Source organism: Gopherus evgoodei, chromosome 23 (assembly GCF_007399415.2).
Source record: "Gopherus evgoodei ecotype Sinaloan lineage chromosome 23, rGopEvg1_v1.p, whole genome shotgun sequence".
NCBI classification, from domain to species: Eukaryota; Metazoa; Chordata; order Testudines; family Testudinidae; genus Gopherus; species Gopherus evgoodei.
This window is the reverse complement of record NC_044344.1, coordinates 12,136,188-12,207,630: the sequence shown is the minus strand read 5'-3', so window position 1 is coordinate 12,207,630 and position 71,443 is coordinate 12,136,188. Positions and strand designations below refer to the sequence as shown.

General features: G+C 45.5%; 2 protein-coding genes across 5 annotated transcripts in view; both read left to right on the top strand.

Annotated features, from left to right (window-relative positions):
- Nucleotides 1-29,611: 29,611 nt before the first annotated feature.
- On the top strand, nt 29,612-59,322 carry GOSR2 (golgi SNAP receptor complex member 2). 4 transcript variants are annotated; one of them, XM_030541337.1, is made up of 6 exons: nt 29,612-29,630; nt 37,136-37,200; nt 40,682-40,790; nt 49,915-50,047; nt 55,227-55,367; nt 58,664-59,322. In XM_030541337.1, the coding sequence occupies exons 1-6, from the start codon at nt 29,620-29,622 to the stop codon at nt 58,823-58,825; spliced, it is 621 nt and encodes a 206-aa protein (XP_030397197.1). In that variant the 5' UTR covers nt 29,612-29,619; the 3' UTR covers nt 58,826-59,322. The 4 variants fall into 4 exon arrangements, with proteins under 4 accessions (XP_030397197.1, XP_030397195.1, XP_030397198.1 ...); XM_030541335.1 differs by lacking the exon at nt 29,612-29,630 and adding an exon at nt 30,311-30,418; XM_030541336.1 differs by lacking the exon at nt 29,612-29,630 and adding an exon at nt 30,868-30,886.
- Nucleotides 59,323-67,018: 7,696 nt separating this feature from the next.
- LOC115639231 (translation initiation factor IF-2-like) overlaps nt 67,019-71,443 on the top strand; it is a 5,969-nt gene continuing 1,544 nt past the window's right edge. The window contains exons 1-5 of the mRNA XM_030541717.1: nt 67,019-67,174; nt 67,307-67,438; nt 69,464-69,532; nt 70,603-70,815; nt 71,443. The exon at nt 71,443 is cut by the window's right edge and continues 22 nt beyond it. Of these exons, the coding sequence (XP_030397577.1) occupies nt 67,019-67,174; nt 67,307-67,438; nt 69,464-69,532; nt 70,603-70,815; nt 71,443 (571 nt within the window). The remainder of the gene's footprint in view (nt 67,175-67,306; nt 67,439-69,463; nt 69,533-70,602; nt 70,816-71,442) is intronic.

The following is a 71,443-nucleotide window of genomic DNA, read 5'->3' as shown; positions in this document are numbered from 1 at the left end:
AACCAGAGGCCCAGCCAGAAGCTGAACCCAGGAGTCCTGGCTTTCAGTTTTCTTGGCAACCATGATACATAGTGCATTCCAGAGCAAGGAACAGAACCTCTGAGTCTGAACTCCCAGTCTCGCCTGGTCTGACCACTAGACCGCATGGTTTGCTTGTTGGCATTTTCAATAGCACCTAAGTGACTCGTGAGCCTAAATCCCAGTTGCAGATGTAATTTAGTCACTTTTGAAAATGGGACTTACATTCCTGAGTCACTGGGGGCTACTGAAAATTTCACCCTAGAACAACTCTATTCCAAGTCTACTCTTCCGATAGACGAGATTTGTTACAGAGGCTGCCACTGCTGCTTTATGAACTATGCATTATGTAGTTTGCATTGGTGCGTGGAAAATGTTATTCATTGACCAGGATTATCCCTTTATCAGGTCAGTTTCCTGCTGCATTTCACCCTTCGCTGCACGGGCACTTTATTCTTTTAACTAGGCTGGATCCATTCTTGAGTGTTAATTGAAGAGGGTCTCATAATTTTACGCTGAAATACATACACCGTTTCCTCTCTTTTTGAGAATACACACTGGCTTCAGGATTCTGAACCAGAACTCCAGATCCAAAGAGCCTGGAAGCTGCAGATATTGGATCAACATCTGCTTCTGAATGTTGCTTTTGGACCCCTCTCTAGTGTTCAGTTTGTCCTACTCTCACTAGCAGGGCCAGGCACAATGCAGGCTGGTGTAAGTTTTCTTTTATGCAGATCCTCCAAGGCATTTCGTTCTTGATCCCCACGACGCCTTCTTTCCCAGGTCTATTTCTTTTGAGCAGAGGCTGCCACCTTGATGGCTTTTGTGATGTGGTCAACTGTCTGCTCTAGACAAAGCTGATTTGAGCGTAATGCAGGGCAGTGGGGTGCACAGCAACTGTATGCAAAGATTTCCTGGGTTCTCATCGCAGTAAGAGAGTCAGGGGGTTGGTAATGGGATTCAGAACCATCTAATCCAGCTCTGGTCTCCACCCAATTCCAAAAGCTGCCACCATCGCTGGTCCCAAGGGACACTTTCCTTGGTTATCCCTAGAGAGGCAAAACACTGATGGAGCCATGGCATCTGGAGATAGTGCCTCCTGATCTGGGATGAGGCATGTTGGCAGGGGGTAGCCGTGTTGCAGGAAGCTTGCACTGCTGCTGTCTGTGGTATTGACAGAGGACTTCAATCACAAGGGAACTTCCATCAAAGCTAAAGTCATGAAAAATAAAAGCAATTGTGGGTTCTCTTCTTCTTGTTGTTGTTATTTAACATTTATATTGCACTAGTATCAGAGTCTCAGCCAGTAACAGACTATCCAATAAGATAAACCCAAATAAAGTTACCGTGGGATTTATGACTGTGAACAGGAGCTGGTCAAAATCTTTTATTAAAAACAACTTTTTTGGACAAAATGTTGCCACTTTTCAGCAATGTTTTATTTCCTAAAAAGGTTCCACAAACCCAGTTTTTGGTTTTTTGGGTTGGTTTATTGTCCTGTATTTGTTTTCAATCTTCTTTCCTGCGTCCAGTTTCACTCTTCTCCTTAGTCCTAATTTCGAATGGTCATTTTAGTCACACAGTGGGATTCTTTTATGACAGATTCATTTAAAAAATAAAATAGATTTTGAAATGTAAAATGTTCATTTTTGAGAACGTACTGGTTTAGCGAATGAAAACAGAATGAGGGACATGTTGACAAATGAAAAGTCAGCTATTCTGAAACACAGCAGAATGAAAGTGTTTGACATTTTGAAGTTTGAACAAAATTATTTGCTGTTTGAAGTTGCTTTAATATGAGCTTTTAACATCTGCTATATCCCTTATTAGAGAACTAAATACTGCCTTTGCATTTTTCACAGGCCTTATCAATCGCAAATTACTCACCTCATGTGAACAAGATGGACCTGTGTTTAAAGAAGTGGCTGGAGACTCAGGAGTCTCTGGGTACAGCTACACCACCCCTGGGAGGTTTAATATCCAGATTAGGTATAGGTGCATGCACTAACTCTGCTCAAGGTAGCTGCGTGGCTGCAGCAGCATGGGCAGTAGCTTGGATTAACCATCTGAGGACGTACCTAAGATCTCAGATGAGGTTGCACTTGGGAAACGAGTCCAAGCTGCTGCCTGTGCCACTGTGGCTACCCTGCTATTTTTAGCATCCTGGCTGGATCAGAGGTCTCACATGCTGTGAATCACAACTCCTAGCTGCAGCATAGACATAGCCATGGTCTGATTCCTTGCTCAGCCAAAGACTCCCTGGTTACCTTTGGCAAATCGCTTTTCAAAATTGCTTAACACATTGGTTGTTGAAAATCTGGCTTTTCTGTAGATATTTAAATGGGTGCAACTTCTCTTGAAATATCTCACCCTAATTGTGGGTGCCAATCACATGAATAATCTGGTCCAAAGCACTATTGTAAATATGGTCCCACAACCTCCACTGCCCCAGCTCCACAGGTGCATCCTTTGGCTGCGGAGTCTCTTTCTTACTATATCTATCTCATACTGTTTACACAGAGAGCCCCTAGCCCAATGGGGACATGATTTCAATGGGCCTAGGGGGAGCTCCTGTGATACAAAGAATGATAGAGAAGTTTTGACCAATGGTTTTGAAGAAGCTATGAAGGTGGTAGGTGCCTGTGAAGGTTAACAAGACAAGAGCGGAGGTGCATCTTACCAGAAACAACCGAGCACTTCTCTCCCTTGTCTCTGGACTTCATTGCATCCTTGTCTCCTATGAAGAAGAAATCAGACCTTAGGAGAACAGCACATCACCTGCTTCATGTACAAGTAGGGGCGGCTCCAGGCACCATCATGCCAAGTGCGTGCTTGGGGCGGCAAGCCATGGGGGGTGCTCTGCCAGCGGCTTGCCTGCAGATGGTCCTCTGGTCCTGTGGCTTCAGCGGACCTCCTGCAGGCGTGCCGCTGAATCCGTGGGACCGGGGAGCTCCCGCAGGCAAGCCGCCGAAGGCAGCCTGCCTGCCGTGCTTGGGGCGGCAAAATACTTAGCGCCGCCCCTGTGTACAAGGGCCAGATAGTGTCTCAGGTTGTGAACTTACAAACATCTCTTGGACATGATTCCTGGCCAAGCCTGAAATGCCAGGGACCTGTGAAGCAGCGTGATAAGTGCCGTGTAAATAGATAGATAGATAGATGATAGAAAGTCGTGCTGGTGGGGGGAGTGTTACTCTATGTGAAACAAAGCATAGAGTCAAATGAAGTAAAAAATTAAAATGAACCCAATTGTACCACAGAATCTATCTGGATAGAAATTCAATTAATAATAAGCCCATAACAGTAGGGATATACTACTGACCTCCTGGCCAGGATGGTGATAGTGACTGTGAAAGGCTCAGGGAGATTAGATAGGCTATAAAAATAATAAACTCAATAATAATGAGGGATTTCAACTATCCCAATATTGACCGGATACATGTCACCTCAGGATGAGATGCAGAGATAAAGTTTTTGGACACATTCAATGACAGCTTCTTGGAGCAGCTAGTCCTGGAACACACAAGGAAGAGGCAATTCTTGATTTAGTCCTAAAAGGGACATAGGATCTAGTCCAAGGGTGAATATAGCTGGACTGCTTGGTAATAGGTATCAGAGGGGTAGCCGTGTTAGTCTGGATCTGTAAAAGCAGCAAAGAATCCTGTGGCACCTTATAGACTAACAGACGTTTTGGAGCATGAGCTTTCGTGGGTGAATACCCACTTCCTCAGATGCATGTCATCTGAGGAAGTGGGTATTCACCCACGAAAGCTCATGCTCCAAAACGTCTGTTAGTCTATAAGGTGCCACAGGATTCTTTGCTGCTTGGTAATAGTGATCATAACAGTAAATTTCCACATCCCTGTGGCGGGGGAAATGCCGCAGCAGAAAGGGGAACTACACAAAAATAAGGAGGTTCGTTAAACAGAAATTAAAAGGTACAGCGCCAAAATCCCTGCAAACTGCATGGAAACTTTTTAAAGACATCATTATGGAGGCTCAACTTAAATCTATACCTCAAATTAAAAAACATAGTAAGAGAACCAAAAATGCCACCGTGGCTAAACAACAAAGTAAAAGAAGCAGTTGGAGGCAAAAAGGCATCCTTTAAAAAGTGGAAATTAAATCCTATTGAGGAAAATAGAAAGGAGCATAAACACTGGCAAATGAAGTGTAAAAATATAATTAGAAAGAACAAAAAGAATTTGAAGAACCACTCAAAAAGTAACAGCATTTTTTTTTAATTATATCAGAGGCAGGAAGCCTGCTAAACAACCAGTGGGGCCACTGGACAATCGAGAGGCTGAAGGAGCACGCAGGGAAGATAAGGCCATTGCAGAGAAACTAAAAGAATTCTTTGCATCAGTCTTCACAGCTGAGGTAGGATGTGAGGAAGATTCCCACACCTGAGCCATTCCTTTTAGGGGACAAATCTGAGGAATTATCTCAGATTGAGGTGTCAGTAGAAGGAGGTTTTGGAATAAATTGATAAACTAAACAGTAATAAGTCACCAGGACCAGATGGTGTCACCCAAGAGCTCTGAAGGAACTTAAATATGAAAATACAGAACTACTAACTGATATGTAACCCATCATTTAAATCAACTTTTGAACCAAATGACTGGAGATAGCTAATGTGACACCTGTTTTTTAAAAAGACCCCCGAGGCAATCCCGGCAGTTACAGGCAAATTGGTTGAAGCTATAGAAAAGAACAGACTTATCAGACATATAGGTGAACATGATTTGTTGCGGAAGAGTCAACATGTTTTTTGTTAAGGGAAATCATGCCTCATCAATCTACTAGAATTCTTTGAGGGAGTCAACAAGGGGGATCCAGTGGATACAGTGTACTTGGATTTTCAGAAAGCCTTCGACAAGCTCCCTCACCAAAGTCTCTTAAGCAAAGTAAGCTGTCATGGGCTAAGAGGGAAGGCCCTTTCAGAGATCAGTAACTGGTTAAAAAGATAGAAAACAAAGGGTAGGAATAAAAGTCAGTTTTCAGAATCGTGAGAGGTAAATAGTGGTGTCCCTCAGGGGGCTCTCCTGGGACCAGAGTTATTCAACATAGTCATAAATGCTCTGGGAAAAGGGGTAAATAGTGAGGTGGAAAAATTTGCAGATGATACAAAACTACTCAAGATAGTTAAGTCCCAGGCAGACTGTGATGAGCTACAAAAGGATCTCTCAAAACTGGGTGACAGGGCAACAAAATGGCAGATGAAATTCAGTGTTGATAAATGCAAAGTAATGCATAGTGGAAAATATAGTCCCAACTATACATATGTAAGCAGAGTCAGGATGAGCTCTACCCTGACATCTGGTGGTGAATTATGGTGAGTATGGAAAAGAATTTCAGAGGCCGATCGTGTTCGTGTTTGCATAGGCACACCCACCCCTCCTAGCATAGCCTATGGCAGCCTAAAATGGTTACTTTCACAGCTATGTGATCCCCAATTTCTTTGCTATTGGGGCAGGAGGAATAAAGTGTTGTCACCCTGATTATGTACATGAGGAACTATGAAATGGTTTTATGACAGAAAGTCTCACCATCAACTAAGTAGCACTTGCTAGACAAGGGACATGGTTCCAAAACCCAGTGAATTGAGACAGGTTGGGGGTAGGCATCCTTATCTGGTGTTGTGGGCTGCTTGTGTGAGCCAGAAGCACCAATTGTTCCTCATCTCCTCTGTTGAATATCAAAGCTGATTATTCATTCTTGTAAAAATCTAGTCACAGGTTACTGAACTGAACTGACTTTGGGCTGATGGTGCACTAGCACTGGGGCTCAGCTACTAAGAGCTGAAATCACTAAAGAGCTAAAATTACTGAGCTGAGAGTGCTGTGCTAACTAGAGGGAGAGCCTGAAGCTATATTGCAGAGGAGAGCAATTTTTGGGGACAGTTGGAGTGCCCATGGAGTGAGTGGAGCCAAGCAGTTTGTGGGGACAGCTGGAGGAAATCATAGGATGGCTGGTGGAGCAGAGCAGCTGGAGGAGCGGAGCGGAGTGGAGCTGAGCAGTTTGTGGGGACAGCTGAAGCAGAACCCCACAGAGAGGCAGGGCAGTTGGCCCCGGACTACGTAAGGTGCCTCTTTCTACCCAGGCTGGGGGTGGGGGGAAACCCTGCAGATAGATTCTTGAACTCTGGGGCTGCACTGACCTGGGACAGAGACTTTTGGGTTGCGGGACTTTTGGAACTGTGGGTGATCTTTGGGTTGCTGGACTCAAGGGACATTTGGGGTATTGGACTTTGGCGTCTTGGGGTGATTTGGGGGTTGCTGGACTCAAGAGCCCAGGGAAAAGGACACATCCCAATTTCCTGGAGTGGGTCTTTGCTCATGGTTTGGTCTATGAACTCTAGTCAAGGTGTTTTCCCAATTTAATGCTTGTTGTTTATCTCATGTTATTAAACATTTTTTGCTACACCAAAACTCTGTGCTTGAGAGAGAGGAAGTATTGCTTCTTCGAGGCGCCCAGGGGTGTGTGTAAGATTTTCCCAGGTCACTGGGTGGGGGCTCGAGCTGGTTTTGCATTACGTTGTAGGGAAGGGACCCCTAAGTATTGAACCCGACCCTTGCTATCAATTCAGCCTGGCAGAAGGGTTACACATATAAAATGATGGGGTCTATATTAGTTGCTACCACTCAAGAAAGATCTTGGAGTAATTGTGGATAGTTCTCTGAAAACATCCACTCAATGCACAGCGGCAGTCAAAAAAGCAAACAGAACATTGGGAATCATTAAGAAAGGGATAGATAAGAAGACAGAAAATATTACATTGCCTGTATATAAATTCAAGGTACACCTACATCTTGAATACTGCATGCAGATCTGGTTGCCCCATCTCAAGAAAGATAGATTGGAATTGGAAAAGGTACAGAAAATGGCAACAAAAATGATTAGGGGTATGGAACGGCTGCTATATGAGGAGAGATTAATAAGACTTGGACTTTTCAGCTTGGAAGAGAGATGACAAAGCAGGGATATGATAGAGGTCTATAAAATCATGACTGATGTGGATAAATTAAATAAGGAAGTGTTATTTACTACTTCTCATAACACAAGAACTAGGGGTCACCAAATGAAATTAATAGGCAGCAGGTTTTAAACAAAGAAAAGGAAGTATTTCTTCACAACGCACAGTCAACCTGTGGAATTCTTTGCCAGAGGATGTTGTGAAGGCCAAGACTATAATAAGGTTAAAAAAAGAATAGATAAATTCATGGATGATGGATCCATCAACGGCTATTAGTCAGGATGCAGGGATGCAAAACCATGCTCTGAAGTGTCCCTGACCTTTGTTTGCCAGAAGCTGGGAATGGGCAACAGGGGATGGATCACTTGATGATTCCCTGTTCTGTTCATTCCCTCTGGGTCACCTGGCATTGGCCACTGTCAGAAGACAAAGTGGGTATTCACCCATGAAAGCTCATGCTCCAAAACGTCTGTTAGTCTATAAGGTGCCACAGGACTCTTTGCTGCTTTGTCAGAAGACAGGACACTGGGTTAGATGGACCATTGGTCTGACCCAGTCTGGCTGTTCTTATGTTCTTATGTTTTGATCCTGCCATCATATGCATCACCGAGGGGCCCACAGATACTGCAATGAGCTGAGAGATCATTACACTGTTGAGTGTTGTGGTAACACTACTGAAGACAATTTCAGTCTCCCACCCTCCTTTGAAAAGCTGGACATGGCAGCATTGCCTCTAGTGTGGCCCATAGGAACCTAAAACATACCCTTGACTATAACTGCAGGGTTGCAACAAAGCTCACCAATGGCAGCTGATCATCAATGTTGAATTGTCAACAATTGGCCATTTCTATTAATTGCTCAAGGAAGCTGCTAGGGTAGGAACACATTGCATGGCTTTGTCCAGCCTTGGAGTTCTGGCGAGGTGCCAGTGTAGCACTCAGGTCTCAGAGTCTGCTCTGACACACTGTGGCGTGAGTAGGATTCGCAGGGACTAGGTTAGGATAAGCATGAGGACAGCCTAGCTCTGCTTCCCCATGTAATGTGCACGCATAGAGGGGCACATGTGCAATCTCCTCTGTGGACTCCACAGATGTCTGGACTCTGGCTGGAGGTTCCCCCTGTGACAGACTGTCCATCAAGCCCCTGTGCAGCTTCCAGAACAGCAGCTGTTATGACGCCTACAATGTAAATCCTTCTAATGTACCATTGCCCAGCGTCACATGGAGAGCCATGGACCACATTCTGCTTCTAAGGTACCCATTCATTTCAGTGAGGATACCCGGATGGTATGAAGGTCAGAATTTACCCCATCCCTGCTTTTGTCTCAAATCTAAGGGAGGTGGGTTGTTCCCATTACTACCCGTTTTCCATACATCATCACTTCCTTTTTAAAAACCAGCTTTTACATTAATTTTGTGCTGGTTGCCAGGTTGCCAGCCCTGGAGACTGAGGTCTCATCAGTCCTCACAGAAGGTCTCATCAGTCCTCACAGAAGAACCAGAATAAGCACCACCACTCTGCCATCTAGGAGGGTAAAGAAGCACTGGAATGGGTTCCCTAGGGAGGTGGTGGAATCTCCTTCCTTAGAGGTTTTTAAGGCCTATCTTGACAAAGCCCTGGCTGGGATGATTTAGTTGGAGTTGGATCTGCTTTGAGCAGAGGGTTGGACTAGTTACCTCCTGCGATCTCTTCCAACCTTCATCTTCTATGATTCTATGACCTTGGGATGGGAATGGATCTATCTTTGCGCAATCTGGTGTGTATAGCAGCTTACTAAAATGACCGTGGATTATCAGTCTGAAAAAAACTGCAATAATAAGACCCTACAGTTAGTTGTACAGTTCCTTCTCTTCATGTATCTGGAGAAGGTTCAGGTATTGACCAAGACCAGGGCTGGAACTCAATGCCTTTGAGATTTCAGAAGAAGCCATTTCTCCCTGCCTCACCTTGCAATTCAAGGACATTTTAAATGTACCTCTTTCCTTACCAGCATGGTTTTCCAGCTCATTTTGTCTCTGGGTAGAACAAATCAGCCCCAAATGCCAGGTGCCATTGCTTTAACCCCATTCAGATCTGCTGAGTAACGGATTGGACAGGTTGGAGAGGTCGCTGATGCACTACACAGAAGGCTTTTTTTTCTTTTTTTTTCTTTTAGCAGCACAACCCTTGTAAAATCCCCTTAAAACCATTGACTGGGCCCCTGCCCAAGGAGCTGAGTCTTAGCACTGCCCTGAGCACTGAAGTGAGCAGCTGAGCCTAATGTGTGGTCACTGATTACTGAGCCCTTGGCTGGTCAGCAGCAACATTAACACAGGTCAAAGGTCTCTACAAACATTTAACATCCATTAAAAGCTAACTCTTTGTGTGTGTATGTTTGGGCTTTGAGTTCTTGAATAGCTTCAGGCTGCACATAAGACTCAAAGAATGTCTGAGTCTATTACATAAGGGCCTAAGGTCTGGCCTTTATAGACTCATGAGCAGCATCCCTGAGCAGCGCTTTCCCTCCCTGCCTCCCCTTCATCCCTCCTCTGGCCCTCTCACTGCAATGACTGACTGACAGATGGACAAGCTCCGCCACCCCCATTTATATGGATCACACCAAGGAGGGAAATAGTTTTCCCCAACCTGAGAGAATGGCCAAGATTAAAAAAAAAAAAAGAAAAATCCTGTCATGGACTGAGACAAAAAGTTGAAATCTCAAAAATGTTCAAAAGCTGACAAAAAAGATTTAGACTGGGTTCATCCAAACGTGTCATTTTGATCATTTTGAAATGCTCTGTTTCACCTTTGCCCTTTAATTTATTTATTTATTTATTGTTAATTTTTTTTTAGTAAAATTAACTGAAATTTTTAAACAAGAAGTTGTTTTGAAATGAAAAATGAAATTTTTTTGTTTTTAAAATGTTAAATTTCAACAATTTCCAAACTCTTTTTTCAAAAAATTTCAAACCTGGGAAAGTCGTAGAAATTGACCCTTCCCCACAAACAGGTTTGGTTTCGATGAATCAGCATTTCCCAACATAAAAACATTTTGTTGGAAAATTCCACACCAGCTCCATGAGACCTGCTAGGCCCTGTTTTCCCTGCAGTGCCACTCATGTGGTGTGTGTTGTTCTGCAGGGGGGGCGCAGCAGCACCTGAGTGCATTGCCTGCCTCATTGGAAGATTGCACGGTCCCAGCTTCTATCATTTTAGTTTCCTGTTTTGTTCAGCTTGGATCAGGTCTTTAAAACCCGGAGTCCAAAAGCTCATGGTCAGGTCCTGTGGCACCCCCAGTCTCCAGCAGTGTTCCCCAAGTCCCCTTCCCACTCCTATTCTGACATTCTCATTAAATTATGTCTCACCCACCATAGATTTCTGAAGTGGCCCCTGAAATCAGTGGCAGTTAGACACCTAAATGCCTTTGAGGATCTAGGCCTAAGTGTTTGGGCTCATTTCTTAGGCCCTAACTCATTCTTTACTCAGGCCAAAATGTTCAAACCTGTGGGGCTAAACTTAAGCACCAAAATCTATACTGAGGCACCTAAGTAACCTGATTTTCAAAGATGCTGAGCAACTGCTGTTCCCACTAGCTTCCTTGGGAGTTTTGCCTTTTTAAGGACCGAGTAAAATCTAATCCAGGACCTTAGGATTTGGCCATTAGAGAGATCTGGTGTATACACAAAGTCAGACCAGCAGAAATCAGCAGTCAGATTCCAGGGACAACCAAGGCAGCCACAGCGTTAAACCAACCTCACAGACGAAGCAGAACCTCACTCAGTCTTTAATATGTACTATCTCATAATGTCCAGGGCAAAGCCTGATTATCTGCTTCCCAGACACTTGAGAATTTCCTTTGTCTATTTAATTTCATGCTTGTCATCAAACTAGTCATTAAATGGCTGAGTATTAAGGGAAAAATTCAAAGCTTTCTGCTCTGTCTTGTTTAATCTCTCAATTCTCCACCCCTCCTTCTCCATTCTAATAACAGGCTGCAGAGAAAGAAACTGGGGCACCGCTGAGGACAACACAGTGAAACCTCTGCTCAACGTGCTGCGGCAGTCAAAGCAGCTAACAAGATATAGGATGGGTAAGCAATGGGATGGAGACTAAAACGGAGACTATTCTAATGCCTTTATATAACGCAAAGGTGCAGCCTCATCTGGATGCTGTGTGCAGCATGGGTCACCCCCATCTAAAAAAGGATATTGCAGAGTGTGAGGGGTTCAGAGTAGGCTGATGAGAAATATCAATGGCCTGGAAAAGTTCTCATATGAAGAGAGAGAGACTAGATTGGGAGTGTTACCTTAGAGAGGAGACAAGTAAGAGCGGATATGATAAAAATACATAAAGCAGTGAATGATCGTGAGCTTCTGATCTCTCTGTTTCATAACTAAGGCTAAGATTTTGTCATGGATATTTTTACTAAAAGTCACAGACAGGTCACAGGCAATAAAGAAAAATTCATGGAAAAAGTCCATGACTTTTACTAAAAATATCCATGAAAAAATGGGGAGCTCAGCTGCGGGATCCCCACACCGCCTGCAGTGGCTGGGCAGCTGCAGGGCCTGCTTGGAGCTCCAGGGTCTCCCACCACCCCACTGCCTGCAGCTTGAAGCTTTGGGGTCCTCCCACCACCCACAGCAGCTCGGAGCTCCTGGGGCACCACAGCTCTCAGCCACCGGCCATGGCGGTGGGACCCTGCATCTCCCCGCCATCGTGGGCTGAAGCCACGGAGGTCTCTGGAAATCACGGATTCCATGACTTCCACGATCTCTGTGATAAAATCATCACCTTACTCATGATAAAGGGGGTACTCAATTTGAGAGGTGATAAATTCAAAACCAATCAAAGCAAACATTTTTACACACTGTGTGAAATGAGACAGTGGAACTCACTACCACAGGATATTGTTGAGGCCAAGAATTTAGCAAGATTCAAAGAGAAATTGGACATGGCTATTGAGAATAACGAGCATTAGAATAGTTCATTCAAACATTTTGGAAGGGATATAAATCTTTGTGCTACAACCCCTAACCATTAAGGATTTGAATGAGTCCTTCAGAGCAACAGATTATCCCACATCTCCTTAGTGTGGGGTTTCTTGCATCTTCCGCTGAGGCATCTTGTGCTGGCCAGAGTTGCAGACAAGATTCCTAGATTCCAAGGCCAGAAGGGACCATTGTGATCACCTAGTCTGACCTCCTGTATAACACAGGCTGGAGAACTGCCCCCAAAATAATTCTTAGAGCAGAGCTTTTAGAAAAACATCTTGTCTTGATATAAAATTGCCAGTGATGGAGACTCCACTACGACCCTTGGTAAATTGTACCAGTGATTAACTACCCTCTCTGTTAAAAATTGATGGCTTATTTCCAGCGTGAATTTGTCTAGTTTCAACTTCCAGCCATTGGATCGTGTTGTGGCTTTCTCTGCTCGACTGAAGAGCCGATTACTTACATGCTGTTCCCCATGTAAATATTTATACGCTATACTCAGGTCACCTTTCAACCTTTTCTTTGTTAAGATACATAGATTGAGCTCCCTGAGTCTACCACTGTAAGGCAGGTTTTCTATTTCTTTAATCCTTCTCGCGGCTCTTCTCTGAACCCTCTCCAATTTATCAACCTCCTTCTTGAATTGTGGACACCAGAATTGGACACAGTATTCCAGTAGTGATCACACTAGGGCCAAATACAGAGTTAAAATAATCTCACTGCTCCTACTCAGGATTCCCGTTTATCCACCCCAGGATCGCATTAGCTCTTTTGGCCACAGAGTCACACTGGGAGCTCATGGTCAGCTGATTATCCACCATGACCCCCAAAACTTTTTCAAAGTCACTGCTTCCCAGGATATAGTGCCCCAACCTGTGTTTGTTCCTAGACATCTACGTTTACATTTAGCCATATTAAACACCTACTGTTTGCTTATAGCTAGTTTACCAAGCGATCCAGATTACTTGGAATCAGTGACATGTTCTCTTCATTATTTACCACTGCCCAGATTTTTTGTCTCATCTTCAAATTTTATCAGTAATGATTTTATGTTTTCTTTCAAGTCATTAATAAAATGTTAAACAGCACCAGGGCAAGAACCAATCTCTTCAGGCACCCACTAGTAACATACCAGTTCAATGACAATTCCCTAGTTATAATTACATTTTGAGACCACCAGATCATTAATAAAAATGAAACATCCTTTGGAACCCCACTAGAAACATACTGTTTGATGATGAGTCCCAGTTTACAATTACCTGTTGAGACCTATCAGTTTGCAATCTATTTAATGTGTCCCATGTTTATTTTATATCTTTCAAGTTTTGTAATCAAAATGTCATGTGGTACCAAGCCAAATCTAAGTGTATTACATAAATATTATTAGATTTATCAAAATGTCAAACTGGAAATCTCATCAAAAAAGATATAATATTAGACTAACAGGCTCTATTTTCCATAAACCCGTGTTGATTGCCATTAATTATAGTTCCCTTCTTTAGTTCTTTATTAATCAAGTTGCGGGAGCTCCTCAGCCAGCTATTTTAAAACTATTGGATGCAAATTATCCATACCTGCTAATTTAAAAATGGCTAGTAGTTGCTGTTTAACATCCTCCTGAGATACCAGTGGGATGGCAAGAGTGTTATCTCCTGCTCCAACTACTTAATCTGTTTTCCCCAAACACATAACAGAAATATGTATTGAATACTTCTGCATTATTATTATTAATTCCACCATTGCCATTGTTGGGATGCTTTTTGTTCCTAACATACTTTTAAAAACATTACTTCATAATGTCCTTAACTTTACTGGCCATAGATTGCTTCTTTGCTTCCTTTATCAATTTTCTACAATTTATAACCTCTGATTATATTCATTACTGTCAACTTCTCCTTTCTTCCATTTGTTATATATTATATTTTTATTATTTTAATAGCTGCCTTCAGTCTCTAAGCCAAGTTTGTTTTTAACCAATATGTCCTGCTTCCTTGATTGTTAGGTTGTGGCTTTTGGGGGGATCTAGTGAAGTGTACTTAAACAATTCCCATTTATTATTCACATTTTTATGATTAAAGTCTTCTTCCTAGCTGATTTGGCTCATAATTGGTTTCAGCTTTGTGAAATTGGCCCATTTAAAGCATCAAGTATGTTTATCACTGGTCTGGACTTCATTCTGCTGGCACATTATAAATATGATCAAGTCATGATCACTTGTACTAAACTGCCATTCATTTTCAGTTCTGTCATCATTTCCTCTTTATCTGTCAGGACGAGGCCTAATATAGAATTCCTTTGAGTTGAATGCAATGTTTTTTCAGTTAGGAAATTTTCATCTGCAATATTTAGAAATTGCAAGGATGTTTTAGTACTTGCAGTATGACACCTCCAGCACATGCCACTCAAAGTGAAGTCCCCCATGATCATGCCTTTGTTCCTACACATTATAGATAGGTGTGTAAGGAGATTGTCATCCTATTCCCTAGTATCATTTGGTGGTCTGAAGCAGACATTGACTAATACCCCATCTTGTTCTTTGCCTGTTAGGAACTTTATCCATAAGCGTTCAAGATTCCTTTCCAAGTTATCAGTGACTTGGAAACAGGTAATGCCATTTTTGAAATAGAGTGCCACTTCCCTTCCCCTTTTGTTTGTCTGAGCAATTGGCTGAACAAGAAGTAGGACTGAATGGACTTTCTAGGCTCTAAAGTTTTACATTGCTTTATTTTTGAGTGCAGTTATTTTTTGTACATAATTCTACATTTGTAAGTTCAACTTTCATGACAAAAAGATTGCACCACACTACTTGTATTAGATGAATTGAAAAATACTATTTCTTTTGTTTCTGTTTTACAGGGCAAATATTTGTAATAAAAATAAATAAAAAGTGAGCAATGTACACTCAGTAATCAGTGTTGTAATGGAAAGCAATAGATATGAAAATGTGGAAAACATCCAAAAAATATTCCATAAATGGTATTCTATTATTGTTAGTGCGATTAATCATGATTTTTTTAATCGCTTGACAGTCCTAATTTTCACATTCCAAGCATGCTAATCATTCCCCAGCATTCTGTAATGCCAACTAGATCGAATGTATGCTCAGAAATGAACAATTCCAACTCCCTTCGTTTGTTACCCAGCTCCTAGCATTGGTGTATCGGCAATTCAAGAATTTCTTCTCTTCACATCCTTTGGTTCCTTAATGAATTTTGTTCTCAACCTCTCAATTTTGTACTGAGTGCTCAGATCTTACTGCTTTTTGCACTCCCCATTTGTTATTAGAGGACACCAGGGTTGGGCTGCACTGGCAGAGCTGGGGGGTACAGAGGGTAAAGGTGCTGGGTGGTCAGGGTACACTGGCAGGGTTGAGACTGCAGGGTGGTTGAGCTGCAGGAAGCTTGGGACCCAAAGTGGTTGGGGTGCACTGGCAGAGTGCAGGCATGAGGAGTGCAGGAGGCTGGGACACTGGAAGAGCTGGGTGGTACTATGTCTTCCTCCCCTGAATCCCCAATCTTTCTCCCTTCCCCTCCCACCCATCCCCCCTCCCCACAATCTCCTCTCCCCTCACTGCTGCCCCACACCACTCTCCCTCTATTTCTCCACTCCTCTGACTCCATACTGCTCCCTGCCCAGGAAGCATTCACATGCCTAATTCCACCCGTCACCCCACAAAGACTTTGATAACATTGTCATCAAAATCAAATTGCCACCCAAGACTCACAAATTATAGCACCCTCCAGACACTTATTCCAAAACTCCTTTTGTCTAATGTCGGGGATTGTGATTGATTTATCCTTAGTTATGTTAACTGATGGGTGTGTTCACAACGTTAGGAACGTGATGGGGAGCTGAGTGAAAGTCATGAGTCCTGCAGGTCTACTGATTGACAACATAGGATCATAGAAGATTAGGACTGGAAGAGACGTCAGGAGGTTCTAGTCCAATCCCCTGCTCAAAGCAGGACCAATCCCCAACTAAATCATCCCAGCCAGGGCTTCATCAAGCCTGACCTTAAAAACCTCTAAGGAAGGAGATTCCATCACCTCCCTAGGTAACCCCATTCCAGTGCTTCACCATCCTCCTAGTGAAATACTGTTTCCTAATATCCAACCTAGACCTCCCCCACTGCAACTTAAGAGCATTGCTCCTTGTTCTGTCATCTGCCACCACTGAGAACAGCCGAGCTCCATCCTGTTTGGAACCCCCCTTCAGGTAGTGGAAAGCTGCAAACAGAGCAGCAAAAAGCTAGTGTGGTGGTTCTCAACTTGCAGGGTGGCCTTTCAGAAAGTGCTGAGCAACTCCCTCTAACAATCATCTTCTTCAAGGTATCTCCAATGGAGTCCCCCAAAACACTCCTCAGTTCTGACAGAAGCGGCCCTGGTTTCTAGTCCTCACTCTGTTATCGCTTTATTGTGTGGGCAGCTCAGCCTCTCTCTGGTCAGTTTCCTCCTCTGTATCATGGGGATAATAGTTACACACTTTTGCAGAGCAGCCTCAGGTCCCCAGAAGAAAGGCACCAGGTAAGTGTTACATTATTATTGGGACAAAAATTCCACCTGAGGAACACATCTGCAAATCTGCTGGTAGAGCAGGGTTGGGCTGCTCATGAGAGGAACTAGTCAGGGTAATGGAAATGTGGGGTCACATTTTCAAGTGCTGAGCGCTATAACCGAGAACAGATTTTTCCGGAACCTTGGTCCCAGCAGTTCCCACTGTGACACTTTTCCTCAGATTGTTCTTTGGGAAATCTGACCACTTGTCCTATTGCCTACAAAGGTGCTGTGACGGGGTGTACCAGTCTCACAACAGGTGCTGAGCTGTTTGAAAATCTAGCTCCAACTGTGGGTGCTGAGCACTTTTGAAAATTCTGCCCTTTGGTGCAAACAAACCCAGACTAACCAGGTTTAACACTGGCTGCACTGCAAAGCATCTCCATAGCCCCTGAAATGCCTTTTGTCTGTTTGATCCACTCCTAGCTCTGCTGAGTAACACCACCATCATGGGGAGGCTCCATCTCACAGAGGTAGGTCACAAAAGCTCATAACAAGGGCTGGATCCTGCCCAAATGGGAGCAGAGTGCTGCACTCACAGGCAGGGTTCAAATCGCTCACCCTGCTATCTCCAGCTCTGGAGAGCAGCAGAACTGCCTAACAGCTTCCCTCCTCTGGCAGGGGTGACTGCTGAGGTTACTTTAACCGCTGCTTCTAAGAGCAAGGTGAGCAGTGATTAGTGGGACAGCCTGGACACAAGGTACCTTGATCCTGCCTTACTGAACACTGCTGCATGGCTGCCATATTACTCTGGGCTAGTGGCAGGAGGGAGGTTGAAGAGGGGAGCATTTAGCTAAGCATCTTGTTGGCCTAAAGAGGATGGTGCACGAGCCCATTTCTCCTTAGACATACCAATCCCCACCTATGCCCCACCCCTTTGCCCTGCACACTTGTGAGTGAAGAAATTGCTGAGGGCCTTGAGACTGGGGATGTCTACACTGAGGTGTGATTGCTGCCTGTGCTGACATACTCAAACCAGCTTTGATTTAGCTGGCAGCATGGGTGGGACATGTATCCAGGGTCCTGGCGGTGCAGGGCAAGCCCCTGTTGCTTGTTTCACTGCTATTGTTTACTCAAGCTACCTTTGATCTAGCTGGGGTGTGTCTACACCAGAGTTGGGGGTGCAATTTCCAGCTTAAGGAGACATAGCAGCACTAGCTCTGACTGAGCTACCGCACTAAAAATAGAGCGTAGGTGTAGCAGCAAGTGTGGTGGACGGGGCTAGCCACATTGAGTGCAATCCCGGCCAGGACCCTAGGTAGGTATGGGGTGGCTAGCATGGCATGCACTTGAGCTGCTGTGGCTACCTTCCACTTGGAGCACACTAGCTCAGTCTGGGCTAGTGCAGGGATGTCTCCCCCAGCTGAAATTTAGACCTTCCAGCTCCGGTGCAGACGTTTCCTAGATCAAAGCCAGGTCGGACATGTCTGCAATCACATCTCCCGGTTGCAGTGTCGACATACCACTCACCACCTGCAGGGTGGAAGATATGCCCAGCCCTTAACCCTCCTTGCCCCCACAAATAGTTGCTGCTTGCATTTGTGCTGGAGCGTCCCTGCTGTGCCGTGCACAAGGGCTTACAGGGTCAAGGCCTAAGTGACCAGCTTCCACATGGATTTTAGAGTGTAGCTGTGAAAATATTCGCTTTTCGGGTTTTCCATCTCATGCTGTTTCTTGCACGATGGCAAACTGCCTACAACCTGATGGGCACTGCAGCCCGAGCTGGCAGCCAATCTTACTGCCACCTCCCAGATATGGTATTGGGGAAATGTGCTTCATCCAGCGAAGGGAGGAGGTGCCATGCACCTTTACGAAGGTCAGTGCTCAGGCAGGTTTGAGATCAGCATGCCGCCCAGCATTTGAAGGATCTTGATGGATAAGCCTCTGACTTTCTTGTCATGTTTTCTTTTTCTGACCCCCTCTCTCCCCCAGTGCTCCCAAAGTGCTGTGAGGCGCTCTGTGAGGTCTGGCTTATGTAAAAGAGAGCCTGTCAAAGTTCGGACATGTAGGTCCCATAGCCTGGAGCCGGATTGAGCGATGAGTCTCTATCAAGCACTCATCTACATTTCTCGTTCCTTAGCATGCCCCGAGGTTCGGCATTCCTTGCTTTCAAAGCTCCACGGTTATTAGTATTAAAGAGGCACGCTCATCTCCTAGAAAGCCCAGGACCAGTGAGAGTGCAAGAGACTGCCTGTGTGGGTGTGCGCACATACGTGTCTCTCTGTCAAGGTGTTGGGGACTGGGGTTAGAAAAACAGCCCTATTTTTGGGGTCTGAGCCTAACACAGTCGCAAGGTCTTCTCTTCAGAAAGATTCCTATGGGGTGAGGCAGGGCAGGGCAAGAACAAATCTCTTCTGCCCCTGCCATGCTCTGCTGACTGTGGATTGGGGTCACATCCTTAAAGAGTAGCCAGATGAAGGTGACTTTGCCAAAAGCTGGATTTCCTTATGGGTGCAATTTGTGACTTTAGCCACAGCTCTGAGTAGGGGGCAGTGCAGAGCTGTGCTAAGGTAGGGTTTGAGCTGCTCTACTCAAGGCATGTTACGGATGCTGGTTGCTCAACAATCAAAAAATCCCAACCTTTGGCCTTGGAGTTAACAAGACCTGTTAACATGAAATCCTTTTCCTCCACCAGGAGCTAGCACAGGAATGACCTGGGGATGTATTAGACAGTGATAAGTGGTTCTTTCCATCCCCTTTTATCCTGTTTACAATACAGGGGCTTTCCTGGAACAAAACTCCTCTTTACCCTCCATGCACCTGGCTGTTGTGGCTAAATGAGCCGATTTGCTGACAGGCTCTCCTGGGAAGGACTCAAAGTCTAACCTCCAGAGACCTTAAAAAGAGCTCTGTGTATCTCAAACACTTGTCTCTTTAACCAACAGAAGTTGCACCAATAAAGATATTAGTTCACCTACCTTGTCTTTCTAAATCTAACAAACATAGCAGCTGGACTTCAGAAAAAACAGTTTCTCCACAGAAGAAAAGCAGAAATACATTATAGTGCTGCCAACATATCTGGCGATTTTCTTAAAGCCACAGCTCCCGGAGGCATGTGACTATAGGAGAATCTCAGGGTTGGTTTTTTATTTTTTTTGGTTGGGGGTGGGGGTTTTTGTTTGTTCGGTTTGTATGGTTTTTTTTGTTTGATTGCTTGGCTTGTATGGGTTTTTTTGTTTCTTTGTATTTTGAAAGTAAGTTTCTAGCTCTTGTGGTTTTCAGAGAAAAGCTTTAAAATGTGACTTGAGTGTGACCTAAAGGCTCAGACACTGGAAGGCAAGTAAAAAGAACTCAACATTTTTGTTAATTTTTTGTTTTGTTTTTGTTTATCTCATGCATTTTGAGCCAGTATCTTGATTCTTGATTCATGATTTTAGAACACTCAGGATTGGGTCTTTTTCCAAAGAACTGCACCTGGTCTGTTGTGTTACTGTGCAGAATTGGATGGCTCAGCTAGGGACAGAAAATATGGATCCATGAGGAGACTGCATTTGACTTAAGCAGGTTTAACTTCACTTATTAGTTAGCAGTTCAGGATAATGACCATCTGTAAAAATGATGCCGTTTTAAAGCAAACCTGAGCTTTCTGACTCCTGCTGTTAGTACCTGAAATTCCAAAGTGAATCCTGCTTGCTTCTTACATCAATGTTTCCTATAAAAATCCTGGATTTAGCACTTAACTGGGAGTTCTGTTGATGATACATATCAGAGAATGGAACAGTTGGGATATTAGTAACTAAATGGATTCTGCACACTGGAAACAGCCCTTTATTTAGAGAAATGCCATTGAGTTGCGTGTAGGGTCTTGTTTCACTGCAGCATGGGGCCTGGGTCACTTGCTGGAGGATTCTCTGCAGCTTGAGGTCTTCAAACCACAATTTGAGGACTTAAATAACTTAGACATAGGTTAGGGGTTTGTTATAGAAATGGATGGGTGAGATTTTGTGGCCTGCATTGTGCAGGAGGTCAGACTAGATGATCATAGTGGTTCCTTCTGACCTTAAATCTGTGAGTCTATGAGCCAGAAACATGGACTGTAAATCAGGACATGCATAGGCACCGACACTGTGCTGGAGCACCTTGGAAAAAAAATATTTGGTGCTTAGCACCCACCAGCGTGCCCCTCCTACTCCTTCCCCCCAGCGCCACTCCATCCCTCCCACCGAGGATCAGCTGGAGGCAATGTGCAGGAGGCGCCGGGGGGGGGGAAGGGAGGAGCAGGGGCAGGAAGAGGCAGAACGAAGGAAGGGCTGGGCGACACATCGGGAGGGGGTACTCCCTAGAGCATTGGTCCCCAACCTTTTTTGTCTGGCGGGTGCCAGACGATGAGCCACGGAGGACCATAGCGGCGGACAAGCATCTGTCGAAATGCTGCCGACAAATGGCAACGTCAATAGGCATCGCTGCTGAAATACTGCCGACAAGCAGCGTCATCCAGAGGTATCGTCGCCAAAATGCCACCGATTTTGACAGCATTTTGGCAGCGATGCCTCTGGATGATGCTGCTTGTAGGTGGCATTTCAGCAGATGCTCCTCCACCAGTCAGTACGCGGGCGGACTTAGACATCCCGGCGGGCACCATGGTGCCCTCGGGCACTGCATTGGGGACCCCTGCCCTAGATGCTGAGAAGTGGGCCAGGGGGCCAGGAAGGAAGGGGTAGGACCAGCCCTTCCAGCTGCTGGGACGCTGCTGGAGAGCAGTGGAGCATTCTGGGGGAGGAGGGCTGGCACAGTGGAAGAACAGAGTGCCTTCCCCTGCAGGTAACGTGGGGCAGGGAGAGCGTAGTGGCTCCGGTCTGGGTGCGGGTACATGTGACCAGTCATGTGAACCTCCCCTCTCCCTTGGGAGGCACCAGTCCCCTGTGGGGAAGCATGCTCAGGGAAGGGGCAGAACGGGACAGGAAGAGGTAACTAACAAGGAGCGGGATGGGAAGAGGCAGGACAGGGGTGGGGCCTTAGGGGAAGGGATGGAGTGGCTACAGGGCCTGAGATGGAGTGGCGGAGGCAACCCCGGGGAATCAGAAAGTCAGCATCTGTGAGGACAGATATCATCTCATTTACTTACTCTTATTATGTTTTGGCATCATTAACTTCAGCTGAGGTTTGGGGCTGTTTCTGGAAGCTTTGAGAACATCTGGGGAGGATACAGACTAGATTGGGATGGATCCACAGCTGGCACATGATGAGTTTAGCTCCCTTCAGGTCAGATTAGCTGTGACAACATACACCAGCTAAGGAGCCAACCTGCAATTTAACTTCAGTTGATTTTTTTAGATGTAAGAAATCCCATAAACTAATCAAACCACTAACTCTTTAAACCTTAACTTCACTGTGTGACATAGAGGCTCCTTGGCAAAGGGTCCCCTGTTCTTTTCAAATAACTCTCACCTCAGACTGACAAACTCACCATACCAAACACGTCTTACAGGATATTTATCCATAAAGAATAACAATGTAAGGCATCTACAGAAAGCTCGTAACTTTTCATGATTCAGAGCATTGTGAGATGTATGTATGGGTAATATTTAAAAAATAATGTAATTATATTAAAAATATGCTGTTAGTCACCAGGGGATAATATGTCTCAGTGGTGACAGAGGGAGTTGTCACCCTGCCTGATTTTGCCTTGCTCAATACCAAGACTTTCCGTGGAAAACCATCAGAGGCAAATGCAAACAGTCAAACCCATTTGAAGGTAAAAAAGGAACTTTACAACAGACAGGTTCTCCCCATCTATGAATAGAAACAAAAGGCTGTTTTCAGTATAACGCAGAGGAGGGAGAAGCGCTGGGTATCCATTCATTAGTATTTGGTATAAAAAGTCATTTGCTAAGCAAATTTAAGAGCTGCTAAGGGGAGTTTCAGAGGCAGTAGCTGCAGACTGTGCATGGAGGTAGCAGGATGTGGTGCAGATTGGTTGACTCTTTGTACCCTGTGTTCAGGCTGAGTAAGCAGGATGCCTTGCTAAAGACCACGAGGTTCTAACTCTTGGAGTTCTGATCAGCCCAGCTGTTTGAGTTTCTGAGTGGTTAATCGCTCCCTGGTGGTGAGGGGCAGAACTGAGCTGCATGACATGGGGAAGAATTGGTATAAAAAGTCACTTGCTAGGCAAATTCAAAAGCTGCGAGCAGAGGCAGCCAACAGGCAAGTTTTGGAGGGACTTGAGATAGAGAACACAAGAGGCTTTCCTTCCAGGCTCAGCACTGTGTGTGATATCAAGGTGGACAGTCGTGGTGAGCTCCAATGGATGAACCATGTTCTCTTTCCTGCCTGAAGACAGGATGTCATATGCATGAAGTGCAAATTGGTGGCTGTGCTTAAGGAGAAGATTCTTGGATTCAAGTGGCAAGTAGAGACACTGATGAGAAACAAAGAAACTTTAGGAAGTCCTAGACAGACAGGTTCAGGAAACAACAGTACCCCAGGTTTGAGTAAGAATGGAACTGGCCACCAGGGAATCAGAGAGAGTGGAAATCAGAGAGGAGGTCTGGTGGTTTGTAAGCACCAGAGGCAAGAGGTCACGATGCCATTCTGCATGACTGGAGACAGATGATGATGGGCAGGCTCTGGGCAGCAAAGAGAAGAAGACTGGAAGGAATTCTACACAGCTAGAAGTTTCCAATCAATACCAGGTCCTCAATGTGGAAACTTTAGAAAATACCTGTCGGTATCCAGCAGGTCCAAAGGAACAGAGAGATGTATGGGAAATACACATGGATGGCATTTTTTCCCAACCTCTAAGAAAATCAAGCTTCCTTGCAAAAAATTCTCCAACCATCCTAGGAAAACAGACAATCCTTGTTGGAGACTCAATACTCAGAAGAATTGAAAGAATATTCTACAAGGGCCAGACAGACAACGGTATGATGTGCTGGAGCTAAAACATGAGACATCACTCCATGATTGCACAAGCTTCTGAAGTCGACGGGCAAGAATCCATTGATGATGGTTATCAGCCCTAATGACACTGCATTGTGAGATACCCTACTGAAATTAGATGACTTCATGGAACTTGGAAACATACTGAAAAAAAAAGAAAGTCAACAAAATCTTCTCTGAGATCCTTCCTGGACCATGAGCAAAGGAAAACATAGGCAGACAATTCTGGAAGTGAACAGTTGGTTAAGTAGTGTACAGAGGAGGGTTTTGATTTTGTGGTTTGTCCACCTTCTATGGGGAGAGGGTGCTGTATAGTTTGCATGGAGTCCGCCTCAGTAGAAGGGTGGCTAAAATGGACAGGAGAGAATTAAACTAATTGCAAAATGGGAGGGTAAAAAGAGGGAAGATATGAGCACTGAGCACAAGATTAAGATGTTGAGAACAAAATTAAGCAAGGACGCAAAGGACTTGATGAGAAGAAATTATTTAATTGACTATATACCAATGCTAGGAGACTGGGTAACATACGAGATGATTTGGAATTGCTCATGTATGAGCATAAATTCGACCTAGTTGATATTACTTGGTGGGATGATTCGCACAACTGGAATCTTAAACATTGATCATTATAATCTATTTAGGAATGACAGAATGGGCAAAAGGGGAGGGCAAGGTTCACTCTCTGTCAAAAATGGCATTACCGGTTTCCAAGTCACTGATTACTTGGAAGAATATGCTCTTGAATGCTTATAGATTTAGATTCTAACAGATAAAGCACAAGATGGGGTATTAGTTGGGGTCTACTACAGACAACCAAATCACACTAGGGAACGGGACAACGGGCTCCTTATGCACCTACCTATGTGTAGGAAAAAATGCTGCATGAGCACGGGGAACTTCAATTTAAGTGACATATAGTGGAGGCGTCATACTGCCAATATTAAAACATTCTTAGAATTATCAAATATTACAGATAACAAATGCCTAACTCAAAACGCACTAAAGCCAACATGTGGGAATTCTTTATTAGAATAACAGATAAAGAGAAAATGATCACAGAACTAAAAATCGTAGCTTAGGTACAAGTGATCGTGACTTGATCAAATGTATAACGTGCAAGCAAAACTAAGTCCAGACCTGTAATATATATACTTGGTGCTTTAATAGGGCCAATTCATAAAGCTAAAACCAATTATGAGCCAAATCAGCTGGGAGGAAGAATTTAACCAGAAAAAAATGTGAATAAGTGAGAATAACTTAAGAACATCTTACTAGATGCCCCCAAAGCCACAAAGCCACAGCTAAGGAAGAGGGCCATGCTGGTTAAAAAACTGACCTGGTTTAGAGGTGAAATGAAGGCAGCTATAAAAAAATAAAAAGATATATACAATAAATGGAAGAAAGGGGAAGTTTATAGCAATGAATATAAATCAGAAGTTAGGAAATGTGGAAAATTGATAAGGGGAGCCAAGGGACACAAAGAGAAATCTATAGCCAGCAGAGTTAAAGACAGTTAAGAAGAATTTTTTAACTATACAAGTAACACAAATAATCCTGACATGGTATTTGTACATTGCTAAATGGAAATGGTAGAATTATCAATAATAATTTAGAAAAGGCAGAAGGATTTAATAAATATTGTTCTATATTTGTGGGAGAAATGATACAGTCTCATCATATGGTAATGTTCATAGTTTCCATTCCCCTAGTATCTCTGGAGGATGTTTGTGACAGGTGGTATCCCTGATGCATTAGGATTTGTGACTTTCATTTCATTCCCCACCTGCAGAGACTTAAGCAGACCCATAAATGGAAGAGCCTCCCTTGCAAAGAGTAAGGAAATGGGGTCTATGTTGCAACCACCCAGTCTAGATAACTGGGTTTGATCAAGTTCTCCCACCAAGGACTCTGCTAGAATGTTAAACAGAAGCTAGGAAAGTTAGACATTTTTAAATCAGCAGGTCCAGATAACTTGCATTCAAGAGTTTGAAAAGAGTAGGATGAAGAGGTGGCTGGACCATTAATCACAGAATCATAGAAATGTAGGACTGGAAGGGACCTTGATAGGTCATTTATTCCAGTCCCCCACACGACAGCAGAACTAAGTATTATCTAAACCATCACTGACAGGTGTTTGTCTAATCTGTTCTTTAAAAACCTCCCCAGAAAAATTTTCCAGTGCTTAACTACCCTTTGTGACAGGGCGCACTTGCCCTTGGTACCGTGAGGGATAACTCTACTCTCTGGGCTGAGGAGCTGGGCATGCTCGGGCTGGAGACTAGATACAAAAGGGAGCAGCTCAGCTCATTCAGAGCTGACCACCGAAGAGGGAGGATGCACACACACACACGCGCAGCAAGCTCCAGCCCGGGAACCACGGAAGCCCCAGATGGCAGAAGCCAGGGACACTGAGACTCAAGAGGATGCCCAAGGAGCTTTGGAGCTGCACTGACCAAGGAGCCCAGAGACCCCGGGGACACGGCATCAGGAACATGGTAGGAAGTAGCTCATGGGGACTAGTTATTGTGCCTTGTGGCCAGTGTGTTTCATTATCCCCACCTCGTCCCAAGAAGGGACAGGGTGCACTTGCCCCGCAACAACTTGGTGGAGAACACGGGCAATGTCCAGTGCCTGCTGAGAGGTCCACTGCGGGGGATGGGCTGTGACAGCCCTCTTTTCTTTTGTGCTGTGGGTTTTTGGGTTTTTTTTTGACAGTTTCTTTGTAACCTAGGAAGATGGAAGCTGAGAAGGGCCTAAAATGGCTGCTGGAGAGCCAGCAACAACAGGTGGCCCAGCAGCAGCAGCAGCTGCAGTTACTACAGCAGTTGGTGGTTCAGCAACAGCAGGGATATGTTGGCCGTGCACCAGGTCCACCAAGAGTGCCTGACGCAACCAATGGCAACACTACTGCAGCCCGCTCCCTAGCGGACCCTAATGTCAGTGGAGCCGTGAGCGGCCTCAGAGGGTTCCCAATCTGACTAAGATGGAACCTGCTGATGACCCAGAGGCCTTTCTAATAACATTTGAGAAGGTTGCCACTGCTGCTAGGCCACATACTACTGCTAGGCCACACAGCCCTGCTGAACAGGGCAGCCCTACAGGCTCTGACTGCTAGGCGAAACAGCCCTGAGAGAGGGCAACCATATCGACTTTTACTCCTAGGCCAAGCTATCCCGAGACAAGTGACGGTTGTATAGACTCAACTGCGGAGCCATCATTACTTCCATCCCAAGAAAGGACAGGACGCACTTGCCCTGCAACACCCTTATAGTCAGGAAGTTTTTCCTAATGTCTAACCTAAATCTCCCTTGCTGCAATTCAAGCCCATTACTTCTTGTCCTCTCCTTATTGGTTAAAGAGAACAATTTCTCACCCTCTGTTTATAACAATCTTTTATGTACTTGAGAAGACTGAGGTGGGACATAAGAGTCTTCTTCTCCAGACAAAACAAACCCAATTTTTTCAGTCTTTCTTCATATGTCATGTTTTCTAGACCTTTAATCATTTCTGTTGCTCTCCTCTGGACTTTCTCCAATTTATCCATATCTTTCCTGAAGTGTGGTGCCCAGAACTTGATGCAATACTCCAGCTGAAGCCTTTTCAGTACTGAGTAGAGCTGAAGAATTACTTCTCACGTCTTGCTTCCAGCACTCCTGCTAATACACCCCAGAATTATATTTGCTTTTATTGGAAACGTATTACATCGTTGACTCATATTTAGTTTGTGATCCACTATAACCCCCTGATCCTTTACTGCAATACTCTTTCATAGCAGTCACTTCCCATTTTATATTTGTGCAGCTGATTGTTCCTTCCTAAGCATAGTACTTTGCATTTGTCCTTATTGAATTTCATCATATTTATTTCTCCAGTTTGTCAAGATTATTTTGAATTCTATTCCTGTCCTCCAAAGTGCTTGCAATCCCTCCCATCTTGGTATTGGCTGCAAACTTTACAAGTGTACTCTCTATGTCATTATCCAAACATTTTATGAAGATGTTGAATAAAACTGGACCCAAGACAGATCCCTGCAGGAACCCATTCGATGTGCCCTTCTAGCTTGACTGTGAAACATTGATAACTACTCTCTGAATACAGAACCCATCTTATAATAGGTTTGCCTAGGCTATATTTCTCTAGTTTGCTTATGAGGTCATGTGAGAATGTCAAAACCCTTACTAGAGTTGATAAATAGCACATCTACTGCTTCCCCCCACCCACAAAGCTTGTTACACTGTCAAAGAAGGATATTAGGTTGGATTAACATGATTTGTTCTTGACAAATCCATGTTGACTGTTACTTATCACATTATTATCTGCTAAGTGCTTACAAATTAATTATTTGGTTATTTGCTCCATTGTCTTTCTGGGAAACCAAGTTAACCTGACAGTCCACAATTCCTTGGGTTGTCCTTATTCCCCTTTGAAAATAAAAAAATGCAGGGAAAAGCACAGCCAGAATCTTAACAAGAGGTTCTGGAGGAGGAAGAAAAGGGGCAGCAACCAGGTAAACTGCTGATAAATATGCACCAGGATCTTCCTCTTGACAAAGAAGGAACAAGTGTCAGGGGAATTCTGTAAACTATATCAGGAACCTACCTCTGCTCATGGCTCTGTGAAGAAGCTGCCAATTTATGTCCCCCAGTGGGCCATGGAACAAAGGAGGCCCACTGGGGCTCCTTGCCCTCAATGAGTGGTAAAAGGTCCCGCCATTTAATATCGGGGTAGGACACGAGGATGAGGAAATGAATAATGTGGAGCACAAATGTGTACAGCTTCTTTTGTGATGCAGTTCTGCGGCAGAGTGCCTAGCCCTCAGTAAGCTGGGTTGGATGGAAAATTCAAAGTGAACAGGGTGGGTATTAAAGGGCAGCGGCCTGACATCAGGTCAGAGGGCAGCCCTGACACATTCTCTGACCAAAGCTGACAGATCGAGTAAGGTCCTAGCCTGCCTAGTAACAGGAGAACATAAAAGCCCAGCACACCCTCTGAAGCGTGTTGTTCCTCCCGGAGGCAGCCCAGTGTCTGCAAAATAACATCAAGAAAGAAGATCAACTCATCGGTTTCAAGTGTGGTCCTGATCCTAACTGTCCAGTCCATGGTGTTACTGGTTGTTGTCCTCCTCTCTTCCTTTTCCAGGTGCGGTCCCAATCCTGTTGTGGCGTTCCTGTTCCCCTCCTGATATCCCTGTGAAATGGTGATATACAGTTTTACCTGTTTATCTTGTTAACCCACTTATAGTGTTGGAGTCCTGGCTTTATGTCAATTTCTGTGTTAACGATTAAGTTATTTTTAATAAATCTTATTGTTTGCACTCCAGTAATTGCCCAGTGCTCTTCCTTTGGCAGGAAGGTCTGGGGGTGAGGAAGAGGATTGCTACCGGTGACCAGATACGGACCAAGGGGTACCCATCGTAATGCTTTTTCCTAATCAAGACACAGGAAGGCAAGAGACAGACCAACTCTACATCCCAGAGAAGGTCCCAGATAGGATAAAGGTCGGCAAAAATAGTCAAGCCCAGGAGAGTGTACATCTGGTTGGGGTGGAACATATCTGCCTCAAGAGACTTCAGCTGCAGCAAGATGGCTTTAGCTACAACCTTATAATCTGTGCTGGAGAGTGATACTGGGTGCCAATTCCTCAAGATTGGACAAATGACCAGGGAGGAGTATAAAAATATTGCTCAGGCATGCAGGAGTGAAATCAGGAAGGCCAAATCACACTTGGAGTTACAGCTAGCAAGAGATGTTAAGAGTAACAAGAAGGGTTTCTTCAGGAATGTTAGCAACAAGAAGAAAGTCAAGGAAAGCGTGGGCCCCTTACTGAGGGCTGGTCCACACTACGGGGGGAAATTGATCTTAGATACGCAACTTCAGCTACGTGAATAACGTAGCTGAAGTCGAATATCTAAGATCGGATTACTCACCCGTCCACACCGCGCGGGATCGATGTTCGCGGCTCTCCCTGTCGATTCTGGAACTCCGTTGGGGTTGATGGAGTTCCGGAATCGATATAAGCGCGCTCGGGGATCGATATATCGCGTCTAATCGACGCAATCGATTTTAACCCGCCGATACAGCGGGTAGTCTGGACATAGCCTGCATGAGGGAGGCAAACTAGTGACAGAGGATGTGGAAAAAGCTGACGTACTCGATGCTTTTTTTGCCTCTGTCTTCACAGGCAAGGTCAGCTCCCAGACTGCTGAACTGGGCGGCACAGCATGGGGAGGAGGTGAGCAGCCCTGTGCAGAGAAAGAAGTGGTTCAGGACTACTTAGAAAAATGATGACTGGAAAGAGGCTAATGTAGTGCCCGTCTTTAAGAAAGGAAGAAGGAGGATTTAGAAAAATGCCCCCCAATCATTGTTGTTGCCCTCCGCTGGACTCGCTCCGATTTGCCCACATCAGTTCTGTAGTGGGGGCCCAAACGGGCCGCAGCTCTTCTCAGGTGTATCTGTGTCTGGGTGCGATGGGGCGGGTGGCCCAGAGCTTGTATCTACAGGGACCGGATCACTCCCCTGCTGCAACTTGGGGGGGCGGGGGGGTGTCGCATCTCCCCACCCGGGCCAGTCCCTGTGCCCACGGCTCCCCCAGTGCCTGCACCTGCCCTGCCCTGCGGGGGAGGCGGGGCCGGGCCGGGAAAGGGCCGCAGGGTTGTGTGTGTGCCACAGAGGGGAGGCCAAGGCCCGGGCCCGGGGTCCCTCAGCAGCTCTGCGGGGCCCGTCAACTGAGACCGGCCCGGGCCCAGGCCGCAGCCCCGCGGCGCCCCCCAGTGGCGCAGGACGCTCCCCGCGCGGCCGGGCCCCGAAGGCCCCCGCCGGGCTGGCCGCAGCGCGCGCGCAGCCTCCCGCCGTCAGGCAGCAGCGCGGGCAGCCTCTCGCGCCGGAAGCGGGCCGGGCCTGGCGCGCGCGGAAGCCGGAAGCGGCGGGCGCTGACGTGTCGCGCGGCGCCGGGAGGGAGCCGGGCCGGGCCGGGCCGGGCTGTGAGAGCGGGATGGAGGCGCTTTACCACCAGACCAACAAGTGAGGGCGGGGCCGGGCCGGTTCCGCGGCGGTTGAGGGGGAGCCCGGGGCCGGAGCCCCAGTCCCGTCTGGGCAGCCACCTCTGGCGCGGAGCCTGGCGCGGCTCAGCCCCGTCCGATGGGAGCTCCCGAGGCTGGGGCTGGCAGCGGGCGAAGTACAATTGCCCAGACCGGTGTGTGGGGGGGGGTGCCCAGCAATATTAGGGCTCTGGAAAGTGCCCTGGTCTCTCTGGTGTCCGGAACCTCAATTTTTTTTACGGTTCCTCCGAATTTCTGTCTCCTGGTTTGCAGCAGGGGGCGAATGAACTCGCGCAGGAAGCGTTAAAAGGATGTCAGGCTCGGTATTGGAGTGACTCCACCGCACGTCCAGGGTGCAGCTTTTCAGCTGACGTGCTGTAGGGGTTGGTGTTTATGGCATAAGTGGTATCAGCACAATGACTCTGGAACACTGAAAAATGGTGTCCTGTGAGTAAGTGCCAACAAACGAATAGTTTGTCTTGGAATTGGCATAATTAATAAAAGTTTAGGGGGAAGAGGACAACACAGGGATTACCTGAAGTCTATGTATTCTGGTATCTGTCTCCCAAGGGAGACCAGCACCAGATGCTTCAGAGGAAGATGCAAGAAACCTGGCAGTGGGCAGATGTGAGCTAATTTGCTCTCCATGGTTTTGCATTAGTGTTTTTAGTATCAATACATTTGTTGCAATAATAATGTAATCATAGTGTCAAAATGTAAATAGTAGTTTTACAGTAATATTGTCTTTCTCTTTGTAAAATGTATGGCTTTCTTGTTCCATTACTATATTTCTTTTGGAAATGGGAGCAAGGGTAGCTAAGAAAGATTGGTTTTAATCTTGGGTACCCTCTTGCCCTTATCAACCAGTATCCATGTCCTTGAAATACACAGGACTTGCTGATATTTATGTAGCACCACATTGTAAGCTCTTTTAAGGAAGGAACAGTGTCTATTTATAATCTGTACGGCATCTAGCACAAAGGAACCCCCTTCCCAACTTGGACCTCTGGATGATACCATAATGTGTAGAGTATATGAGCATCTCTCTCAAGATTTTACTGTTGAAAAGCACTAGTGGCTACAACACAAAACAGAGTGGAGTTATTACCAAAGCAGTTTACAAAAAACAGGTGGATGTTCGGAAGTATTTTGGATGAGGAATGTGGATAAAAATTGGTTATTCTGATTAATCAAAAATTGTGTTTTTATTTAAATACAGGTTTGTTTGTTTTATAAAATAATTTAAGACTGGCCTTACTGGCTTAGACCAGCTGTCCATCTAGACCAGTATCTTCTTACAGTGGCTACTGCTAGATACTTCAGAGGGAATTAATAGAATAGGGTATTTATCAAAAGATCCATCCCATTGTCCAGTCCCAACTTTTGGCAGTCAGGTTTAGGGATATACAGAACATTGTTTGCATCCCTGGCCATCTTGGCTAATAGCCATTGGTGGACTTTTATCCTCCATGAACGTATCTAATTCTTTTTTTTTGACACAGTTATACTTTTAGCCTTCACATCATCCCCTGGCAGCAAGTTCCCCGGGTTGACTGTGCATTGTGTGAAGAGTACTTCCTTATACACCTTTCCCGCGATGTAATGCTGTCCTCGGAGCCAAAAAACCTTATCGCGTTATAGGTGAAACCGCATCATATTGAACTTGCTTTGATTCGCTGGAGTTGTTATACCAATTATATTAGACCAGTAAAAACCAGCAGGATCTTATTAAAGGGGACAAGATAAAGATGCCACATTTATTATGATAATTTATGACTAATAACTAATATCTTAATTCTTATACACACACATTATACCTATTACCTATATATACACACACACACACATTCACATTATAATACCTATACACACACACATTCACACACACACACACCCACATTCATCAGGTGTTCTGCACCTGCTGCATAGTTACCAGTCCTGAAGATAGCTTAAGTTCATGGCGTAATTTTGCAGCTTGGGTTCGTAGCTTGTGGCAGCTAACTGGCCAGGAAAGCTGGGCACAAGGCTGAGCTGGATCTCTGTTGGGCAGGCACCGATGTTCTTCCATGTTGGCAGCAGAATGTTACCCAGAGTCTCTCATCTCACCCTTCTTTTTTATAGGCTTTTAGTTTGGATTCAAAGTCTATAGGTCTTGCTGTGTCACGCTGCCTCTGGGTTTAGATTGATCACCCATCAATTGCAGGCGTGACTTTCAGCCTTGAACCTGGCTTTGATCTTCCTTCTGTTGTTCTGTTGTCCTTTTCTTTTTAGGGTGGATGCTTCTTACTTTGTTTAGGGCTGTTGTCTAGGTCTTCAGCCATTGGTATTTGAACTTTATGTCATCAGGACAGGCTGGGGCTGGAGGTTGATTCCATCATTCATACATACCTCATTCACACATCTAAACTAAACTAATAAGATTACAGCAGGGTTTGCAGAAATGAAGGTTTGAGGAAACTTTTACAAAATGGAGTGAGTGTTTTAAAATGGGGTTTGAATTACAGTATGGAACAGAAGTTACAGTATAGGCAAGTGTAGTGAATGGTGAACAGAAGTTACATTAATAAATGAAAAATTGAAAACAATTTCATTTATCAGTTCTACAGAGTGCGCGGCCCCGCCCCCCGGGAGCACTGCTTTACCGCTTTATATTCGAATTCATGTTTATATTGAGTCGCGTTACATCGGGATAGAGGTATATTTGTTTTAAACCTGTTGGCTATTAATTTCATTGGATGACCCCTGGTTCTTGTGTTATGTGAAAGGGTAAATAACACTTCCTTGTTCAACTTTGTTCACACCACTTATGATTTTATAGACCTTTGTCATATCCTCTCTTAGTTGTCTCTTTTCTAAACTGAACAATCCCAGTCTTTTTAATCTGTCCTCATATGGAATCTGTTCTATATCCCTAATCAATTTTGTTGCCCTTCTTTGTACTTTTTCCTATTCAAATTTTATCTGTTTTTAGATGGCGTGACCAGAACTGCATGTAGTATTCCAGATGTGGGCATATCATGGATTTATAGTGTCATTATGCTATATTCCCTCTCCTAATGGCTCATAATATTTTCTTAGCTTTTTTGACTGCCGCTGCACATTGAGCAGATGCTTTCAGGAAACTATCTACAATGACTCCAAGATCTCTTTCCTGAGTGTAATCAGGGCCGGCTCCAGGGTTTTTGCTGCCCCAAGTGGCTGAGGGGAAAAAAAAAAGTCGCAATTGGCAGCAGCTCCTCTGCGACACTTTCTTCTTCGATGGCAATTCGGCGGCAGGTCCTTCCCTCCGAGAGGGACCCGCCATCGAAGAGCCCAACTTGCCGTCCCTTCCCTTTGGCTGCCTCAAGCATCTGTTTGCTGAGCTGGTGGTGCCTGGAGCCGACCCTGAGTGTAATCAGCTAATTTAGACATATCATTTTGTATGTATAGTTAGGATTTTGTTTTCCAATGTGCGTTAATAGTAATGCACATTTATCAGCGCTGAATTTCACCTGTCATTTTGTTGCTCAGTCACCCAGTTTTATGAAATCCCTTTGTAACTCTTTGCAGTCAGCTTTGGACTTAACGTCTTGAGTAATTTTGAATTGTCTGCAAATTTTGCAAAATTTCAAATTAAATTTGAATAAATTTATGACAATTTATGTTAAGGCCTAAATTTACTATAATCTATTAAAATAAAATCATATAAGAAGTAATATGTTTGCTGATGAAGTTTTAAAGAAAGTGAAACAACTGAACTGCAGAGTTTGTGCTAAAGAGGCTTTTGTCATCCAGTTGCCTCTTCTGCAGATGCAGAGAGAGGATTCTTCATTTCACTTTCCTCAGTTCATTTCAATTACTAGTTTATTCAAAATTGAGAAAACATTTGGAAAATGAAAAAAGCAGGAAAACTAGTTTTTCTTTTCCAATGTATTAATAAAAATGAGGCGTGAGAGAATGAGGTCTGCTTCTAAAATCTTGAAGCACGTGGTAGTCAGAAGTAATCAGTTCAGGTCACTAACTACTGATAATACTTTCTTTGTTTAATCATTGGTTTTAAATTCAAAACATGTTATGATAAACTTACATTTTTATATATTCAGCACATTTAAGGTAGTTTTATTTAACTAATAAAAACAGTTATTGGGCCCTTTAGAACAAGGTGTTTTAAGGAGGGACTTGAAGAAGCTCTGATGTTGTGTGGAGTCTTAACTGCCTTAGACCAGTTACTATGTCCAATATCCCTTAGGCAAAATTTTCATATATTCTGAGGCCAGAAGGTGACAGAGGGATCATTTAGGGTATGTCTACACTATCCACTGGATCGACAGTGGGGATCGATTTAGTGCCTCTAATCTAGACATGATAAATCGACCCCCGAGCACTCTCCCGTCAATTTCTGTACTCCAGTGCTGTGAGAAGAGCAAGCAGAGTCGACAGGGGAGTGGCAGTAGTCAACTCACAACGGTGAAGACACTATTGTAAGTCGATCTAAGTACGTTGACTTCAGCTACATTATTCACGTAGCAGAAGTTGCGTAACTTAGATCGATTTTCTCCCTCCCCTCCTACCCCCAGTATTTTAAAATAGCCAGTGATGGAGAATCCATCACAATTATAGGTGAATTATTTCAATAGTTAATTACTCTCATTGTTAATTACGCCTTATTTCCAGAATTTGGCTAGCTTCAACTTCAAGCCATTGGATTGTGTTATACCTTTCTTTGTTAGATTGAAGAGCCTGTGACAAAAGTTTTGTTCCACATGTTGGTGCTTATACATTGTGATCAAGTCATCCCTTAACCTTCTGGTTTTTAAGCTAAATAGGTGGGAGGGACTGAATCACTATAAGGCCTGCTTTCTAATCCTTTAATCGTTCTCGTGGCTCTTTTCTGAACCCTCTCTAGCTGAACTGTGGATACCAGAACTGTACACGGTATTCCAGTAGCAGTTGCACCTATGCAGTGGTGTAATCTCCATACTTAATTTTACTGCTAATAAATGTCTAATCTGTCTATCCCTGGAGGCTAAGCTACTAAAAGACGCATTGACCTTTGGCATCATATTATATATTCTTCCATATGCCTGAAATAGCTGATCCGTGATGCTCCTAGCTGGTTCCATAAGCAAGCTAGGACTTTGGACACAGCTACTGTGAGTGACATTGGAATTTAGGGATGTAAAATAGTAAACGATTAACTGGTAAGCATTAGTTTTACCAGTTAACCCAGCCTAACCGTTAACCTCCAGCCCATGGAACTCAGTATTCCAGATAATCTCTTCTTCCCCTAGATCCAGAGTGTTCCCATTAAATCAACAGCTGAACGAGGACTAGATCTACCGATTCAATTCTACGATTGTTTAAGAACACTTTCCAGTGTCCATAAAGCCACAGTCCACAACCAAGGAAGAAGGTCTTATTTGTTAAAAAAAGACCTGGTTTAGAGAGGAAGGGAAGGAAGCAATGAAAAGAATACATAATAAATGGAAGATCGGGAATGTTGATAGTAACAAATATAAATCAAGACTGGATGTTTTTCTAAAACCTCTCCTCTAGGAACTATTTTGAGGCAGTTCTCTGGCCTGTGTTATACAGGAGGTCAGATGGTCACAATAGGACACTTTCTTAGATTCATAGATTCCAAGGCTGGAGGGGACCATTATGATCATCTAGTCTCACCTCCTGTATAACACAGGCCAGAAAACATCCAATCTTGACTTGAAAATTTGTTTTCCTCTTGGTGGGTACAATGTGGGCTCCATTATGTATGGTTTTCACAGCAGTGCTGAAGGGCAGAGCAGCAGTTCTCTCCTTTGACAGCTAGAGGACAGGACAGCTTGTCCTGTTTTTGCCCTTTGTGACCCTCTGGCCTAATAGTCTGAGTCTTTCCAAAACTGGTCTTGCTGCTGGCAGAATTAGTGGTTCCCACCATACCACTCACATTGTTTGTTTTGGATGTGGTTCTTGACACATACAAGGTAACTGTATTGGCTCACTTTATGGAATATATAAAGTGAGTGGAATCTGAATGGGGTCTCGTGTTACTCTGTTACAGGGATCGGCAACCTTTGGCCCGCCAGGGTAAGCCCCCTGGCAGGCCGGGCCGGGCCAATTTGTTTACCTGCCACGTCTGCAGGTTTGGCCGATTGTAGCTCCCACTGACCGTGGTTCGCCGTCGCAGGCCAATGGGGGCTGCAGGGAGCAGCGTGGGCCAAGGAGTATGCTGGCCACTGCTTCCTGCAGGCCCCATTGGCCTGGGACAGCGAACCACGTCCAGTGGGAGCTGCGATCAGCTGAACCTGCAGACGCGGCAGATAAACAAACCGGCCCAGGCCGCATGCCAAAGGTTGCTGATCCCTGCTCTATTAACTTTGAGAAAACATTCAGAAAAACCTTTGTCAATTCAATTGAATTTTTACTCTGGTCTTTACACCTTAAATACTGCAATGGCAGGTACATATTGAGAGGGAACTTTGGCTTCTTGACACTTAAGGTCTTCTTTGTGCCCTCACATTCTTAGGAAATGCTGTATGGTGTTTGCATTAGAATATGGAAACATGGTTCCCTTTCTGAATGGTTACTAGTTCTGAATGTTACATTACGCTATATGTTTAGTATTTCAAGTCTGCCACTTGTTTGTACTGAAAAAAAAAATCTTTCCTGATTCAATAGCTGTTGATTGACTCTAATTCCCATTTCTTCCCTCTCTTCCTCTGATAAGGCAAGTCCATGAGGTTCAGTCTTACATGGGGCATCTGGAGACCTCCGACAAGCAGTCAGTACACTGTAAGTTAACAACTAAATCCGGCAACTCAACTGTTGGTGTGATCTAATGGTCTTGGGTCGTTTTCCTATTAGCATTTAAACTCAGATGTTTAGGATTCCATTAGCTGTTCTTTATGAAAGGAGTTCAGTCTTTGCCTTCTGGGAATGAAACAACGGTTCACATCACAAAACTCAAATCTAATTACCCAGTTCATTTTAATGTTGGATTTAAATAAAGCCAAGGCTTTCCGAAGGGTGGGTCAGAAAAAGACACAGTCCCTGTGTGGCCTCTGCCCTAGTCTGTCCCTCCCAGTAGCCCTTCTGAACTCCAGTCTGTGTGACCCTCCCCCAGCAACCCTGTGTGCCCCACTCTGTCTGGCCTCCCGCCGGCAGGGCGCAGTGAGGAACAGGTAGCTGTTTGCTGTGGCTGGTGAGCTGGCTGCCCTCTGTTCTGGCACCACAGCACTCTCTGGTGGTCAGAAAGTGTAACTGCAATGTCTCTGACAATGTATTTTCTGTGGAGAGAAAAACATCTGCGGGAGAAGTGAATTCTGTGCATGTGCAGTGGCACAGAATTCCCTCAGGAGATCATCCATACTGAAATCATCTCTACTGTCTTTTTAAAATATAGGTACAATGTTTGCTACCCTCCAATCCTCTACTATATGAGTACCTATTTTTGGTAGCAGCTCAACCACATCATACTAGGACTCCTTTAAAACACTTGGATGTACCTTCTGGGCCTGGTAATTTATTGCTTTTTAAATTACCAGATTTTTCCAGCCCTCTTGTTATTACATCTCAGTCTCTCATAGTACTTCATCTTTATTACCAGAAAAGATCCAGGTGTATCTCCCTAATGTGTGCTGGTAAGATTGATGCAAAGAAATAACTTAGTTTCTCAGTACTGTCTTACCTTCCTCAATTGGTAAAGGTTGTATATGACACAGAGTAAAGAGCACAGAGTGATCTGAATCACCAGCTTAAATGGTCACAATCTATCACAGTGCATTTGAACATAGTCAAACCCGAGGCTGTATACCTGGGAACAAAGAATGTAGGTTATACTTACAAGTTGGGAGAAGCAGACTCAGAGAAGGGCTTGGGGGTCATTAGACAGTCACCTCAGCAGGAGCTCTCAGTGCAGTGCTATGGCAAAAAGTGCTGAGATGATCCTTGGATGTATTCAAAAGAGGAATATCAAGTAGAAATAGGAAAGTGATTCTGCCCCTCTACACAGCTTTAGTAAAACCGCTACTGGAATACTCTGTCCAGGTCTGGTGTCCACGTTGCAAGAAGGATGTGGAAATGTTAGAGAGTTCAGAGCAGCCCCACAAAAGTGATCCAGATGCTGGAAAATGAGCCTTACAATGTGAGGTTTAAGGAACTCAACTTACTCAGTTTATCAAAAAGGAGGTTGAGAGACGACTTGCTCGTTATGTTTAGGCACTGACACATGGACAAAAGCAATGACTTGGCGGTAATTGCGGGAGGGGTGTTCAGCCTTGCAGGCAAAGGCAGAACAAGAAACAATGGCTGGAAGTTGAAAGTTAGACAAATTCAGCCTTGAACTAAGATGCAGTTTCCTAGCTGTGAGGAAGGTTAAACATGAGAACAGCTTACCAGTGGAGGTGGTGAACTCACCATCACTTCTGAAGTCCTTAAAATGAGATCAGATATCTTTCAAAAATATGTTGCAATCCATTTTACTGGAAAAATTCTATTGCCTGAAAAGGGGAGAGGGGAGGGTTGGATGGTCATGATGGTCCCTTCTGGCCTTGGAATCAGTAAATCTATTAATTCATTCCCTGCCTCCATGGGCTATGGAAGGAACAGGAAGCTCTGCATGGCCCTGAGCATCCTCAGAAGACTTGTAGCTCTCCCGGGTTTCATAGTATCCCATTGATTTTTGTAGTTCCACAAGGCTTCCATAACGTCAGAGTCCTTATCTGCTGTGAGGCATTGCCTGCCTTTGGTTTTAAGCGGCTCTCATTTCTATAAGGAACATTTATAGTTCTTGTTGCCCAAGTGCCTCTTTTTATTAATCTGTGACATCAGTGGGTTTCAGAAGTTTGTGTTCTTTTGCTGCCCCTGCTCTAGGTCAGTTTTGTTTTTTGTGTCCGACCCTTTATTAGATTCACAATTAACCCTATCCTAGACGGATGTCTGTCTGACATGTGTGCTCCTTGGCCCCTGTCAGCTTTCCTCTGGCCGCTAGTTTAAACCTCAGTCAACAGGGTCTTTATTTTGTGTGCCACTGTCTGCTTCCATTTTGATTAAAGGAGGGGCCCCATTCCTAAATGTATAGTCGTCTCCTTTCCCCAGAAGCATCCTCAGCCTAGGAAATTGAAACCCCTTTTCTCTACATCATCGTCTCAATCGTGCATTGAGATCTGTAATTCCCTTTGCCTAGCTGAACCCACATGTGAATTGGAAGCATTTCAGAGAGATCTACCACAGAAGCCCTGGACCTAAGCCTTCTTCCTAGTAGTCTCAATTTAGGAATTAATTCAAGGAATTCCTATGTCCTGTGTTATACAAGAGGTCAGGCTAGATGATCACATATGTCTCTTCTGGCATTATAAGTTGTAAACTTAGCTGCCAAAAGCCTCTTCCCTTACATCTTGATGATGGAGGTGAATTTCCTGACTATTACACTGGTGTTACAGATTCCAAAAATAAATATATAGAGTCGATTTTTGCCTCTGCAGGTGAGCGCGCACAAACATACAAGCTTGTACTTGAGAACTTGTTCTCAGGAGAAGTTACGCAAATTCAGGTCCCTGTTTGCTTTTCAGAATTTAATCTGTTCTAAGTTTGTGGAGGAGGGGAAAATCCAGGGTTTGTTGCTATTTTTTTTAAATGATAGTTGTATCATCATTACACCAGCAATTATATAATTAAATTAGATTGTGGGGCCAGGATTTTTGTATTTGTAAAACAGTAAATACACTGCTCCATAAATCCAGTGAGGCATACAGCACACATTCTTGTGAACCTGAGGAATTCGTAAGGGCAGTGCTGGTCTTTTGGCTGAAGAGCAGGTCTGGATGCTGAAAGATCTGGGTCTTATTCTCCACTCTCTCTGTGTACTCTTTGGCAGGTCTCCCTTTCCTGCTTTTGTAAAATTTGATATTAGGTTAACTAATCTATCTTGCAGGAGTGGTCTGAGTCTTTAAGATCCTTGGGGGGGAAGTGCCACAGAAGTGCACATTTTATTGAACAATTGACACAGGGTTCACTGAGCCAAACATGCAGGCTCATTTTCTTTGCCTTAGCATGCTGTTTAATTTTGGCTGTTTTGAGGCTGTAGTATACAATGGACCAGATTTTTAAAGTTATCTAGATGTTGAACTCTGATTGTTTTCAGTGAGTTAGGGTTAGGGAGTTAGGCACCTAAATATCTTTCAAAATCTGGACTAATGTGTCTCCAGTTCCTTAAGAGACAGTGCATTGTATATTTAGTCTCTTCCAACAACTTGTTTCTCTTTTTTTCTTACAGTGGTAGAAAATGAGATTCAGGCAAGAATAGACAGGATATTCAGCAACCTGGAACGCCTGGAGATCCTGTCCAGCAAAGAACCTGCCAACAAACGGCAGAATGCCAAACTGTAAGTGTGGGCTTTCCTTTGCCTTCCCTAGCATCTTTCAGTAGAGGATCTCAACTTTGCATTATTGAGCCTCCTTATCTCTATCTTATAGTGCCCATTATGCCTCTGGCGTTTAGGGCAGCAATGAAGCTCGCCCACTCCTGTCTGTTTCTGGCAAGCCTTTCAATAGTTCACCAGCTGTGCCCCAGGTTTTTCAGCTCAGCTTCTACAGCTCTTCACCACATTGTTTTAGGTGGCCTCATTTTCACTTGCCTTCAGGTATCCATCTGGTTCCTGTTCTGGTGGTAGAATCAGTTTCCATCCAAAGTACACGGCCAATCCATCTCCAGTGCCTTCTGGTACCGATGGTGCTCAGATCTACTTGGCTGCACTGTGTGAATGGTCGTGGTTTGAGATTGTTCTGAGCCAGAAGATACGGAGGATTTTTCTGAGGCAGGTTGTATGGAATGAAGACAGTTTGGACATGTCATATTTCGTCATTCTCCAATATTCCGCACTATAAAGTAATGTTGAAAGTAAGCAGTTCTGATAAATCTTAAGTTTGGTTTTGGTGTTGTATTTTGATCATTTCCAGGCTGCATTTAAGCCCCTAAAGATGTTCCTGGCTTTATTGATTCTGTGTCTGATGTCCTAGTTTGTTCCACCATCCTGGCTGCTGCTGCTGCCTATGTGAATGTTTGTTTCTACATGGAATCATAGATTATTAGGGTTGGAAGGGACCTCAAGAGATCATCTAGTCCAACCCTCTGCTCAAAGCAGGACCAATCCCCAAATGGCCTCCTCAAAGATTGAACTCACAACCCTGGGTTTAGCAGGCCAATGCTCAAACCACTGAGTTATCCCTCCCCACTCAAGCTATCCCTCCTCCCTGGGTGAGAACGTGATCCTCTGTCTGTACTGGTGATGGTACATGGTTGATTTTCAGTCCGATTTGCTGGCTGAATGTGTTGGGTGGTTTTTTCTTATATATGATGTTGATTAGGTGGTTTTGCTGTGATTTGTAGTCTCTCAAGTTTTTAATTTGAAAGAGTAGCTCTTGTTCTCAATTTTCTGCTCATACAGTGGTAATGAGAAGCATATCTCATGTCTGATTCTAGTCAGAAAATTTGTTCTATAAACCTTGCCTCACACTTCACTCCAGTGCTGCTCTTCAACCTGTAGGGAACTTTGAAAATCCTGACCTTAGGCAGAGGGCTTTAATAAAAGGCATTTTCAGAACCCTGTTCCATTTCACTAATGGTGAAATGATGCATCTGGAATCATGGGCCAAGAAGTAAACAAGAAAGACTGTTCAATTCCTGCCTTCAAAAATCTATCTGAAATTAGGTTTTAACTGCTAGTCTGGAGGCAGTCTAGTCAGGGAGCATGCCTGAGGCAGTCAGGAGTCTACTTCTGATTTTGCCACTGACCATGTCTAAATCACTTCTCTGTTTTGCTGAACAACTGAGGCACCGCAGGTATTATAATTCTTGGGTGTTGAGACTTCATTAATTTGTTCTATAATGTTCTGGATAAGTACAAAATACTGTTTTTAACCCTGATCATAGTGAATTTTTAATATCCATTCACAAATTGAAGACCAAGAAAGGTTTCCTGGTTGCTTCCTTTTGCATTATAGTGGAGTGTCTGCTCTGCTATAGTTAAGGTTGAGAACTCCTTTCTGTTTAAAGGTTGACTCTTAAGTGTTATAAAATCCACATACTTACTCATAGTGCGCTGAAATTTGGTGTGCCTCACTGAGGAGCAGGGTAGGATAAGTGACCCAAATTTGAGGGGGTTTGAGCAAGAGGTTCCCAAGATACAGCTCCAGGACAAAATAGGATTTCTTAAGGCTGACGGCATCTACTAACTTTTTTGCACAGCCACAGGGATCACACAGAGGTTCTGATTGGGGCTGAAATGGTCTCAGTTGGTTGACATTTACCCCAGCTAGTGTATAGCACCCACTCCAACTTTGAGGGGACAAAACTGAAAATTGCATTAAAAAGTTAAGTTGTCTAGATAGGTGCATTCCTAATGCTTGTGAGCCAGATGAATTATGCTGTGCATTTGCAGACAGAATACCCACAAGGTTTGCTAGCCAGCCAGGACTTATAGGACCTGAGGGCTTCAAGGGGGCACGTTACAGCTGTTGAATCTTAGCAACATCCAGGCATAGTAATTTGAACCCAACCCTTGGCAGAAAGCTGAAAATGAAATATAGCTACACATATGCTGACCGGTGGGAGCGACAGCTGATGTGTTTGAAGCTGTGGTTGTCCAGGATTTCCCCTGGGGTGGAGAGGCAGGGATTGGTGTGCTGGCCCTGAGGCCATGTAGGATGCTGAGGGTGGATGTAGGGAGGCGCAATGCTGCAGTTTGACACGACTGCAATGGCATTCGAGCCCAGGGTTGTTGAACCTGGAGATCCATAAGAATCTGCAGCATCCGAGTTTGCTGATGGAGAAGCTCCATTATGTTCTAGTGCATCTCACTCTCCTTTTCCTGAGCCTTTCTTCTGCCTGGTCTTTCCTTCTCTGTACGGTCTGCCATATTCACCCTCCAGGCCTTCTGTCAAGATCTGATACAGCACCAGTTGGGAGGGTCTTGCAGAACATGTCCTCTCACCATCCTCCTTTTTTCTCCTTATCTAGGTCAGTCATTCCACTTATATGAAGAGAGTTCTCTGGTTTTACACTGGACTTCTGCCCTCGCCTTGGCATGGGCTTCTATATTTATATTACAATTTATGTCATTCTGCCAAGCACGAAATGCTGTTCTCTTCTCATTAATGCATTGCTCAATTTCAGCATCATTCTCATCAAACCAGTCCTGATGTTTTCTGGTTTGGTAGCCTATGGTTTCCTGACAGGCATTGATGATTACTGCTCTCAACTGGCTCCAGTGTTCCTCAATTTCTTGCAGAAACTCTGATGGGAGCTTTTCTTCTAAGACTGCTTGGAAGTGGTCACGCTTAATAGGGTCCTTTGAATTTTCAACTTACGCCTGACCTGCTTGTTTTGCAGCCTCCGTTTGGGAGCAATCTTAATTTTCATTGTGGATCGAATAAGGCTATGATCAGTCCAACAGTCATCAGCACTTGTCATTGCTCTTGTGAGAAGTACGTCACTATGATCTCAGGCACGAACTATAACGTAGTCGAGGAGATGCCAGTGCTTTGACCGTGGGCGTCACCAAGATGTTTTGAACTTTTCCTTTTGTCGGAAGAGAGTGTTCGTAAATAAGTTCATGTCAGCACACTTGGTCAGGAGCAGAATTACATTTGAATTGTTTTTTCCAGCTCCTTCTTTCCCGATTGTTCCCTTCCACAGGTCTGAGTCTCGTCCCACACGTGCATTGAAATCCCCCAGAAGGATGATCTTGTCTTCTGTAGGTCTCCGATAAAATGGTTTCCAACTGAGAATAAAAATCTTCCTTTACATTCTCATCGGCATCCAGTGTTGGTGCACAGGTGCTAACAATAGTTGCCTGTTGGTTTTTGGCGAGCTCAATCTGCATGTCATAAACCGCTCATTGAGGCCAACTGGTACCTCGAAGAGGCACCTTACAAGCTTGTGCTTTATAGCAAAGCCCACTCCATGCAATCAGGGTTCATCTATAGATTTTTCCCCTTCAGAATTAGGTGTATCCTCCTTTCTCCTCCCTCACCTGTCCTTCATCAGCTCTTCTCGTTTCGGAAAAAACAGCAATATCAATGTTAAACCGACTCAATTCACGAGCAATAATGGCTGTATGTCACTCTATTTGAGTTGTCCATGGGGGGGGGGGGGGATAGCTCAGTGGTTTGAGCATTGGCCTGCTAAACCCAGGGTTGTGAGCTCAATCCTTGAGGGGGCTACTTATGGGCCTAGGGCAAAATCAGTACTTGATCCTGCTAGTGAAGACAGGGTGCTGGACTCAATGACCTTTCAGGGTCCCTTCCAGTTCTATGAGATAAGTATAACTCCATATATTATATTACATACATTCCAAGTTCCAAAGTTGAAGAGTTTCTTACATTTTTCGACTGCTGAGGTGGTGGTCCCGCTGGATGCGGCTATTCAGCCAGGAAAAACAGAGGCAAGACTATTTTCAGGGTACCTTTTCTAATCCCCTTCCCATGTAAGGTGAACAGGGTGGATCCTAAAAAGGACTGCTCCGTCATGGGTGCAGCTGCCGAGATGCTCAGCCCGTCTCAATGCTTGAGCAAGATGACTGTATCATACCCACCACCTGTGTGTTGGTCTGTAACTAGGAACTTCTGGATGTCACTGTCCTGTTCCCATCACCACTTGCCGATTGCCCCCTGGTCTTTTGACTTGTGCAATGTTATTTTTTCCAAAAACTGGAAGATGCCTGTGCGGGACTTCTTTTAAAATGGGGAGACTGGTGCACAACAGTCACCACACTACCCTTGACAGATAGAGGACTTGAAACCAATGGCACGGGCACCATGGCTATTGGAGATCCTCTATTTGCTGCAGCCTTCATCCACCTTCACAGCCGTTGTAACATTACACAACAGTATCACCTCCATTGTGCAGTTATCCTCCATCTGCTCTGCTGTTAGGGTCTTCTTGGATCACACTTCGTCTGGAACCTCATCCTTGACCGTTCTGCCATGGGTATCCCTAAGGAAGTACATGACTCCAGGCAGCATGGCTCTCAGGGTCATTGAGACATGCAAGCCTCTCCACCACTATAAAGTGGTGATCCATGGAGAGGGAACAACTCAACAAATGGTGGACTGAGAAAGCGCAAGAACTCCAACATCTCGTGGACATCCACAATACATGTGGTTTCTTTAGTGCCACCAAGGCTGTTTATGGGCCAATTTGCCATGGTATGAATCCTCTTTGCTCTAAGGATGGAACCGCACTTCTGAAGGGCAACGAAGCCATCAATTCTTGCTGAAAAGAACATTTTGAAGATCTCCTTAACTGTAATTCTGTGGTTGCAGATGAAGTTCTTGAGCAAATCCCTCAACGACCATTTCGGGATGACCTCCGAGACCCTCGGAGGTCATCCCGAGGGTATGAGGTACACAGTGCCACCAAGCAGATGAAGAACAACAAGACAGCAGGTCTAGATGGGATCCCCACTGAAATCTTTAAAGACTGTGGACCAGAGCTAATTCGGCAGCTTTACTTGCTTATCCTTAAAATCTGGATAAAGGAGGAGATACCCAGTGAAAGGAGGGATGCCCTGATTGTCACCATGATAATTTCCACAATTCGCTTTATCCCCTTTCTTGAAGAGGGTATCTCCCTCCTAGCCGTTGCAGGCAAAGTTCTGGCACGGATCCTTGCAACTTGCCTTCTGCCCCTGTCAGAAGAAATTTTACTGGAGTGGCACATGATTTCCAACCATGTCATGGAACTGTGGATATGATTTTCACAGCACAGCAGCTGCAAGAAAAGTTTTGGGAGCAAAATCAACCGCCATACATGACTTTTATTGATCTAACTGAAGCCTTTGATTCAGTGAATTGCTGTGCCCTCTGGACTGTACTCTCTATGATTGGATGTCCTGAGAAATACATGGAAGCGACTGTTCTAAGCAGCACTGGTTCTCAGAGTGAACCTTTCAAAGTACAAACAGGAGTCAAACAAGGCTGTATCATCGCTCCAACCATGTTTTCAATTTTTATTACTGTCGTTCTTTACCTAGTTGCTAGGAAGTTTACAGCTGGCATGGAAGTCATTTACAGAATGGACGGAAGGCTGTTCAGGCTTAGCAGGCTGAAAGCCAAGAGTAAGAACTCCACAACATCTATTGTGGAACTTCAGTATGCTGATGACAACGCAACCTTTGCCCACTCTGAGAAAGATCTTCAGACTGTCTTGAATGTGTTTGCCAATGCTTACGCATGTCTTGGTCTCACTCTTAATATCAAGAAGACTACAGTGCTTTATCAGCCCTCCCCAAATGAGGTATTACATGCCCTATCTATCAAAATCAATGGAGTGGCACTGGAGAACGTCGATCATTTCCTCTACCTTGGAAGTCATCTTTCATCCAAGGCAGATATCGATGCAGAAATTCAACATTACCTGAGCTGTGCCAGTGTATATTTTTCTCGTTTACGGCTCAGGGTTTTTGAAGATGACAACATTTGAACAGACATCAAGCTTCTTGTTTATCAACCATTATTCTCCCAACTCTGTTGTATGGGTCTGAAACTTGGACAACCTATAGACACCACTTCAAAGTCCTTGAGAGGCACCATGAATGCTGCCTTCGTAAGATCCTGAAGATCAAATGGGAAGTCAGGCGCACCAATGTTAATGTTCTGGAAGAGGCAAAGACCACCAGGATCGAGGCAATGATCATCCATCAGCAGTTCTGCTGAACTCGTCATGTTGTCTGGATGCCAGATCATCGTCTCTCAAAACAGGTCCTGTTCTCTCAGCTGAAAGAAGGGTACCGTAACATGGGTGGGCGACAGAAGCATTATAAGGACTTAGGGAAGGACAACCTAAAAAAGTGTAATATTGACATTGACACTTGGGAGACACTTGCCCAGTATTGCTTAAAATGAAATGTCCTACGTGATGGTCCCCTGTATTTTGAACTTGCTCACCAACAAGCTGAAGAGGACAAGAGGTGCAGGAGGAAGGAGAGACTGGCTTCAGTCATAGTCATCAGCCTCCTGCTAAGCCTGAAAACATCTGCTCTCATTGCAATAGAACTTGTGGTTCAAGGATTGGCCTTATTAGCCATCTGAGGACCCATAACTCCCTTGGAAGATGATCATACTTGGTAATGAGTGATCACCCATCATTAAGAGAGTCCTCTTCAAGGCTGCAGGATTTTCTTGCCATGCTGTATTAGGAGGAGAACATCACCAGACAGGTGTAGTCTGTATACACAAAGGGAATAGTCAGGATAGCAGGAATGGAAGATTCAGAAATCCCCCCCCTTCACTTGCTCCCCAAAAGTATAAAACAAGACTAAAATATTGACACTTCTGCTTTGGACCCACTCTCAACTCAAGTTATGATGAGTATGATCTGCCAGGGGTGTGGGAACAGAGGAGGAAATTGCTCGGTTGCATGAATGTAGAGCAATGGTACTGAATACTGGCACCATGTTCCACAGGCGCTGGTGATTTTAGCTGATATCTCGCTCCTAAGAGTAACCAAGGTAGAGGCAGCACAGTTGCTGCTGGCATCCTGAAGCTGCCTAGGCTTGTATGACGCTAGTTTGTTTATAGCAATGGTGCCTGCCGAAGTTCTCGCCGCCTGGCGTAGAAAGTGTCCTATTGCGGAAGAAGAAATAAGGTAGCCCTCCCTTCAATCCTCTCCTAAAAGGTTTCTAGAGTACCTCCAGGGAAATTTCATTGAGATCATAGAATATCAGGGTTGGAAGGGACCTCAGGAGGTCATCTAGTCCAACCCCCTGCTCAAAGCAGGGCCAATCCCCAGACAGATTTTTGTCCCAAATCCCTAAATGGCGCCCTCAAGGATTGAACTCACAATCCTGGGTTTAGCAGGCCAATGTTCAAACCACTGAACTATCCCTCCCCCTCTCAGGAGGATTCAAAGGGACATCCCTGTGTCCATAAACAAAGCGTTCTGCGTGGGTTCCTGCTGCCGAACTCTGCAGGGGAATGAAAAGCAGTTGGCAACACTCCCTCTGTTTGTTGTACCGCTACCTCTGCTGGTGTAAGTAAATTAATGAAAAGTTGAAAACTGTGTCCTGCTAATTTGGGAGTGCCATCCCTGCAATGGAAATTTTATTTACGAACTTACCTGACGTTTCTTCCCCTGCATTGGGCTTGCCTGTGCTTGATTGGCTTGACTGCCATGGAGTCAAAAACAGGTCCTGGCTCGCTCTCCAGCTGGATCTCCTGGTTACTTGTCTCCCATACTCCTCTTCTTTGTCCACCTCCTTGCTGTTTGCAGCTGGGGCCTGTGACTTGAACTCCTTGGAGATAGCCATGGTGGTTTGTGGGGTTGTTGTGGGGGTCTCTGCCAAGTATGGTATGCAGCATCTTGTAAAAGTGGCATGTCTGTGGCTCTGCACTCGATTGTTGGCCTCCCGGTACGCCCACATCTTGAATACTGCTTGCAAATGTGATTGCCCCATCTCAAAAAAGATATATTGGAATTGGAAAAGGTTCAGAAAAAAGCAACAAAAATTATTAGGGATATGGAACAGTTTTGGTATGAGGAGAGATTAATAAGACTGGAACTTTTCAGCTTGGAAAAGAGACAACTAAGGGGGGCTAGGAGGGGTAGGATAGAGGTCTATAAACTCATGACTTGTGTGGAGAAATTAAATAAGGAAGTGTTATTTACTCTTTTTCATAAGACAAGAACTAGGAATCACCAAATGAAATTAATGGGCAGCAGGTTTAAAACAAACAAAAGGAAGTTTTTCTTCACACAACACACAGTCAACCTGTGGAACTCCTTGCCAGAGGATGCTGTGAAGGCCAAGAGTACAATAGGGTTCAAACAAGAACTAGATAAATTCATGGAGGATAGGTCCATCAATGGCTATTAGCCAGGATGGGCAGGGATGGTGTCCCTAGCCTCTGTTTGCCAGAAGCTGGGAATGGGCGATGGGGGATGGATCACTTGGTGTTTGCCTGTTCTGTTCATTCCCACTGGGGCACCTGGCATTGGCCACTGTCGGAAGACAGGACACTGGGATAGATGGACCTTTGGTCTGACCCAGTGTGGCCATTCTTATGGGTGTCAGTAGCAGGGCAGGGGGTAGTCTTGCTATTGAGATGGGAGATGAGTGTGGTCTGGAGTTCTAGTGAAGGGCAAGTGAAAGTATCTATCAGGTTAGATGGTGTCATGCACATAAAAATGAAGAGATTGTAAAAGGGTTGGAAGTGTAAAATTTAGCAGTGTGTAGAGCAGGTGTAGGCAGCTCCTGTTTAATACAGTGCAGAGGCAGCGTCCAAGTATGTGTTAGGAGCATATTGAAGCATTGCTCAAAGAGGGCAGAGCGTAGGTTGGGTGGGTGTGTCACTTAAGCAGACTGTATTTCTTGGTTTTCACGTTTGCTGAGTTTGATATTCTGGAAGGGCATGAGACACCACTGGGTAACTTTTACTCTGCATTAACAATGTTTTTTGTCAGTGAATTTTCCTTGGGGTTATTGTCTTTCTCTCATTGATTCTTTCTAGCCGAGTTGACCAGCTGAAATATGATGTCCAGCACCTGCAGTCAGCACTGAGGAACTTCCAGCATCGTCGTTACAGTCGGGAGCAGCAGGAGAAACAGCGAGAGGAGCTCCTGGCACGCACTTTCACTGCTAACGTAAATATCCCTTGCTCTACAACTGGGGGCAGCCAAACATTAAGCCTCCTTTATATCAAGGTTTGAGGAGGAGATGGAATGGAGGATACGGGATTAGACCATAAAGCAAACTATAGCCCACAGACCGTTTTAATCCGGCCCCCGAGCACCCACTGGGGAGCAGGGTATGGGGTTTGCCCCGCTGTGGCGCTTCAGCCGAGGAGCAGGGTCAGGGGCCATTTCACGCGGCTCCCAGAAGCAACAGCATGGTCCTGCTCCGGCGCTCCAGCCAAGAAGCAGGGTCAGGGGCCATTCCATGCAGCTCCCAGAAGCAGCGGCAAGGCCCCCCTCTGGCTCCTACACATACGGGCAGACGGGGGCTCTGCTCTGCACACTGCCCCCACCACAAGCGTGGCCCCCACAGCTCCCATTTCCCGGGAGCTGCAGGGCCAGTGCCTGCAGATGAGGCAGCATGCAGAGCTGTCTGGCTGCGCCTCCACATAGGTAGGAGCTGGAGACGGGACATGCCGCTGCTTCCGGGAGCCGCTTGAGGTAAGTGCCGCCTGGAGCCTGCGCCCCCAAGCCTTTCCTCGCACCCCAACCACCTGCCCCAGTCCTGATCCCCCCGCTCCCGCCCTCAAAACCCCTCGATCCCAGCCCGGAGCACCCTCCTGCACCCCAAACACCTCAGCGCCACCCTAGAGCCCGCCCCCCCAGCCAGGGCCCCCCCAGCCACCCACCCCTGCACCGCACTCCCCACCCGGAGCCCTCTCCGCACCCTGAACTCCTCGTTTCTGAACCCATCCCAGAGCCCACACCCCCAACCAGAGCCTGCACCCTCTCCCGCACCCCAACCCCAATTTTGTGAGCATTCATGACCCACCATACAATTTTTATTCCCAGATGTGCCCTAGAGCCAAAAAGTTTGCCCACCCCTGCCTAAAGTGTCTGCTGCGAGATGACACAAATGTTTGTGAAGGTAGAAAAGGAAAACTCTGGGTTTGGATGTAGGGCAATATTTTAAAAGCAAAGCGAAAAGTGTTAAACGGCAAGCACAAAAGAAAGAGAATTTCTCTAGAAAGAAGCACCCCTGTTATGCTTTTTGTAGTGGGGATCACTGTGATCTAACTTGGCCTCTTGCATAACATGAGCCATAGAGCTTTCCCAAAATAATTCGTATCTGAACTAGAGCAAATCGTTTAGAAAATTGTCCAGTCTTCGTTTAAAAGTTTCCAATGATGGAGAACTCACCATAAACCTTGGTAAATTGTTCCCATGATTAATAACCCTGCCTGTTAAAAACGTACAGGTTATTTCCAGCTCAGGAATATGAGAGTTTACGTTAGCCCTCCACAGCAACCACGCAGATAGGCTTCGGAATGTCCTTTTAAGAACAGCGTTAGAGTTGCAGTGTGGTTGGCAAGTGGTATCATTTAACAGCATTTTACTCACCTCTATGCCAGGGACTGCCAGTTATTGCTCATCTGTCTGGGGTAAGATGGTGCAGTTGCAAGAGCCTTTCTGTGTAGCTTCAGTGCAGAAGCTTTTCTGATTCAAACAAGAATTAGGTGGAAACAGACTTAAGTTTGACTCTGGGGTCCCCTACCTCCCTCTGCCATAAGCGTAACTTTCTTACAAGATAGCAGCTGCCCTTTAGAATCTCAAATGCTGCATTTAAACGTTAAATACAGTTTAGTTCTTCGCTGCTACATGGGGAGACTCTACCACCATGTCAACACAGAGAAATTCTGCTCTGAGCAACATAGGTCAAGCTTCCAGTTTTCTGCTCCTTCTAGCCCAGGGCCAGTAACCTTTTTCAGACAAATAAAATACAGTTGGTTTTCTTGTCCTCATTCACTGTTGAAAGGGAGGTCAAGCAAAACCTAGGCCAGCCGTTAAATTTTCATGACAGTTGTGCCAAGGCCAATGTAAATGCACCTCTCGAGGATTTAGCGTTTTGATTGGCCACCCCAACATTATAGATGGTTGTCCCATTGAAGAATGCCAACGTGTAATGTAGTCTGTTTTTAAAAGTGACAGTTTTGGGGGCTATGAGTTCCATTGAGTTCCCCTGCAAATTCTTGTATCTTTACAATTGCATTTTCCTAACACTGATTTTTCTCTCCCTGGTTTTGTGAAAAATCCACAGAAGCGAAAACTGACAAAGAGTAACATAACACTATCTGTACAAAGGGCTGTCAGATGCAAAATGTAAACTGGAATATGGAGAGGTCATTTTCCTCTAAACTTTTTCAGTTACATGTTCAGTGAGACTTTTAACAACACATTTTAAAAAAGAAAATTCAAGGTGTCACTTTTAAAGCTCTGGCCTGTCTCTTTAATTCACAAATAGATACAATTTTTGCTTCAGCTGCTGCCATAGCACTTACCCTTTGGGACTCTAAAGTCCCTGGAAATTTGATAGCTTATGATCTATATAATTTTGCATTTTTCTGTTACCCATAGTATCTTATGCAGTTGTGTTAAGCAAAAATGTGTGAGATAAGTACACCTCTACCCCAATTTAACGTGACCCAATATAACACGAATTTGGATACAACGCGGTAAAGCAGTGCTCTGGGTGTGCAGGGCTCACACTGTGGTGGATCAAAGCAAGTTCGATATAACGCGGTTTCACCTATAACGCGGTAAAATTTTTTGGCTCCTGGGGACAGCATTATATAGGGTAGAGGTGTATATAACCAAACTGAATCAAGCTCTTTAGGATGGAAGATGGTACTATTAAAAACTATAATATTGTTTGGGACCTTTTGTTTGATTCACAGATATTTAAATTTCATCTTTATGTTAAAGCTTCTACTGTGCCATCCTGTAGAAATAACATGATTTTATAGTATTAGCAGTATGCTGTTGTCCTAATGAAAGAAGAAAAAATTAGGCTTATGCCCTCTTCTTGGTGATTTGTGATGTATAAAAGTGGCCTGAAAATTTTCTTGCATTGGAAATTGAGGTCATTTTGCTCTGAAGTGTTATGGACTCATGGAATAATGACAATCCATGAGACTGATCACTGAGCGATTTGCAGTTGGACTCTTTCTTCAAAGCCATGAACAGTTCATTGAAGTCCAGTGTCTAATAAAACCTTGGTATAAGGGATGCCTTTGCTACCAACGGCCCTGCTTTTCAAATATTCTGAACTCCCAAATTCCCTCTCCATTGACTGAAAGGAACCTCAGTTGAAATTAAACTCCCTTTTTCTGGATATTGGGTTTTTTTAATAGCCAGAAGAAAGGTGTGGTCAGATGATAAACATGTTTAAAGCACCCTCAGCACCATATCAATGTATCACTGTGATAATCATCAGAATCCACTCTGGACAAGTGCGATGCCACAAGCCTATGGCATTCTCAGGGGTCCATGTTGTTATTTAATTCTCACATGTTACATTTCCCATTAGAGTAAAAAGGGGTGATGCTGTTGCCATTCAGAGGACAAGGAAGCAGCTGAAACAGTCTTCCCTTACCCACTTTTTACTGTGCCTAGGGTGACCAGATGTCCCGATTTTATAGGGACAAACCCGATTTTTGGGTCTTTTTCTTATATAGGCTCCTATTACCCCCCATCCCGATTTTTCACACTTGCTGTCTGGTCACCCTAACTGTGATGAGGGATACTGTTTATAAAACAGGATGAGAGTGCATGATCTCTCTCATGGCTCACTGCCTATTTCCTGGCTTGTTTTTAATCTGCCCTATGTCCAGAGAAGATAGGATTCATAGATTTTTTTTTTTAATGTATTTTTTAAGGGTCAGAAGGAACCGTTGTGATCACCTACTCTGACCTTTCCCACCACAGGCCCTATAATTTCACCAGGATATTCTTGTGTCAAGCCCAGAACTTTCTGGTTGGATGTTTCTTGCTGAAAAAGATGTTCTAGCTCAGACTTAATTGATGAGTCCTAGAGCAGTGTGTTCCAATGGTTAATTATCGTTGCTGTTAAAAAAAATTGTGCCTTTGTTCTAGACCAGGGGTAGACAAACCTTTTGGCCCAAGGACCACATCTGGGTTCAGAAAGTGTATGGTGGACCATGAATGCTCATGAAATTGGGGTTGGGGTGTGGGAAGGAAGTGAGGGCTCTAGCTGGGGGTGCAGGCTCTGGGGTGGGGCCAAAAATGAGGAATTCAGAGTGCAGGAGGGGATTGGGGGTGGTGAGAGCTCCGGCTGGGGGTGTAGACTGGGGTAGAGCTGGGGATGAGGGGTTTGGGGTGTGTAGGAGGGTGCTCTGGGCTGGGACTGTGGGGTTCGGAGGGTGGGAGGGGGATCAGGCCTGGGGTGGGGCATGGGGGTTGTCTCGGGTGCAGGCTCCAGGCAGTGCTTACCTCAAGCAGCTTGCAGAAGCAGCAGCATGTTCCCTCTCCGGCTCCTACATGGAGGTGTGGCCAGGCAGCTTTGCTATGCACTGTCCTGTCTAAAGGCGCCACCCCTGCAGCTCCCATTGGCTGCGGTTCCTGGGCAATGGGAGCTGCAGGGGCGGTGTTTGAGGCGGGGCAATGTGTGAAGCCGCTCTGAGCAGTCCCTGATCCTGCTCCCCAGCTGAAGCACCGGAGTGGGGCAAGCCCCAGAGTCGGCTCTCCAGCAGGAACGCAAGGGCCAGATTAAAATGGCTAGCAGGCCAGATGTAGCCTGTGGGCCATAGTTTGCCCACCCCTGTTCTAGACGGAATGTCAGCTTCAGTTTTCAGCCCTTACATCTTTTGCCTTTGTTTTTTTTAAAGAGCCCTCTGCTATCAGAAATCCTCCCCCTGTGGATACTTACAGACCATGATAAAGTGACTCCCTTGTAAATCCCCTTTCTGCTCTTAGTGGTAAATTCAGTGCTCCTTATTGTAGTGTCCTACTCTACATGGCCTTAAAGTGGAGGTTTCAAAAGCACTGCTTTAGCCTGGTTCTGCTCCCTTTTGGTCAGAGAGCAGAGTTAGACCGACTCTGATCTCTTTGGACAACGCTTCCCTCAAGCATTGTCAGCTAAGGCTTATCTGAACCAGTTTCCTAGTGTTGATGCCATCGTATTTGTATAGTTCATTCTCTTCAAAACAAAACAACTTCCCCCAAGATTTCCCCCCACACCCTGCTCATTTTTTGCCTGTCCATTCTGGTTCAAACAGTCGCCTGGGGTTGGGGAGGGGGAGCGTGACTCAGCAAGCTGGAGAGGTAACCAAGAAACTGCATTTCCCCACAGGACTCTGACACCACTATACCGATCGACGAAACATTACAGTTTAATGAATCCCTCCAGAATGCCCATCGTGGCATGGATGATCTTATTGGCAGTGGGACCAGCATCCTGCATGGGCTGAGGGACCAGAGAATGACACTAAAGGTGGGGCATCCCTTTTACCAAAAAGACCCCAAGTTTCTTCATGTATGGTGACCAGGCCTAATAGACACCCCTTGGTTTGTTTAAACCCAGCACTTCAGGTTCAAAATGTGGGGCAACAGCAGTCCTGCACTTCAACTAACCTGCAAGTTCAAATCCTCGAAATTTGTTTTAGGTGGTAACAGACAATAACTTAAAACAACTTTTTGAGCTAGGATGCCTTAGCAGGATAGGACACTGGGAATCAGGCCCCTGGGTGCTATTCTGAAGCTGTGCTGTTGACTCACTATGGGGCATTGATCAAGTCACTTTCTCTTTCTATCTTGTCTACCCATTTGTAAAATGGGGGAAATAATGCATATCTTATAGATGGATTCTGAGACTAAGGCCTTGTCTATACCAGAAAAGTTTTGCTGGTATAGCTACAGCAGTAAACCCTTCTAGTATAGATGCAGTTTATTTGCCCGTGTAGCTTTTATACCAGTTCCCTGAGAGACATAAGCTATATCAGCAAAAGCACTTTTATGCCAATACACCTCTACCCCAATATAACGAGACCCAATATAACACGAATTCGGATATAACGCAGTAAAGCAGTGCTCCAGGGAGGCGGGGCTGCGCACTCCAGCAGATCAAAGCAAGTTCGATATAACGCGGTTTCACCTATAACACGGTAAGACATTTTGGCACCCGAGGACAGCGTTATATTGGGGTAGAGGTGCATAAGTGCGTCTGTTATAACTTATTCTGGCATAGCTATGTTTGGTGGTTTAAAAAACAAAAACCAAAAAAACACCCCCCTCCCCCCCATCAACATAGCTAATCTGGTATATGTTTTAAGTGTAGACCAGGCCTTGATGTCTGGAAAGATCTTTGAGCTACTTATATTAAGGTTTCTGTAAAGTAATTGTCTTTTTTTTTTTTTTGAGTTATCTGATAAAGATGCTGTCTCAAAGAGCCAGCACATTTAAACAGTCTATTCCTGTCTGAATTTCTGTATTGAAAGGGGCCATATCTCTTGATGTCCCTTGATCAGTAGGGCATTTTGCTCTTATTTTAAAGATTGTTTCAGGCTCTGTTCAAATGTGACAGCAGCTCAAAAATACAGAATTAACTCTTTCATGGGACATGAGAGAGAATGGGTTACCTAGGGAGGTGGTGGAATCTCCTTCCTTAGGAGTTTTTTAAGGTCAGGCTTGACAAAGCCCTGGCTGGGATGATTTAGTTGGGAATTGATCCTGCTTTGAGCAGGGGGTTGGACTAGATGACCCCCTGAGGTCCCTTCCAATCATGATATTCTATGAATGACCAGAGGAACCTGGGCTAGTGCAGAGTGGGGGACGCTCAAATGTCATTTGAATCCAGAAGGCATCAACATGGGTTAACTCAGCATTTCTGGGTTAACAATTTAAGCTTTTACACTTACAAACTTGTTATATTGTGACAGCTTTCAAAAGTCCCAGCTGAATGTGGGGAGAATTGCTTAATTGCCTTCTTAAATGTTTTGACATTGCTTCCTTTTGGGGGACTGTGTGCCTCAGGCTGTCTATTGAATTACCATTCACCTGTACATCACTGAGTTACATCCAGCCCAGGTCAGTAAGAACCTAAAACTGTTACCATCTCATGGCTGTGCAGTGCTCAGGGTCTGTCTGATTTCCAGGAAACAAGTGTTCACATCACCAAAAACACCATCAGACTTTATCATGAATTGTCCCTCTTGCTGGCATTCTGCTCAGATAAACCAAGGACTAGAGTAACCAGACAGCAAGTGTGAAAAATCGAGATGGGTGGGGGGTAATAGGAACCTATATAAGAGAGACCCAAAAATCGGGATTGTTCCTATAATCTGGTCACCCTACCAAGAACTGAATGAGCCATGGTGATATAGCTTTCTCACCCTGAGAGATGTGCTCTCTCCAGGACTGAGGCCTATTGACACAGAAACATGTTGGGAAGGCTCACGTTGCTGCTAGCTATATTAGACTTTTTCTCTGGCAGACGAAAGGACTCAGGGTATCGGTACTAAACTTTTTTTATTAGTCCTGAATTCTTGCACTCTCACCTGTAAATAAGACTGGTTTCGTGGCCAAACCTTGAAAGTTCCCATCCTGGCTTTGAAGGAGTCTAGCCATAATGTGCTTACCAGCTGAGGAAGTGCCACATCTCAAATTTGCAAAGGGTGAAAGTGCTTGGGAGCAGTTTACAGTAACTCCCCACTTAACGTTGTAGTTATGTTCCTGAAAAATACGACTTTAAGCAAAACGATGTTAAACGAATCCAATTTCCCCATAAGAATTAATGTAAATGAGGGGGTTAGGTTCTGGAATTTTTTTTTCAACACACACACACACACACACACACACACACACACACACACACACACACACACACACACACACACACACACACACACACACACACACACACACACACACACACACACAGTTTTAAACAAACAATACTGGTACATAGTGATGATGATTGTGAAGCTTGGTTGAGGTGGAGGAGTCAGAGGGTGGGATATTTCCCTTACTGCTAAATGATGAACTAGCAATTGGCTGAGCCCTCAAGGGTTAATTCTCTCACTCTGCAAGGCAGCAGGAATGGAGGGAGATATGCGCATCTCCCTTAAATACACTGCCTTGTTAATTAGATCAGCTTGCTGAGACCAACCCCCTTTAGCAGCAAGAGGGAGTCCATGGGACATGCCAGGCATGGGGCACCAGGTTGCAGGCCCTCTTCTGTCTCCTCCAGATCCTCTTATTGAGATTCTGGGTGCATTTCTCACAAAACCTTTTCATTTTTACACTCCTTATCAATGGCCCCACAAGTCTTGAGACCTTGTCAGCCTCCTGGCGTTGGCCATCCATCAGTCTAGGAGGAAGAAGCTGGATGAGAGAGGCATATCTGACTGTAAAATCTTGCGTATATTTGTTAGATCGTGTATCTGGGTCACCCCCCAAGAAGTTCCCTGACATGGTTCCCTTAACATCTTCTTGTAGTAGCAGACACTGTCTGAGATCTTGTGTGATGTCCCCTTCTGGATCCTTCATTCTGGACCTTTGATCTCACTCCTGTTCTTGATTTTTGTGTGTTTTCTATCTCAGTTGATTCCCAGGTATCCTACTCCCTCTTGAGTGGTGAGAATTGTTGGTCAGTGGGGAGCTCCATCTCCTGTGTGGAGATCAAATAGGCCAGCATGTCTCCAGAGCTAAAACATCCTTAACGTGGTATGAGAAGTGCTGGGACACAAAGCTAATGGTTTGGCTTTTTTTTTAACTCCTTGTCACTCTCAGGGCACGCACAAAAAAATCCTAGATGTTGCCAACATGCTGGGCTTATCGAACACAGTGATGCGACTGATTGAGAAGCGGGCTTTCCAGGACAAATACTTCATGATCGGGGGAATGCTCTTGAGCTGCGTGATCATGTTCCTTGTGGTGCAGTACCTGACGTGAGCTGATAATTCGAGCTAGAGGAGAGAACCATTTGGATGAAGACAGACTGCCCTCCCCAAATGTACTGCTTAGTTCATTGTGACCTTTGGGTTAGTCCTGCTCTGTAAACTGCAGTGTGTGCCAAGTGACACTGAGATGTAATCACATATGGGCCATGCAGAGGGGAGCAAATGTGGCTGAGGATGCCATAATTGGAACTAGGAGCCCAGCCTTTAATGTGGTTAGCCTGTTGCCTGTATACTGCAGACTCTAGTTACACAGGAGCCAGGCGCAATGAATATTTTTGATCAGCTCTACTAGGAATGGTTGTGATAACCTCGTTTTTTTTATTGGGGGGGGGAGTGGAGAGGGGATGGAGGAGTTAAGAACTGTAAGGAAAAATGTGATGTGCCTTCCCTGTGCTGGGGGTTTCTCTGTGTTATTTTCCACATGCAGAAGCCTTGTGAGGAAAGTAATAAAACCCTACAGGGGCCTGCCCTGCAGAGCATACACGCATGGAGAGGGGTGCAGTGTGAATTCAGTGGTCCCCAAATGGAAACTGACCCCTCTGCAGAGGTGGGGCGTAGCTCTCACGGGGAAGGGCACGATCACCGCAGCTGCTGCCAAGTTCCTTTGTTAGGGTAAAGACAGTTTTAACCCAATGTGGCTCTTACTGCCTCAGGCTCAGCGGCTGCTGCTGCTGATCCCTAGTTTCTGAGTCTATTCCCACACCTCCTGCATGTCTTTGAAAGGCCTTTCCCAGGCTGACTTTTCCCAGTGAATGCTGAGTGCTTCACCCCAGAAGCAGAGATATACTGTTCAGCAGAATGCTTTCAAAGGTCTAGTTTAACCTCCACTTTTGTTCCTCTTCCTACCACCTTTTAGGAACTGCTCTCTCATCCCTTTGCTTTCAGCTGGGGAGCAGGGATATACCTCAGTAGATTTGTATCTGTAGAAGAAGTTCTGTGCTTCATCCGAGTCGTCTCTCTGACAGGTCCAACCTCAAAAAACCATAAGACTTTGTTTGCTTGCACGGCCAGTCTGTCCTGGCAAGCTGGTTTGTCTCCCTCCCTGTTGGGGCTCTGTAGCTGGTACTTTGACAAGGTTTCCAGAAGGAAATTGAAATGCAGCCTGGCCAGTTCCTGTGTGGGACAGGTGTTTTTAGCATTGGGATAAGAACAGCCATATTGGGTCAGAAAGGTCCATCTAGCCCAGTATCCTGTCTTCCAACAGTGGCCAGTACCAGGTACTGCAGAGGGAGTGAACAGAACAGGGAATCACCAAGTGATCCATCCCCTGTCGCCCATTCCCAGCTTCTGGCAAACAGAGGCTACAGATACCATCCCTGTCCATCCTGGCTAATAACATGCACCTCACACAACACATCACAGAGATGGATGGATGGAACCAGCGCAGCGCACCTCAAACTTACAGCCACCTGGGTGGAGAAGAGGGGAAAAGTGATGTTCCTAAAGCTTTCTGCCCAGAAATTAAAGGAATTTCCTGTCCCGCAGCCTTGGAGGAAGAGTTATCCTTTATACACGCCTGCTGCCTGTCAACTCTGAAAAGTATCTTTGCACCTGAAGGAGAGTTAGAGGAAACAGCTGAATGAGACATGATGACTTCTTAGGCACAGAACTTTACCTGCTTTTAAATGTGGAGTAAGGAAAACTGTCTCATTGTAACATCACCATTTTTTTCCCTCCAGTGGACAGGTTTCTATCACAGAATAGAGTTTTATCTGGAACTTGGGAGAAGTCCACTTTAAACAACCTTCACTGGCGTTCCTGCCCCCAGCTTCCTGTAGAAGTCTAACGCATTCCTGGATTTCCAGGTGTCTGGTCATCATGGTGCTGAGCTATCATAATGTACACACGTTTTGTGTCTTTCTGGGAACCAGTTCAGTGTTCTGTAACTGGTGCAACGGTATCTTGTTAAAAAAACCAAAACAAATCACCAATAAGCACAACATTCCTGTCCCCCAATGCAGTGGGTGTATTTCTGTGCATTGCGTTCTGTACACTGCAGCAGCAGGTAACCTGTTGAAAATTGGAGAAGAGGGATACATTTTTCATCTAAACTTAAATGTCTAGTTACTGTGGGCAAGAAAATGGGCTGAACTAAAGTACGAACTACCCCAGCAGGGATCTAGTCTGACCTGCTGTATTTCACAGGCTATTAGATTTCATCCTGTATTGAGCTTAATGAGTTGACTAAATGATTTCAGTGGGGAGAGACTGAACCATTGCGTGCTCCAGGCGGAAAACCGAAGAAACTGAGGTGCCACCGATGCCCCTGCAATGGCAGGGAATTGATAGGTGAGACGTGCCCAGATGATCCCATTAGGCTATCCATCCCGCAGAGGAAGGTGAAAAAAACCCACAGTCCCGGAGCTGTATATGTCGGAAGGCTCCATGCTTCTCAAGCGTTGTTGATGCTTGTGAGCACTCTAGATTTCTAGTCCTCTCTTTCATCTGCTCTAGCAGATAAAATTGTGCCTGAAAAATGTTATCAAATCAGGAAAACTTCCGTGCAGCCGAGAAAATGAAAAATAGGTTCAGCCCTTCCCGGTGTGTCCTTGAGCCTTAGAGGAAAGAGGAGCCAAGTGGCTGCAGCAGAGCTAGCCTGGCCAGATCTATAGAATCACAGGGGAGGTTTCTGCCAGCGTATGAGCTGAAGTTCTGTGGGGCTGCTGGGATCTGAGTGCTGGCAGAACCAGGTCTGTTGCTGAGAAGAAAGTGTCCATAGAAAGAGAACTACAGCCTTGAGTGTGCATGGTCTTTATGCTTGTATGGCACCATTTGGCCATGGAATTTGCAGTGCTGCACCTTAAATGGCAGCGTTCTTCATGTAACGAGGCAGGACCCTTCCCCAGCAAGCTACATATTTGCTCTCATTTAGATCATTACTGTACATTCAGACACACTGGCTTGCTCCGTTTTCTGTTTTTAGTCCAACTGCATATACAACGGCCATCCAGCCCTTTGGGATGGAAGCTGCGAGTGGAAATGGATAAGGATGCCATTTTTACTTTAGTTTTAATCTGTTCTGTTCTATTTTGGGTTGAAGCAGCAGCTGTGGAAATAAATCCTGTGGAACAGAAGTTCTCTGACCTCAAAATATGCTTAGTTAAGAGTCCTCCTATTTCTCTCAAGAGACCTTCCTTTTTTTGGGAGTGGGGGAGGCAAGAATCCCTGCAATAAATCCCCATCGTGGTCTGGGTGCTAATGCCCTTCTAGGCATAACCTGGAGTGTGCTCTCTGCAAGTCAACAGGTAGCTGTTTATTTTAAAAACAAAACTGGACTGTAGGCTCCTCTTACTGCCTACCTCCTTGTCAATCTCCTTTTTTCTCCTGCAGGGAGTGGGGGTTCAAATACTGTTCTGTTCCCTTAGTCACTTCTCTTTCAGCAGTCACCTGTGGAACCTCCTAGGGCTTGTTTAAGCAGTCACTAAAGGAGGAGAATGACAGCGAAAGCTTTTTCTTTCCTGTATTGTGTTTGAACAGTGTTACCTAGCCAGCTTTAGTGATGTTGGCTGCTCTAGAGCTGGCAGTTTCAGTTCTGTTTCATAGATTTTGCCCTAAGTTGCTAAATGGCCCCCTCAAGGATTGAACTCACAACCCTGGGCTTAGCAGGCCAATGCTCTAACCACTGAGCTACTTGGCCCTCTTACCAACCATCTCCTGTGCCCTTCTCAGAACATAAACCAGGATTGGCCTGAAACACCGGTTATCGTACACGTGCTGTGTGCAAAATTCCCCTGCTCCTTGCCCAGGATTCAGTCTAATCAGAAATGTCGTCTTGCTTCTGAGCCAGTTCCACGGACTTGCTAATGTTCCAGTTGTTATGAAAGTTTTATTGCTTTTGAAGAAAGTCCTGCTGCCCCCCTTTCTGACCAGCGCTGGCCGCTCAGCAAAAGGAAAGGTAGCCATCCCGCTTGTTCACGTGACTCGTGTGTGAATAATGTAGGTTTTGCAAAGCAATACAATGTGGAGGATTGGATGGTTATTTTTAGGGCTGTCGATTAATCTAAAAAAATTTAATGGTGATTTAATCACAGTTTTAATCACACTGCTAAACAATAGAATCCCAATTGAAATTTTGTAAATATGGATGTTTTTCTACATTTTCAAATATATTGATTTCAATTACAACATAGAATACAAAGTGTACACCGCTCACTCTGTTTTATTGCAAATAGTATTTTTCAAATCACCTCATACAAGTACCATAGTGCAATCTTTTTATCGTGAAAGTGCAATTTACAAATGTAGATTTTTTTTGTTATATAACTTCGCTCAAAAACAAGGCATTCCCATGGTATTTATGTGCCAGATATGCTAAACATTTGTATGCTCCTTCATGCTTCAGCCACCATTCCAGAGGACATGCTTCCACGCTGACGCTCGTTTAAAAAATGTTAATTAAATTCATGACACCTTAGGTGAGAATTATTTGTCTCCGGCTGTGTTTTACCCCCATTCTGCTATGTTCTGTTAGTCTCAGCTGATGACTCAGCACGTGTTCATTTTAAGAACACTTTCGCTGCAGATTTGACAAAAGGCAAAAAAGGTACCAATGTGAGATTTCTAAAGATAGCTACGGCACTCGACCAAAGGTTTAAGAATCTGAAGGGCCTTTCAAAATCTGAGAGGGACGAGGTGTGGAGCACTCTTTCAGAAGTCCTAAAAGAGCAACACTCCTATGCAGAAACTACACACCCTGAACCACCAAAAAAGAAAATCAGCCTTCTGCTGTTGGCATCTGACTCAGATGATGAAAATGAACATGCGTCAGTCCACGCTGCTTTGGATTGTTATCGAGCAGAACCCGTCGTCAGCATGTCCTCTGGAACGGTGGTTGAAGCATGAAGGGACATATGAATCTTTAGCGCATCTGGCATATAAATATCTTGCAACGCCGGCTACAACTGTGCCATGCAAATTCCTGTTCTCACTTTCAGGTGACATTGTGAACAAGAAACGGGCAGCATTATCTCCTGCAAATGTAAACAAACTTGTTTGTCTGAGCATTGGACTGAACAAGAAGTAGGACTGAGTGGACTTGTAGGCTGTAAGTTTTACATTGTTTTGTTTTTGAATGCAGTTATTTTTTTTTACATAATTCTACATTTGTAAGATCAACTTTCGTTGTGCAGAGATTGCACCACAGTACTTGTATGAGGTGAATTGAAAAATACTATTTTGTTTTTACAGTGCAAATATTTGTAATAAATTTAAAGCGAGCAGTGTACACTTTGTATTGTGTTGTAATTGAAATCAATATCTAGTATGAGCTGCAGACTCTTCAAAAGACATTTGAAAAGCTATACATTTAATGTTTTCATTATATTATTTTTTTCAGCAAGAATCCGAAAAGACTGAATGTAACAGGGTGCTGGCCAAAAGGCACTAACTCAGCCCCTTAGCTCAGAGCCTGCTAGCTCAGCTCCCAGTAAGGGGAAGAGATTGGAGCTGACAGGTGGTGGCTGATTAAAGCCCTACAGGAGAGACACTTGTGAGATTGATGGGGGAAGGCCTATAAAGCTAGCAGGAAGGAAGGAGGAGGGGAGGAACAGGAAAGTGAGGAGTCAGGGCCTGTGGCTCCCAGCTGGTGTTTGAAAGAGTGGTGTCCTGCAAATTAGTGCTGTAGAGCAATGAAGAGCTCGTCTCCACTGAATATCTTGGAAAATATAGACGATACACTAGGACTGAAGTTCAAATTAGTCCAACCTGGGAAAACTCTCTGACTTTCTCATTAGCGATCCTTGGCTGTTGTCTTAAAATTACTCCACCCATTATTACTGGCTTTGGAAAGTATCTACCCGGTGCGGGATGTCCTGGCACCGAGGAAGGACTCTGCCAGGGAGCACCGGCACCACACCCTGGCTCGCAAGGCCAGTGCCACCAGGCGGCACCATTCACAGTCCCCGATGCCACATAAGAAAAAAAAAAACCGGAACGTTCCCCTGTCAAGCTGCCGGGGGATTCCAGTAGGGTGTGTCCTCCAGCGGGAAACCCTCGGTCTGGTGCTTACTTTGAGGTACACGGTGTCACAGAATCATTTCAGATACCGCAAAAGCCACAATCAAGGAAGGAGGCTGTGCTGGTTAAAAAAATGACCTGGTTTAGAGAGCAAGTGAAGGCCGCTTTAAAAAACTTAAAAAAATATATAACAAATGGAAGAAGGGGAAATTGATAGTAAATAATATAAATCAGAATTTAGGAAAAGGTATAAAATGAATATGGGAAACAAAGAACACAAGGAGAAATGTATGGCCACAATAAGGATTTTAAAATATAATTGGAAGAAAAAGAATCCCCTGACAATGGTATTGGTCTGTTACTGGATGGAGATGGTAGAATTATGACTAGTAATGCAGAAATGGCAGGCATATTCCCTAAATACAGAACAGAAATATTTATGGAACACAGATATAGTCTCATCATATAGTAATAACACACTTTCCATTCTACTAGTGTCACTGGAGAACAGAAACAACTGAAGTTAGACATTTTTATGATTTATTTTTCTAAGGTCCAGATAACTTGTATCCAAGAGTTTTAAAAGGAGCTTACAGGACCATTAAAATTGATTTTCAGTAAGTCTTCCAGCACAGGGTAAGTCCCAGATGACTAGAAGAAAGCTAACATTGTCCCAATTTTTAAAAATAATAAACCCAGGTAATTACAGGCTTGTCAATCTAACATCAATCCTGGGCAAGATAATGGAGTGGCTGCTCTTGGACTGAATTAATAAAGAATTAAAGGAGAGTAATGTAACTAATGCAAATCAATATGGATTTATGGAAATAGAGCCTGTCAGAATAACTTGGTATCACTTTTAGGAGATTACAAATTTGCTTGATAAAGGTAATGGCATTGATGCAATTCACTTAGACTTCTGAAAGTTGTTGGACTTAGTACCACTCAACATTTTGATTCAAAAACTAAAATAATATAAAATTAACATGGCACACGTTAAATAGATTGAAAATTGGCTAACTGATAGATCTCAAAATGTAATTGTAAGCAAAGACTCATTGTCAAGTGGGTCCGTTTCTGTGGGGTCCCGCAGGAATTGGTTCTTGGCCCTAGGCATATGCTATTTAACATTTTTATCAATGACCTGGAAGAAAACATAAAAGTATCACTGATAAAGTTTGCAGATGACACAAAAATTGGAGGAGTGGTAAATAATGGAGAGGGCAGGTTACTGTTGGATGTGGCGGGGGGGGGTGTTCTAGCCTGGGAAGCAATGATTCTGAAAAAGATTTGGGGGTTATGGTAGATAATCAGCAGAACATGGGCTTCCAATGTGATGCTGTGGCCAAAAAAGCTAATGTGATCCTGGGAGACATAAATAGGGGAATCTTGAGTAAGAGCAGAGAGGTTATTTTACCTCTATTTGAGAATGGTGCAATCGCTGCTGGAATCCTGTGTCCCTTTCTGGTGCCCATAATACAAGAAGGCTGTTGATAAATTGGAGAGGGCTTAGAGAAGAACCATGAGGCTGGATACAGGATTAGAAAACACCTTGTAGTGATAGACATGGAGAGCTCAATCTACTTAGATTAACAAAGGTCAAGTTATGGGGTGATTCGATCACAGTCTGTAAGTATCTATATGGGGAACAAATATTTACTAATGGGCTCTTTGCTGTAGCAGAGACAGGTGTGACTCGATCCAGTGGCTGGAAGTTGAAGCTAGACGAATCCAGATGGGAACAAGGCGCATTGCTAACGGGGAGGAGAATTAGCTACTGGACCGATTTACCAAGGAGGGTGGTGAAGGCTCAGCTGCTGGCCGTTTGTAAATCAGTATTGGCTGTTTTCCTAACAGATCCCTAGGAATTACTGGGGGGACGTGCTTGGCTTGTGTTGTGCAGGGGGGTCAGACTCGCTGAGCAGCGCGGCGCTTCCTGCCCCGGGATCCGGGACTCTGCTTCTTGCTTCGGTTTCTCACCTACAATCCCGGCTGGAGCCCAGGGCGGCCGCTCGCTGGGGCTGAGCCTTCCGCAGGCGCTGAGCTCCCGCCGCCGCCGAACCCTCCTGTAGCCGCTCCTCGGGCTCTGCTCCGCGTTCCCCGGGCACCCCTCTCGGGAGCTGGAGGCACCGAGCGTCACGAACCCCCCTGCGCGGGCCCCACCCGCCGCCCGGCCAATCCGGGGCGGCCCCGCCCCGCCCCCCGCAGCCCTTTGTCCGGCCGAGGAGCCATGGCCGGGGCAGGGGGCTCAGCGCGGCGGCTGCTCCGGCCCCGCCGGCAGCGGGGCGGCGTGGTGGGCGGGGCCGCGCGGCCGGGGGGCCCGTGGGGGATGCGGGGCGGGCGCGGCGGGAGGGGCCGGGGACAGGCCGGGGTCACTGGGCGCGGGGTGAGCGGGCAGCGCGTGTGACATCGGGAGGCGGCTGGGGGGTCGTAGGCGCCTGGACAAGACAAAGCCCCAAATATCGGGACTGTCCCTATAAAACCGGGAGCCCTGGTCACCCCACCTGGGGGGCTCCAGGGACACCCGCAGCCGGCAACGCGCAGGGGTGTCGGGGGCCCTGGGGAAGGGCCGGGGAGTGAGCCACAAATCCCCCCCTGCCGGGATGGAAACCCGCCTGCACCCGCACCCCAGACGCTGCAGATCAGGCTGGTGAGCGGATCTTAGCCAGGATAGTCAGGGACTCGCTTGACTTTAGCGAAGCTTTTGATAAGGTCTCCCACAGTATGGTACCAGCAAGTTAAAGCACGATCAGCTGGATGATTGGACTATAAGGTGGATAGAAAGGTGGCTGGATTGTCCGGCTCGACGGGTAGTGACCAATGGCTCGATGTTTAGTTGGCAGCCAGTACCAAGCAAAGTGCCCCGAGGATCAGTCCTGGGGCTGGTTTTGTTCAATATCTTCATTAATGATCTGGAGGATGGCGTGAACTGCACTCTCAGCAAATTCCCTGATGACACTAAGCTGGGGGGGGGTGTGGTATATATGCTGGATGGTGGAAACACGATGCAGAGGGACCTAGACAAATTAGAGGATTGAGTCAAAGAAATCTGATGAGGTTCAACAAGGACAAGTGCAGAGTCCTGCACTTAGGACAGAAGAATCCCATGCACTGCTACAGACTAGGGACCGAAGTTTGGGCAGCAGGTCTGCAGAAAAGATCTTGGGGATGAGAAACTGGATATGAGTCAACAGTGTGCCCTTGTTGCCAAGAGGCTAACGGGATATTTGGCTGCATTAGTAGGAGCATTGTCCGCAGATCAAGGGAAGTGATAATTCCCTTCTATTTGGCGCTGGTGAGGCCTCATCTGGAGTACTGTGTCCAGTTTTGGGCCCCACACTACAAGAAGGATGTGGAGAAATTGGAAAGAGTCCAGTGAAGGGCAATGAAAATGATTAGGGGGGCTGGAGCACATGACTTATGAGGAGAGGCTGAGGGAACTGGGCTTGTTTAGTCTGCAGAAGAGAAGAGTGAGGGGGGATTTGACAGCAGCCTTCAACTACCTGAAGGGGGGTTCCAAAGAGGATGGAGCTCAGTTGTTCTCAGTGGTACCAGATGGCCGAACAAGGAGCAATGGTCTCAGGTTGCAATGGGGGAAGTTAGGAAACACTATTTCACTAGGAGGGTGAAGCACTGGAATGGGTTCCCTAGGGAGGTGGTGGAATCTCCTTCCTTAGACGTTTAAAAGGCCCAGCTTGACAAAGCCCTGGCTGGGATGATTTAGTTGGTGTTGGTCCTGCTTTGAGCAGGGGGTTGGACTGGAACATGCATCTGACGAAGTGGGTATTCACCCAGGAAAGCTCATGCTCCAAAACGTCTGTTAGTCTATAAGGTGCCACAGGATTCTTTGCTGCTTTTCCAACCCTAATATTCTATGAGTCTATGACACCCCTTCCTTCCTCTCCCTCCCGCCCCCCACCAGCTCCAAGTGTCCCTAAACTGTGCCAGAAGCTGGGACTGGATAACAGGGAGTGGATCTTGCCACAATTGGCCTGTAAATTCCCTGTGAAGAATCTGATACTGGCTACTGTCAGAGGCAGGACACTGGGCTAGGTGGACCATTGGTCTGACCCAGTATGGCTGTTCTAATGTTCTTATGTGGGAGAAACAGCAGGAGCTGGGGATCGTGGGGCTGCTTGGAGCTGGGCTCTGGGGTGTGTCAGTGGGGGGGTCAGAGCCAGACTTTGGGATGTGTTGGTGTGAGGGGTCTGTAGATGTGGGGGAGGTTCAAAGCTGGGCCTTGGGGATGTGCCGGTGTGTGTGCAGGGATAAGAGCTGGGGTATTGAGGGGGGCGGTTTGGGGGGATATTGGGTTTGAGGGGGTCCGTGTTCAGATCTGGCACTTTGGGTATGTTGGGGTTGGAGCTGGGGAAGTTGGGGGAATGTCTGAAGTTGGTTGGTTGGGATGTGGATGGGGCTGGAGAATGTTTGGGGCTGAGGTTTGGGCTGCAGCCCTGTCACTTCACCAGGGTGTCCTGTGTCTTCCTGGGAAAACCTGGTTCCGCTCTCACTGCCCCCCTGAGATCTTCCTCGCTGAGGCTGAACTGTATCTGGCAAGAAAGTCAGTCCCAGGGGCTCTGCGCAGGCATGTGCAGGGCAGGATTGGGCCCTGAAATATGGAAGTTGTGAGGTCCTTTGGAGCTGTTTGTAAACACCCTCCTCCCCCTTCTTGCAGGAGGCACCGGGAGAGCATCTGGCCTGTCTGCAAAAAGCTGAGGAGGAGCGGCAAAGTGCAGAGCTGCTGGTAGGTGCCCAGAGCCCCCTGCCCCTCAGGTTTGCCTGGGATCAGAGTGCCCTGAGTGACACCTGATGATGTTCGACAAGGAGAAATGCAGAGTCCTGCACTTAGGAAGGAAGAATCCCATGCACTGCTACAGGCTGGGGACGGACTGGCTAAGTGGCAGTTCTGCAGAAAAGAACCTGGGGGTTACAGTGAATGAGAAGCTGGATATGAGTCAGCGGTGTGCCCTTGTTGCCAAGAAGGCTAACGGCATATTGGGCTGCATTAATAGGAGTATTACCAGCAGATCGAGGGACATGATAACTCCCCTCTATTCGGTGAGGCCACATCTGGAGTATTGCATCCAGTTTTGGGCCCCCCACTACAGAAAGGATGTGAACAAATAGCAGAGGCTGAGGGAACTGGGATTATTTAGTCTGCAGAAGAGAAGAATGAGGGGGGATTTGATAGCTGCTTTCAACTACCTGAAAGGGGGTTCCAAAGAGGATGGAGCTGAGCTGTTCTCAGTGGTGTCAGATGACAGAACAAGTTGGTCCTACTTTGAGAAGGAGGTTGGAGTAGATGGCCTCCTGAGGTCTCTTCCAACCCTAATATTCTATGACACAGCAAACACAGGCCCCGTGCTGCCAGCCTCAGCCAGGAAAGCATCCCCACTGGAGCCCAGGGAGAGTGCAAGGTCAGACGTCGGAGCAACATGATGTGTTTAGGGTCCAAGAGGCTGTTGCACAGGAGAATGTCAGTCTGTGGCCTGGAGAGGCCCTGCCCAAGGGCTGCTCAGATATTATAGTGACCAGGTTTCTTTCTCACCCCTAGGGGAGACGGGGGGAAGGAGAGGAAATGTGGGTGGGCAGATGAAGAGTTTGGTTCAGTGCAATTTGATGAGGTTTGGGGAGAAAAGCCCCCCCGTTAGCCATGAGCAGCTCACCCCACCCTCCTTCCTCTACCCTTCCTGGCCTAACTGAGCTCCCATCCCCTGCCGCATCAACCCTGTGTTCTGGTAAATAACTCCCCCATCTGCTGGGGGCACAGGTCTGATTCTCCCGTTACCGAGCTGCCCTCTCCCTGGGTTGCAGAAACAGACTGAAGCCGAGAGGCAGAAGATCGTTGCGGAGTGGAAGGAGCTGCGAGAGTTTCTGGAGGAGCAGGAGCAGCTCCTGCTGTCCCAGCTGGAGGAGCTAGCCAGAGCCATTGTCAGGAGAAGGGACGAGGGCGTCTCCAGACCGTCCGGGGAGATTTCCCTGATCGGAGAGGAGGGGCAGCAGCAGTCGAGGAGCCAATCCCCGCAGGTCAGACTGGCTTATGGCAGCGCTAATATGCTGCTTCTCAGCCCTAGCCTCCAACGCGCCTCACAAGGAGGGGTCAGGGACATTATCCCTATTGTGCAAAGGGGAAAGTGAGGCACAGGACAGGGCAGAGTCCAGCCCACAGTCACACAATGAGTCTGTGGCAGAGCCAGGGCTGGGACCTGGGGGTCCTGGGTGCTGTAACCCGAAGACCGTCTCTCCTGCCCTGTAAACGTCTCTCTGCACTTTGAGGGTGAAATTCCCAGCCCACCCTCGCCCCCCGCCAGGCCCAAGGTCCCATGTCGTCCCAGGCTAGTGGGTTCAGTGGTGTGAGGGGGCTTAGGGGGGCTCTCAGCACTAGGGGGAATGTTCTCTTCCTGTAAAGTGCCTGAGAAGAGACTTTCCTTGATGGCGACCTCCTAGCAGGGTCCCCTGGGGTTGCTGAGGGCAGATGTCCCTGCTGGGCTTAGCAGTGGGCGGGAGAGATGGGTTCACATTCAGAGAACAGCTGCCAAGTGTCTGAAATTCCCCAAATACCCGTGGCTCCAGTGGTGACTCCCCTGCAGAGCAGGAGGCCACCCCAGCCTGGGCCAGGCCCACTGACTGCCTCTTCTTTCTTCCCCTGTGCAGG

Excerpts from the sequence above, each read along its gene's own strand:
- GOSR2 (XM_030541335.1), top strand. The coding sequence starts at position 30,390 with ATGGAGGCGCTTTACCACCAGACCAACAA. Across the intron at positions 30,419-37,135 it reads CTTTACCACCAGACCAACAA|GCAAGTCCATGAGGTTCAGT; the intron begins GTGAGGGCGGGG and ends TCCTCTGATAAG. Across the intron at positions 55,368-58,663 it reads ACCAGAGAATGACACTAAAG|GGCACGCACAAAAAAATCCT; the intron begins GTGGGGCATCCC and ends TGTCACTCTCAG.